At 42.1% G+C, this 60,948-nt stretch overlaps 2 protein-coding genes and 2 pseudogenes across 2 annotated transcripts; all 4 read right to left on the bottom strand.

Annotated features, from left to right (window-relative positions):
* Positions 1 to 9,179: 9,179 nt before the first annotated feature.
* LOC143964117 (olfactory receptor 5AR1-like) lies at positions 9,180 to 11,320 on the bottom strand (annotated as a pseudogene).
* A 631-nt stretch (positions 11,321 to 11,951) lies between these two features.
* LOC143964115 (olfactory receptor 5J3-like) lies at positions 11,952 to 17,475 on the bottom strand. Its single transcript, XM_077473818.1, has 3 exons — positions 17,400 to 17,475; positions 15,976 to 16,153; positions 11,952 to 12,911 (listed from the first exon to the last, which is right to left on the bottom strand). Exon 3 carries the CDS (start codon positions 12,888 to 12,890, stop codon positions 11,952 to 11,954), a length of 939 nt encoding a protein of 312 aa, XP_077329944.1. The 5' UTR covers positions 12,891 to 12,911; positions 15,976 to 16,153; positions 17,400 to 17,475.
* Positions 17,476 to 23,006: 5,531 nt separating this feature from the next.
* Positions 23,007 to 23,936, bottom strand: LOC143962421 (olfactory receptor 5AR1-like; annotated as a pseudogene).
* Positions 23,937 to 58,352: 34,416 nt separating this feature from the next.
* LOC143964114 (olfactory receptor 5AP2-like) lies at positions 58,353 to 60,700 on the bottom strand. Its single transcript, XM_077473817.1, has one exon. The coding sequence runs from the start codon at positions 59,309 to 59,311 to the stop codon at positions 58,361 to 58,363; it is 951 nt and encodes a 316-aa protein (XP_077329943.1). The 5' UTR covers positions 59,312 to 60,700; the 3' UTR covers positions 58,353 to 58,360.
* Between the last annotated feature and the right edge of the window lie 248 nt (positions 60,701 to 60,948).

Below are 60,948 nucleotides of genomic sequence, written 5' to 3'. Positions count from 1 at the left end.
AATTAGTCAGATTGTAAAGTTACATAACAGCTATATGCCAAAACACACAGTTGATCTCATGGTAGGAGGACAAATGGAGTGCGTGTGCATAGAAGTCCCAACATGTTTCGGAATACAGGTATGAGTAATGAATTCCTTCTTCAGGGGCTTATTAGAAACAAGCTGTTTTTTGGCTGATAATAAAATAACAAAGATATCAAAAAGATGAGAAAATTAACAAATGTACAAATGTGAGAACACAGTAGGTATAGCATGGCATATATATATGGCAAGTAATAAAGCAAGTGATACTTTCAATAGAACTATCTTTAGCGAATTAACGTGCACATCAGAATTCACATGAAGGAGGGGCTTTAATCCCTAGAGTGCCCCATCGCATAAGAGAATGCTCTCGATATTGGCTGGGGGGGGGGGGTGGGTATGCGTCCCCACAGTACCGATGAGGTACAGTTGCTGGTGCCAAAATGATTGAGTTGTGTGGAGTGAGTGATATAAGAGGCATCCCTGCCGGCATAGAAAACACCAGGGCCCACGAGGATCGACCACAGATGTGGGGACGAGTCTAGCACGAAAAACATATATGTGTCTGTATGAGAACATAACATATTTAATTAAGGGGGTATGCAATATTATGTAAGTGTAGGTGTGTCGCCATATCGTGCAAGAGCACACACGGGGGGCTGAGCGCAAAGGTTGCATGAAGGTAAAAAATCCTTGCGACTTTAGAAATGCTTTAAAGGGAAATAACCTAAAATTTGGGGTGTGTGGACTTTTCAAAGGCGTGGACTTTGGGGTAATATTTTTGATCTTTGATACACTACCTAGAGCAGCCTTTCTCAACCTTTTCAACACAGAGGAACCCTTGAAATAGTTATCCAGTCTCGGGGAACCCCTGCTCAAAATTAGAAATCTTCAACTCATGATACAATAGTATGATGGTCAGTGGGAAGAATGGTCCTTACACTTGTGGTCATTGGGAAGAATTACCTCCTTACAGATAGCTAAAAAGATCAATGGTGTCCGTGGGAACTTATCTGAGAGGCAGAAATTGCCCAATGCTGAAGGAACCCCTAGCAACCTTTGAAGGAACCCTGGTTGAGAATCACTGACCTAGAGGCTCATTGACCCAGAACAAGCATGCACAACACAGCTTCTTAGGCTCCAGTGGCTGTATATTGTTTGTTTCATGTAATTAACTCTGTGGAGGTTCCGCATCTCGATGTGTTCCGGTGATCACTGTCTCCAGAATGGAAATGATAAGAAGACTAAGGCTGGGTTCACACTAGTGCAATGCCAGACATTGCATGTGATTGCTGTGCACATCACATGCGATGCAAATTCAGCCATACAAACTGTATGGGTGAAACCGCATTGCATGCTCACCAAAATGGTGTAGGACCCTTTTTTTGGTCCCCACTGGAATCCATGGACGGCCCGCTTATTATGGGTGCATAGACGTCGCCCCCGCTATCCGTGCTGCCACCCCCCATCTGTGCCACCACCCTCCCTCTCCATGCCCCTTTCAGGACGCTGGGTGCATGAATTCCTATGGCAGGAGTGGGTGGGGTTATAGTCAGAGGCTCTAATAGGCTTCAAAATAGGGTGGGCTCGGGGCGCAGAGCATTGCGTCCAGAGCCCACCCAGGTGTGTTTCAACAGTGAATGAATATTCGCTGTTACAACACTGATCCTCCTCCTAGCCAATCGGGAAGCGGGTCTGATACCCGTCACCTGATTGGCTGATAGGAAAGGCAATCCTATTGGATGCCTAGGAGAAGAAGGGAGGAGCCACAAAGAAGACACAGGAGATGACCCACTGTCCATAGGAGCCCACTGCCGCTGGAGCCTGCAAACCACCGCTGCCTGCCTGAGCCAGCAACTCTCCAAAGCCCGCCACTGCCTGCTGAAGCTCGCCACTGACGCTGGAGCCCGCAACCCACCGCTGCTCACCGAAGCCTCCCGCTGCCTGCCGGAGCCCATAACCTGCCCGCCGTGGCCTGCTGGGGTAAGGGCGGGTGCTGAGATACAACCGAACAACAGGGTTTTTTTTTGCCACCCCTCCAACCCACCGTCTGCCACTGCTGGAATCGTATTGCATGGGTGTGAACACAGCACTATTTTACAGTTCGCATTGCGATCTGCAAACCAATTTGGGGGTGTCATTAATTTTACATTGACACCCGAAGCAGCCTGCAGATGTCAGTGTGAACTGCCTGCAAATCAGGCTGCACAGGAATCGCAGGGTTCCCAGCATCGCACCAGTATGAACCAAGCCTAAAACTTCTTGAAAACTAAACAAGGAAAACTTCCAATGTGGACAAACTATTTTGCTGACAAATGTCTGGTTGTGTCTCCGGGACTGGGAGTGAAGTGAAATCTTCCTGAAGAGAGGGCAAAAAACCCTGAAAAACAAAAAATAAAATAAACCTGACCTTTATCCTCTCCATACAGCTAAAAAAAACTTTTGCCATTACATACACTTTTTCTAATTAAAAAAATATTTTATTATTATTATTATTATATAATATTCTATACTATGTTATTGCTATATAAGCCTTGTTTCAGTCTGCAGCGGTTCTCATTTTCTAAAATTGCCAAAAAATTTAAATGTCACCTCCTTACAATGTGGCAGCCTGCAGACATTCTGTAATCAGTTGGTGTACAGGACACCCACAGACAGACCAAAAAAAAAAAAAAAAACTCTGTACAGTTCACAGTTCTTTCAATAAAGTCCAATCTTCCACATAAAGTGCTCTGGATGACTAAACTTTATTGAAATAACTGTGAACTGAGTTTTGTTTTTTATTTTTTATTGTAAGATATAACAGGCAGTTTTTTTTTTTGTTTTTTTTGCACAATTTATACAATAAAGTCAAATCTTCCATATAATGGAAGCGGACGATTAAACTTTATTGCGGAAGATTAAACTTTATTGAAAGAACTGAATTTTTTTTTTGCAAGATATAACAGGCAGTTGTTTTGTTTTTTTGCACAATTTATACACTGTCAAAAGTATAGTGTAAGCGCTCCACTTATATATATATAATCCTTATAGTGATACAAAATAGTATGTCCTCATGTGTATCAAAATATGTATAAAAATACCCCAAAGAAAGGGGGATAGTGCTGCGTGGCAACAAAACTTAGAAGTATATATAAAGTGACTTTTGATTATATATGTAAACAAAAAAAAAAAAAAGTAAAAAAAATTATTATATAGTGACTGTGTGAATATTTATCTCAGTGGTGAAACAAACGGTAACTATAGATAGATAATCACAGTGATAAAGTCCATAAATAAATATATAGTCCAAATAAACGTGCAAAAAGTCAATCCGGATGTGTTATGATAGCAACCAGAATTCTGTGATGTTGTGACCGAGGAAGGTAATATTTCACCCTGTGACGATCCCACCACCTTATAGGGCACGGGCTTACCAGATCTATATGACCCTAGCAGACATACGCCTCAGGGGTCAATCAAAGCTTGTGATCCCAGCCAACATGATCTTAGGAATTGGATGTATCAATCGTGGCATATACGATCCCAACAAACGACTAGATGTAGTCACTGTTCTTCATGTACAAATCCGACAACAACTCAGGCATGGAAGATGAAGAAACAAGGCCAACATGGCATAATAACGTTTTTTTAAAAAAACTCTTTAATAAAAAAATTTTGCTAAAACTCACATTTCCAAGATGGGCAATAAAGCATGTCAGAGAGAAAAGGTGGCAGTAGCGAAGTCCTCCCCCTACATCTAGTCGTTTGTTGGGATCGTATATGCCACGATTGATACATCCAATTCCTAAGATCATGTTGGCTGGGATCACAAGCTTTGATTGACCCCTGAGGCGTATGTCTGCTAGGGTCATATAGATCTGGTAAGCCCGTGCCCTATAAGGTGGTGGGATCGTCACAGGGTGAAATATTACCTTCCTCGGTCACAACATCACAGAATTCTGGTTGCTATCATAACACATCCGGATTGACTTTTTGCACGTTTATTTGGACTATATATTTATTTATGGACTTTATCACTGTGATTATCTATCTATAGTTACCGTTTGTTTCACCACTGAGATAAATATTCACACAGTCACTATATAATAATTTTTTTTACTTTTTTTTTTTTTTGTTTACATATATAATCAAAAGTCACTTTATATATACTTCTAAGTTTTGTTGCCACGCAGCACTATCCCCCTTTCTTTGGGGTATTTTTATACATATTTTGATACACATGAGGACATACTATTTTGCATCACTATAAGGATTATATATATATAAGTGGAGCGCTTACACTATACTTTTGACATGTCTTTCAGCTAAAAAGTCCCTAATTTTAGCGTGTCAGCAGCTGGTCGCTTATATTCTTTCATTTTTTTATTATTTCTTTTCACTTTTTTATCTCCATTTGCGCAATATTGTTGGTGTATATTTCTTCACAATTTATACACTGGAAGCACTTTTAGGCCGCGTACACACGCGGGGACTGTTCGCTCAACTTTGTTCGTCAAACAGTTTGAGCGGACAGTCCGCTCAAAATTAGCATGGACGGACTTGGCCACACACGACGAACTAACAGTCCGCTGAAACCGTGCGCGATGACGTGAACGGCACGTACGACGGGACTAGAAAACGACGTCCTATACACTGCAATGCAACCTTCGGCGTGTAAATCCTTTCTGAGTATGCGCAGAACTTAGTTTGACGAACAAGCCTACACACGAGGGGACTGTCCGCTCAAACAAAGTTTCAGAGGACAGTTTTTCGGAAATTCCGAAAAACTTTGTTCAGCAGACTGTTCGCTGAAACTGTCCGCTGAAGCCCACACACGAGCGGACTGTCCGCCGAAACACTGTTCAGCGGACAAAGTTGAGCGAACAGTCCCCGCGTGTGTACGCGGCCTTACAGCATTTATGAATTTCAATAATTGTATTTAATTTCAGATCAATTTTTTATTATTATTTTTTTGCAGTTGGAGATGCATATTGTTTTTTTTTAATTGGTGTTAATGCACAGGTAGAACTATGTTTTAATTTTTTTTTTTTATTTGGTAAAATTTCTACCTAATTATTTTGGATAGAAAAGATGGTATTGCAGCTGCTTAGATAGTTAGACACTAATACTGCATAGTTAGCCTCACAGTAGAAGTGCGGAGTGGGTATTGTTTTAAATTGTATGGAAAGAAAAACATGAAAATTGTTGGATACACGATGCACAGAGCAAACTGAATGACATCCAGTTAAGGTTTACATTTTATTTTAAATGTATGGAGGAAAGTGAACACAATTATTATTATTATTATTATTATTATACAGGATTTATATAGTGCCAACAATTTTCACAAAGTTTTACAACATGAGGGCAGACTACAATACAATTCAATACAGGATGAATCAGGGGGCAAAATGATCAGAACCATTTATTTTTTTTTTTTTGTTTTTTCCTTTTTTTTTTTATTTTTATCTTTTTGAGAATATAAAAAAAAAAAAAAAAAAGAACCATTTCTATTATACGGAGCAATCACTGTAATACATACGATCTGCCGGTTGTCTGAAACCTTAAATAATGCAATTCTTTGTTTCTTCATCCTTTGTTGTAGTATTGCATGGTTATTGTCGTGTCATATAACAACCGTAGCAAATTGGGTGATATTTACACGATTCATTGGCTTTGCCGTGCTGCAGTCTGAAGTATCTCTTACCATTGTACTAATCTCTTATATATGAATATAATAAAGAATGCAGGGATTTCAATTGTCCTCTTACCCCTTTGAGACATAATTGTTTGGCACTCAAGCTCCACGCACTGTTTTAGTACCCCTTTGAGATGTAATTGTTTGACGCTCAGGCCCCAAACACCGTTTTATTTCTGGATATGTGGAGTCGGTGTTTTATCCAACCCAATTAACCAGGAGAACAATCACAACCTGCCCCAGGGAGCTTCAAAAAGAGAAATCTTTAAAGAGGGATTCCACCTAAAAAAAAAAATATTAAAAGCCAGCAGCTATAAATACTACAGCTGCTGACTTTTAATAAATGGACACTCACCTGTCCCGGGTTCCAGCGATGCCGGCAGCCGAGGCCGATCGATCGCTCGGCTCTCGGCTGCTGCCGTCACCATTCTAGGTGAGGGAATCAGGAAGTGAAGCGAATTGGCTTCACTTCCCGGTTCCCTACTGCGCATGCGCGAGTCGCGCAGCGCAATAGGAATTGTCCGCGCTGTCACTGGGACCCGTGTGTGTCCCAGCAGACAGCGCGGCAGGACAGGAAATGACATAGACTCCCACGGGAGTCTATGCCCGGAAGTGGGTGTAAATACCTGTCTTTGACAGGTATCTCCACCCCCCTCCCCCCTGTAAGGTGCCAATTGTGACACCGGAGGGGGGGAGGGTTCCGATCAGCGGAAGTTCCACTTTAGGGTGGAACCCCGCTTTAAAGACCAGTAGATGATTTATGTTAGCTTGTGGAATAATCAAGAAAATTTAGCCTCAAAAATAATATGAAAATAAAGGTATAGGTACCATCATCCTGAATTTCAGATAGTTAAAAAAGGGGGTAAATAGATATAACAAGGGCTACTCCAAACCTTAGTTTCCTTCCCCCTTTTTCCCCTTTCCCCCCTCCTTCTTTCCCCATTCCCCATCTTCCCTTCTTCCTCCCCCTCTCCCTCCCATTTGGCTTTTTTCCTTCCTCTCTCTTCCCTCCCCCTCCCTCTTCCCCCCCTTCTTCCCCCTCCCCCCCTTCTCTCTTCCTTCCCCCTTTCCTCTTTCCCCTTCTCCCCTCCCATCCCCCCGTTCCCCTTTTTTCCCTTTTCTCCCCTTCCCCCCCTCTTTTTTCTTCTTCCTTTCCCCCCCTCCCTTTCTTTTTTTCTTTCCCCTTTTTTTTCGTTTCGGGTGCAAGCTTATAATGGACCCCCCATGATATGCTCATCTATTTCATTTATTTTTAGAATCTTTCTTACCTGCACACACATACCCCCAGTGCCCGCACCCAGGGGAACACCCTTATTTCCTACGGGTGTCTCAGTTTTTCCGTCTGTTACTCTTCTTGGGTTTTATCAGTGAGTCGCATAAAACCCTCAGCAATCAAATTTTTTCTCCAGCACCCCAATCCTCGTCATGAAGCACTCATAAAGTAGAAGCACAGGAAAAGCCCCATAGCGTAAACTGCTCCAATATTTATTAAAAGAAGATAAAAATACACTAATAAGATTTTCCAATAAATAATACATCAGTATTACAGTGGTCCTCGGCTATGCATCAGTAAATGTGAAAGCAAGATGGTGCCTGGTTCCCACCTAGTGTGCTGATGTCATGCTAGGCAGTGTTCACCTGTATTGGGCACTGTTCACTCTTAGTTTGGAGAAACTCCACCATCTCAGTTTCTCATATTCTCCCAGCCCAAGGCCCACCTCCAGAAATAAATGGATGTCCAAATGTTTTACTGTTTAGCAGGAATGTGATGGACAGTTCTTTCCAAAACACCAATATGCCTCCTTGTACCTGACATCAGCAGCACTGTACAGTTCAAATTCTCCTTTAACACGGGGATGTCAACCAGCTTTTCCAGCTCCCTCAATGTAGATTCCCTTAGAGGGGTTCTTCAATGAGCCTATACCAGGCCTGGTCAGAAGGGTATCCTTCACTTGGCCGTTAATTTCACATAATGGTGTACTGCAGGCCACTCTTTCCCATTGACCTTTGCACTCAAGCTTTTCTGGCCCCGATTATAAAGGGCTAATTTACTCCCACCCAGGGCCGTGGATAAGGGGGTATCACCAGTCCTCCTGTACAGTGCCTAGGCCAGAAGGGGGACCCAGACCGCTGGGTAAATCAGATTTGGGAAGGGAGGGTGACTGATGTGGTGGTGGGGGGGGGCAATTATTGGAACCGATCCCCTGTATGACTCTGTATGCAGCAGCTGAAAGTTGGCTTCTTCTCCTCTCCCTCCTGCTGGCTTTCAGCTGCTGCAACGAGAGCCATACAGGGGATCAGTTGCAATAATTGCCCTCTGCAGCACCTATCCCCCTCCCTGTGCACCATAGATTTCCCCCTGTTGCCCAGGCTCCCCCCTGGACAAGAGTTAATAAGAAATCTCTATAGTGAGACACACACAGATACAAAAATGTACAAGGGGTTTCATTCATTCCCTATGCTTTCCATAAAAAAGCTTTTAACTTTAGATATTTTTTTCCACTATGAGCCTATCATAAGAAGTAAGCAGCCGGTGAAGTCAAGACTACATAATCCTGTATGCTTGTTGAGGGTCATTGACTTTAACATTTTTACTATACTATACAGCAGTGGTCTCCAACTGCAGCCTGGGGGCCAGATATGACCCTTTGCTTGCTTTTGTCCTCCCCTTGGGGCCATAATTCTGCCTACTGACACCAATGAAGGGGCACCGTTCCTCCCACAGGTACCAATGGGGGGCCACAGTTTCTCCCAATGACACCAACAATGGGGCCCCAATGATGGCCACTATTCCTTCCAATGTGACCAAAAATGGACCCCAATGACACCAATGATGGGGAACACTTTCTCCCAATTGACACCAACAATGTGGCCCAACGACACCAATAATGGGGCACAATTTCTTCCAATTACACAAATAACAGGGTCCAGTGACGGGGCACAATTCTTCCCTGTGACGCCAACAATGGGGCACAATTCCTCCCACTAACGCCAATGATGAGTCACTATTACTCCCACTAAAACAAACAACAGAACATTATGTTTTCCCCACTTATGACTTTTCAACTCCTATTGGCCACAGTCTGGCTCCCCTAAAGTCTGAATGACAGTAAACTGCTCCTTTGTTTAAAAAGTTTGGGGAGCCCTTGCTATACAGTATTTTAGTGTATATGTAGCCATATCTTGAATTAGCAGAGATGAAACTGGATTACCATGACTGGTAGGAAAGCTCAACGGTGACTACTTCTATATCTCTTTCCACACAGATTATCATCAAGCATCTTTTGATCTAGGCATGTTTAAGCTGGATAGGTATTATGATATCATATATGTTAATGGGGGCTCTTTTGCAGCAGTCTTATTATGGCCTTTTTCACCTCTTGGTTCTTCAGGCTGTAGATAAGAGGATGCAACATTGGAGTCACCACCATGTAGAATACAGAGGCCAAACTGGATAGGTATTATGATATCATATATGTTAATGGTAACTTTTCTGAAGCAGTCTTATGATGGCCTTTTTCACCTCTTGGTTCCTCAGGCTGTAGATAATCGGATTTAACATTGGAGTCACCGCCGTATAGAATACATAGGCCACCTTTTCCTGTATTTTGAGGGTACTGGAGGATGGATGAAAGTAGGAGCAAAAAGCTGCAACATAGAAGATGGTAGCACACATAAGATGTGAGGAGCAGGTGCTAAATGCTTTCCTCCTGCCAGTCGCAGAATTTATCCGTAAAACAGAAGACATGATGAAGGTGTAGGAGACCAGAATAATCACCTTTGAACTTAAGCAATAAGAACACCCAAAGAAAAGGGTGACAATGGTACAGGTTTGGGTTTTGGAACAGGATAGCCTGACTAGAGGAGGAAAGGCACAGTAGAAGTGGTCTATGAGGTTAGAGCCGCAGAATTCAAGACTGAATAGACTGCTGGTCTGTGCAACTGACTGCACAAAGCCAATAGAAAATGAGAGAATAACAAGACCAAGACATTTCTTCTTAATCATCACTTAGACACAATGGAGAGGGTGTCATATGGCAACATATCGGTCATATGCTATGTCTACGGGGACAAAGATCTCTGTACCTACCAGTGCACAAAAGAAGTATAACTGAAGAGTGCAACCCATGAATGTGATTCATTTTGTGTCAGATAAGAGGTCACACAACATTTGAGGAGTAATTACTGAAGAGTAGAAGAGGTCCGCCTTAGACAGATAGCTCAACAAATAGTACATTGGAGTGTGAAGGCTGGGTGAGATATGTACCATTGCCATCATCCCAACATTTCCAAGCACAGACACTATGTAAACCACTAAAAAGAGCACGAAGGGGTACAAGGAAACGAATTTATCATCAGTAAGACCAGAAAACTCAAACATGGTCACTTGCATCTTATTCTTGACTTTCATGATGTATTTGGCCTGAAACAGTTGAAATAAACATCTCATTTGTTCAGGAAAATAGTATAACTAAAGATTATACCAATTGGTGTCCTATAGTACATGTTAATACATTGAGAATGTGTTTAATATCTCTCTGGATAGAATGACATTATAATGACTATCTACTAAGGTTCAAAATAAACACATTTCATTATCATCATCATCATTAGATACAAAGTTCTTGGCCAACATTATCAGTGACAATAAATGTGTGCCTGATATCTTTCTAACTAGAAATGCAATGTCCCTTTAGGATTTGTTTATGCTGGCTGTGTCCTCATTAGGGAGATTTATTCACCCCCCCCCCCCCGAACCATACCAGGTCACATGCCCTTAACATGGGGAGGGTGCTTTAGGGTCCTCCCCAAAGCACCTTGTCCCCATGTTGATGGAGTCCTCTTCCACTCCTCTATGATGACATCACAGAGCTGGTGGATGTTAGAGACCTTAATCTCCTTGACCTTCCATTTAGGGATGCTCCACAGATGCTCAATAGGGTTTAGGTCTGGAGACATGCTTGACCAGTTAAGCACCTTTACCCTCAGCTTCTTTAACAAGGCAGTGGTCGTCTTGGAGCTGTGTTTGGAGCCGTTATCATGTTGGAATACTGCCCTGCGGCCCAGTCTCTGAAGGGCTCAGGCATCATGCTGTGCTTCAGTACGTCACAGTACATGTTGGCATTCATGGTTCCCCCAATGAACTGTAGCTCCCCAGTGCTGACAGCACTCATGCAGCCCCAGATCATGACACTCCCACCACCATGCTTGACTCTAGGCAAGACACACTTGTCTTTGTACTCCTCACCTGGTTGCCACCACACACGCTTGACACCATCTGAACCAAATAAGTTTATCTTGGTCTCATCAGACCACAGGACATGGTTTCAGTAATCCATGTCCTTAGTCTGCTTGTACTGTTCACGGAACAGTGAATATTATGGGGTGTTCACTGGAAAATTTGAGCATCATGGAACGCCCCATAATGCACTGTGAGATCACAGTGCATTATGGGATTGTATGATGATTGATTAAAGCATACACCTGACCTGCATGCTTTGGCCGGTCACAGCATGCTCTGCTGGGAGAGCCATAATTGGCCAAAGGCAGGGTGCCTTTGGGCAATCATGGCTCAGGGGGACTAAGTCCACGCCCCACACTATATAAGGCTTCTTACATTGCGGCCGTGTATAGTGTGTGGACAGAGATAGATTGAGCTAGATTAGGCAGGCAGGCTAGTCAGTGGCAATGTATTTGATACAGTATATAAATATATATATATATATATATATATATATATATATATATATATATACAGTATACATATATATATATATATATATATATATATATATATATATATAAAATCTGCATTTAGCGTAGACTAGATACTCAGTGTAGATCAACCATTCTCCTCCAGAGGTTACTAGGGGTTCCTTGAGCATTGGCTGATGAACCCCCTATTTGATGATGCCAACAGAGTTTAAGGTTCAGCGCCACTTAGCAAATCCAGCAGCATGACACCAAATATCTTTTCTGTTCCTATTGAGCCCTGATGATTTGGTTTTATTAAGAGTTCCTCGAGACATGAAAATTATTTTTGGGGTTCCTCTATGATTAAAAGGTTGAGAAAGCCTGGTGTAGATTTTATAGTCAAGTCAGTGCAGGCAGTATATTTGATATATATATAAATACAGTCTAATATATATATATATATATATATATATATATATATTTATTTATATATATATATATATATATATATATATATATATATATATATCTACTATGTATTAAAGTGCTAATCACATCATATATGTTCATTATGCCCCTTCTGCACTTGCATGATGGCCCTTTTGACTTCTTGGTTTCTCAAACTGTAGATAAGAGGATTTAGCATTGGAGTCACCACCGCGTAGAGGACAGAGAATACCTTTTCTTGCTTCTTATGTGAGCTACTAGATGGAGTTAAGTAATTAAGGTAAATTGTTCCATAAAAGATGGTAGCACATGTAAGATGGGAGGAACAGGTACTAAATGCTTTTCTCCTGCCAGCCACAGAGTTTATCCGTAAGATGGAAGAAATAATGAGGGTGTAGGATACCAGGATGGTCATCGTTGAACTTATAGTAAACAAGCACACAAAGAAAAGGGTGACGATGGTGCAGGTGCGGGTTTCAGAACAGGACAACCTGACCAATGGAGGAATGTCACAGTAGAAGTGGTCTATGAAGTTGGATTTACAGTATTCAAGACTGAAAAGACTCACGGTTTGTGCGACGGAGTGAAGAAATCCCATGGACAAAGTGAGAAGGACAAGACTTAGACATTTCTTCTTCGTCATTATTAGGATATAATGGAGAGGGCGGCAGATAGCAACATATCGGTCATATGCCATTATGGACAGGACAAGGAGCTCTGTACCTATCATTGCAGAGAAGAAGTAGAACTGAAGGGCGCAACCAAGGAATGTGATTAATTTCCTGTCAGACAGGAGGTCAGATAACATTTTGGGGGCAATGACTGAAGAGTAGAAGAGGTCCACCATAGAAAGGTAACTCAAGAAGTAGTACATCGGTGTGTGAAGGCTGGGTGAGATATAAACTATTGTCATCATCCCAGAATTTCCACATATGCTCACTATGTAAACAAATAAAAATAACATGAAGAGGAATGGAGTGAGTTCTTTATCATCAGATAGACCAGAAAACTCAAACATGGACACTTGGGTCTTGTTTTTGAGATTCATGAGTTCTTTTGCTCTGAAGTACTGGAAATAAACATCTCATTTCATTATTCTTTAATAGTAATATTACACAAGTTAGAAATGGTTACTCTAGCAAAAAGATATCCCACAAGAGAATTCTGTTATCAAAACCAAAAACCAAACTTGTATAGCAATAACGTGTAGGCCTGAAATAGCCTTCTAAACTCTAATTTCAAGGCCAAACTCATGGCCAAACCCATTTTCGATACTTACAATTGCTGTCAGAATTTTCCACAAAGCACCACCCTCAAACATTCATATGATGAGCTGCCTCATGTACCCTTAAAAAATGTTCAGGAAGCATGGAGTCCCTGCACTTTAAGAGGCTATTTATATTTGTTCGCATTCTTCTTGGGTTAACCTTTACTAGAAGCCCAGGTGACTAAGATAAAGCAGTATTATGTAGTGCTACCCCCGTAGGAGCCGCTGTTATTTAACTGGTTATTTCCTAGAATTAGAGAGGGAGAGGTTAATGCTCACAATGCTGCAGTGCCAGAGAGAAGAGGGCAAGTGCAGAGATCAGGTGCCTATGCTGTGTTCAGGGGAGCTTGAGAACTGACCTGCATAGAGATATTTAGCAGAACTGGGACCAAAGATGGAGAGATCTGTTGCTACGCCAGTGAGAGAGGGAGTCTTGTGTGGATCTGGAGAGGACTGAGACTTCTCCGACAACTGATTGGCAAGCACACTGGATCTGATCTGTTGCATAATGGGAGTGCTGAGAAGAATTTAACCCCTTGCTGCTCACAGTTATTGCCAACTAAACTGCTTTTTACTTAACAGTTCATCATCTGTCCCTTGTGTACAGTCTTAAAGGGACAGATACATGTGCACCACCTACAGAAGGGCCCCAACAAAACCCGGCCAACACTGGCAACTAGGTACCATTTTAGTGTGAGATTTCTTCAATGCCATTCATGCTTTTATGGTTGATGTTATTCTTACTGATACTTTGAACTAGTGTAATAGGATATAGCCTTATTGTGGTGCAAATTATTGGCTGTTGGTGAGGCTAATCTGCCGGTTAGTTAATCTAACATATCCCATTGTCCTCTTTATTTTCTTACCTTCAATAATAGATTAATCCTTTTAATTTTGAAGTCGCTTGTGGTGTGTTTCTGTGTTCTGTCAAAGAGTGGTACACTATTACACTTAAGCTGACATACACTTGGGTCTATTTATACATGTTTTCACACAAGAGTATGTTTGGATGCTGCTGATCAATCACTTTTAGGGATGTGTATTCATGCAATGAAACTGTTGGTACATTCATTCTGTCTATTCTGGGCAAACCAAATGTTCTCTATATCCTCTACGGGTAAAATGTTATTTGATTATGAAAAATAGAGTGGTTCAGGAAATTATCATATTATGGCCACTAGATAGAGTTGAGGATCATAGGAAATAAATACTTATTTATTATGATCGTTTGGTATGTTGTTTATTTTACAAAAATAAAAAACAGTGTTTATTAAACACCACCAAAAGGAAACCACTATTTATCTAAAAAATGATATGATACATCTGGGTAGAAATAGTAAGAAAATGGCCCATAGATGAAGGGGGATTACAGGCTGGTACTGAGGTGGGTAACAAAAGCACAAAAATAAATGCATTACAGACCTGCATCTTCAGGATCCTAAATGTGCTGTTGACTCAGAAGGAAGGACAAAGCCGCCTATAAAGGATGGTCCAATTTGCTCAAATAGGTAAAAAAAAAACTTTCCTTCCCCCTAAGATGTGTTTTCTAAAATGTTCTCATTATTTTTTTAATTAAAAAATGATTTAGGTTTAATTACAAAAAAGAAAACGAAGATTTTTTCTTTCTGCTTCCAGAAAGGGGACGATTTGAAGTAAATTTAATCCCAGTCATTAAAATCTCACATAATCTTTTTTCATTTCAAAAGTAAAAGTTTGTTATATTTTGAAGCTTTTCATTAAGCACTTTGTGCCCGCGCTATAGCTGAAAGATGGCTACAGCGTGGGCCTAAAATGCCAGGAGGGCATACATGGACGACGCGCTCTCTGATCACCGAGTCCTTGGGATTTGGTTGATCACAGATCTGAGTAAAGAAGACAGCTGATCACATGATTTAAACAGAAGCCAGTAATCTGCATTTTTTTCCCTCACACTAACAGCACAATGAGAAAAAAATAAGCCGATTACCGGCTTGTGTAAGTGGGACATCAGTCCCACACATTGACACCCACTGCTGCTAAGCAGTGCCCACCAGTGCCACCTACCAGGACCCATAAGTACTGCTAAGCAATGCCCTCCAGTGCCACCTACCAGTGCCCACCAGTGCCACCTATCAGTGCCCATCTGTGCTGCCAATCAGTGCCCATCTGTGCCTCGTCATCAGTGCACCTATCAGTGTTGCCTATCAGTGCCACCTACCAGTGCCTATAAGTGCCCATCAGTGCCGCCTATCAGTGCCTTTCAGTGCCACCTATCAGTGCCCACCAGTGCCATTTATAAGTGCCACCTATCAGTGGCCATAATTACTGCTAAGCAGTGCCCACCAGTGCCACTTACTAGTGCCACCTATCAGTGCCCATCAGTGCTGCCAGTCAGTCCCCATCTTCTTATCAGTGCCACCTGCCAGTGCCTATCGGTGCCCATCAGTGCCGCTCATCAATTCCGCCCATCAGTACCCATCAGTGCCACCTATCAGTGCTGCCTATCAGTGCCCTTCAGTGCTACCTATCAATGCCCATCAGTGACACCTATCAGTGCAGCCTCATCAGTGCCTCCAGATCAGTGCCCACCAGTGATGCCTCATCAGTGCCCATCAGTGCCACCAATCAGTGCCCATCAGGGCGGCCTTATCAGTGCAGCCTATCAGTGCAGCCTATCAGTGCCCATCAGTGCATCCTCATCAGTGCACATCAATGAAAGAAAAAAAAAGCTCTATTTGTGTGAAAAAAATGAGAAAAATTTCATATGGATACAGTGTAGCATGGCGCAATTGACATTCAAAGTGTGACAGCGCGGAAAGCTGAAAATTGGTCTGGGCAGGAAGGGGGTGAAAGTGCCCGGTAAGCAAGTGATTAAAATAATACCAACCTGGTAATTCTGCCACAAAAATGCTTGTCACATGGGGTTCTGATTTCGGTCTCAAGTAGTTATACCAACACACATTTCATGGGCATGGCCAACTGGTGTCACCATTTGAAAGTCGTTTCAGAGCACACTACAAGAGGAGTACATGTGGACAGGAAATGTCTGAAAGAGGTTGGCATCACTGAGATGAAAAAAAAAGTATGAAAGAAAGATTAAAATTGTATTTGTTTAATTAAAAAAAAAAAAACATAGCATAATATTGATTATACACTGCACAGTGCACAGTGCAAGGTGAAAGTTATCAATGTCTACTTTAAGTAGGATTGTACAACACTAGAATTGAACTAAATACACTTTATATATTTTTTATATTATTGGAGAACGTGCACTAAATATTGTATTTATATTGCACATTTGTATATGATTGGAGAGCTTGCACTAAATATTGTATTTATATATTTTTTTTATATATAAAAAGGTTAAAAAAAAAGGAAAAACAAGCAAGTACAATGAATAACAAAATAAAAAATAAACTAGAAAAAGGTGGAGGTCAACTTGGTCTATTTTCCAGCTATCATTCTTCTATGTGCTTATTTTGTTTTGGTCTTTAGAAGATTTAGGGAGAAAGGAGAAGAAGCCCACAGTGATGTATTTTTCATTGGAGTCTCAGCATTACAAATTTTATTCTGAGATGTTATTTTAGGATTTACAAATATTTCAGGAGCTAGAAAGGAACGTGATTTCTAGCATCTAAATCAGTGAAAATTAAAAAAAACAAAAAAACAAAAAAATAAATAAAACTTATTTTAGAGATTTGTTGGCCTAAATTAACACACACACACATTTCATACATTAGTTGCGTATCCTGTTTTTAAATAAAATGCTAAAAGAATACAAATTAAATTAAATAAAAACCAAATGAAAAACAAGGGTAGAGGACAACTTTGTCTTTTTTTTAAGCCCTCGGTTTTGTATGTATATATATTTGTTTTGTTTTCTAGAACACTGATCTCCAAACTACAGCCCTCCAGCTGTTGCTGAACTACACATCCCATGAGGGCCACAGTTTGGAGACCCTTGCTCTAGAAGATAGTTTATGAAGTGGTTTCATTTTGATCATTTTTGGAATAAAGAGTAGTGAAAAGAAGACCGCAGTGATATATTATTGGAGTATCAGTATTGCAAGTTTTATTCTGAGACATTATTTTAGGATTTAAATATGTTTTAGGATCTAGAAAGGAGCCTCATTTCTAGTATCTAATCGAAAATAATAATAATAATAATAATAAATAAATAAAACTTTGTTTGTTTGTTTGTTTGTTTGTTTACATATTTATTGGCTTGCACACCCATTTCATGTAGTCCTGACACTCAGTCCTTTTTTTAATTTAAATGTTGAAATAATACTTGTTAAAAAAAGACATTACTCGTTTTCCTTTCAAAATGAATTGACTTTGCATCAGGGATCAGCACGGTATCTCAATTCTGATAGATAAACATGGTAGGAGTCTTATATATTATACACAGATCCCTGGGAGTATAAATATCTTTTCCCCTAACGCACAGCTTCCCAGACAGAACCACGTGAAACCTAGGAGTATGTCTGGTTCTTAACTGCTGCTTCCTATAGCTAATTTATTTATCTATGTACAATCTAAAAAAAAATAACTATATGTGTTTTATTGACTGTATTTGTGTGTTTTCTTAGGGTTTGTAATAAAATTGTGTCCCAGATTGAATTGGTGTTATTTGGTGGTACTGGTCTGTTTTAGTTGGGTTTGTTGATTTGTTGGTGTTAAAATAAAATTTTACGGTATTAATTTCAATAATTCATATTGATGAGAAAAGTTCCAAGAAAGCTTGTTCGGTTCTTGTGTAAAGTCTCAAAAATTGATTTAATACTAAAAATAGCAAAATATTACCAGAACAATATCAAAATGTAGAATTAAAAAATATCAATAATGTATTATATTCTTAAGATGACAATTTAATCAGATGTATGTGTGTGTAGATGTGGCAGCTTCCTTTAATGTCTCATGGTGTGTCTGCCGCAGATCTGCCTTTCTGTCCTAGTTTTAACTCCTAAAATCTGACCCCCACTTTTTCTTTAAAAGGGCTGGTTGAAAGATCCTCTAAGCTTTATTGTTCTACAGAAAACCGCAGACTTTAACCTCCTCACGTAATGGTGGGAGTTGCTCAGTCTCTATGCATTGACATTCCTGAGGAGTGGGCAAGAACAATGTGTGAAAACATTGAACATGTACATTATAACATTTAAATCAAATACTATATAAATTAGTATATATATATATATATATATATATATATATATATATATATATATATATATATTATGTTCATTGAAAACCCAATGCATTCATTCATATCCTAATCAAGAAATATTGTAGTATATAGAACTTATGATCTTAACTAAAACATACTTTTACATTTTAAGAAATGTGAAACCTTTCATCTTATCATTTGCCATGGGAGGATGGTAAGAACCCAGCTCAAGATTCCTTATTACAAAAACGCTTAGTTCTCCATAGCGATACTTATGAAATTATAACAATGTATACTTTCACAAGTATACAAGTATAAAAGTCTATATAATTTCACTTTTTCCATAACTAAAAGATCTATATATATATATATATATATATATATATATATATATATATATATATATATATACAATTCAATTATTCTGTAAACATCTAATTCATTCATGCATTTGTTAATATTTGTTAATTAATGTACATTAGTTATTAGATGATAGAAACTTCCTAACAGTTGGGTTTGGAAGAAAATTGTGTCCAAGATTGAATTAGTGTTATATGGGGGGCACTGGTCTGTTTTTGTAGACCGTGAAGTAGAGTCTAATCCAGGTTTTTATTTTATTCTTCTTAAATGTAAGAAATGAGGGTGTACCGAAAACTTCTTGAGCATGCACAATTAATGATTTTTGTAGACAATGGGGTTTTGTAGTTCCAAAACATCTGGGGTGCCGAGGTTCAGCATCACTGACCTACAGTATATACAGTAACTACCCGATGGCTCTGTCTTCCAGCGTACATTTGAGAGCTGAAGCCAGCTGTGCCCGCCCCCTCTCTGGCTGACAATCTTAGCTCTCTACTCTGGGAAGACTGAGAACTGAGCAATCAGTGGTCATGTTATCACTCAGTTTTTGGTCTTAGAGCTGTCAGGGGACACCACACCAATGCTGTAGCATGGAGGTGAGTATGGATGTGTTTTTTTTTTGGTCACCCCAAGCGTTTTCTTTAACATTACTGTACAGTCAATATTCATTGTGCCAATGATAACTAACACTTCCACTTTCCCCCATTCTAGGTTCACTAGATGTGTTCACCGATGGTTCCTATACCGGGCCTACCTTGAAGGGCGTGCTCTTCTTGGATTATATTCTGTGTAGCCAGGTGCTTTGCTTAGAATGGAGAGTGAGTGTAACACTAGCTACAGCTGCTCACTGTAGTTGCCGCCCAGAGGTGTTAAACTGTTTAAGAGCTGTGTCAGCAAGATAAGGGAGCTTCTGAGCAGGAAGAGTTCAATAGATTGAGTCAGGCAGCACTGCTCTGTGGGAACTGTGGCGAAGAGGAGAGAGACGGGAAAAGCTGTATTTTCATAGGCTGTACAGGACACAGTTTCCTCTTGTCATGTGGGATCCTGGAGAGTGCACATTACTGTCCAGTGTGCACCATCACTGCTGCATAATGGAGGCCTGAGTAGGATCCAGAGCATGGAGCATACCTCCCAACTTTTTGATATGGGAACAAAGGACACCTATTAACAAAACTATGTAGGCATAAGACACACCCCCTTAAAGGAGAATTAAACAAAAAATATATAAAATGCTTTTTTAACCACTATTGTTCCTTTATATTGGCTTCTGAAATGTATAAATGTAACAATTTAGAAATTGGATGGAAGGTTTATCACTTTTTGAAAGATAAATAGTGCATTTTTATATACAACTATATAGATCAGACCAAAATAAGAAACAAATGAGGTGGAAAGAGGGACAGTGGGACTTTGTTCTGGATCAGAGACAGTCCTTAGAAATCAAGGACAGTTGGGAGCTATGCACTGAGTTTGAGGGTGACAACAGCCAGAGTCACCTGGGTGCAAAGCAGAGAATGGACTAATCATTGTGTGTGACCAGATGGTGAGCTGTAATATCGCAGACTGGTGAGTGAATGTTCTTGGGATTTACTATGCTGCTAGAGTGAATGAGCCCTTTAAGAACTGACCATACAGCCATCTAGTAGCACTATTTCTGCCTGGAGGCTTGAATGGGACTATTCTATGTGTACCAACGGTACAACTAGGCCCCAACGCTAGCTGGCTGAAGAGTTAGGACTAAAGACCATCACCATAAAGCTGTTTGTCAACGAAACTGGTCCTCCGGTAGAGTGTTTTTTTTTCTTCTGGCTCCCTTCCTAGCAGTCAGTTTCCAGTAGCAACTGGAACTAAACCCATGCTACGGAGATCCATGGCCTGGTCACATAGGTAGAAGGCATCAAGTGCACTTTTGAGAACCATGGTAGGTGCATGATGGGACCCCATTCTTTTACTGGGAGTAAAGTAACAGAGGTACGCTGGACTGGTGGGGATGGCGTGGGCTCGGCAACATCCTTCCTAATGCAACACACTGTACATCACGTTACAGTGGGTAGTGACACGAGACAGCACTTTCAGAGAGAAAACAACTTTAAAGGCACCAACAAACACTGTTACATTTACATATATAAAAAGTTAAAATTCTGTTTGCGCTAAAACATCATGAACCTGGGAGTTCAAAACTACAGAAACAAGTAGTGACATATCCTATTCAGATTCAACATAGCATCACATTGATACCCCGTTTCCACTACAGGAAGTCTTCTTCAGGGTGTTCTTTGTGGAAGAATACAATGAATAGACACTAAAATCAAAGGTCAGTTAGTAAGTTTTTATACAAAAAAATGCATAAATATTTAGAGACATATAAATCTGAAATCAAACACATGCATAGCTCTTACAATGCTTATGTAGAGAGATCAAATGCGGATGCCAATAACAGCTCAATACACATCCCAGAGTCAGGAGGCAGTTCAAGGGAAGGTTTTCCTTCTAAAGTTGTACCCTGGATTATGAGCATAATTAATTCCAGAAGAATGATTGTAATCCAAAGCACTCGTATATCAAAGTGAGTTTCCCCATATGGAAACTCACATAATCCGTTCCAGTGGTACTGCTAGTGTATGCTGTACTGCATGTAACTAGAGGTGGGGGAGGGGGCGCCGGAGACATTTAGAAACACTCAGAGAGCACTTGGAGCCGCTCGTATACACTCGGAGAGGCTCTGAGACACTCGGGAATATAGTGTTTCTGAGTGTTTTCGAGCGGCTCCGAATGGCTCCAAGTGTCACCGAAGCCCCCACACCTCTGGCCAAATGCAGTACTGCATGCCCTAGAGGCTTAAATCCTGCTCGTTTTGTGAGACAACGCTTGCAAACTAAGGCCGCGTACACACGGGCGGACTGTCTGACGGACTTGGTCCGCTGAAACGTGTTTCAGCGGACAGTCCGCTCGTGTGTGGGCTTCAGCTGACTTTTTCAGCGGACAGTCTGGCGGACTAAGTCTTTCGGGAATTTCCGTAATATTGTCCGTCCAACTTTGGTTTCAGCGGACAGTCCGCTCGTGTGTAGGCAAGTTGGACGGACTAAGTATGGCGCATGCTCAGAAAGGATTTACACGGCCGAAGGTTGCATTGCAGTGTATTGGACGTCGTATTTCTAGTCCCGTCGTACGTGCTGTACACGTCATCGCGCAAGCTTTCAGCGGACTGTCTGTTCATCGTGTGTGGTCAAGTCCGTTCATTCAAAAGTAGGACGGACTGTCTGTCGGATTGTCTGACGGACTTAGTTGGCCAGACAGTCCACCCGTGTGTACGCGGCCTCAGTCAGGATTTGAAACAAATAATAGCTCGCATTGCGAAAATGCTCGTAAACCTCGTTACTTGCAATCCAAGGTATTACTCTATATAAGAAATTATTAATTAGGGTAAATATTCATCCCACAGCTGACCAAAAAAGAGGTCCACACCCTGGGAAACAAATAATACACAGCCCAGGGGTGGCAAGAAATAGCTTACTTTCAAAGAGACTCTTTCCACTCATTACCGCACACAGTCACATGGCTCTTCTCTAAGTCAGGGATCCGCCATAATGTTAGACTTTCACAAGACTGTGGTCCCCGTCTGGTCCCAGGCATTGATGAGCATGTGCACGATGAAAGGTACCGCCACGTGTAGGGTGCAGTTGAAGGCATGGTTGGAGTCTTTAAAGCACTGTGAGTACATACATACCAAATCGGTAATCAAAGTTTTTGGTACATTTTTAATATTTAACAGGATAAATAGAAGGAGTGTATCTTGCTAATAGGGAGCCTGGTAGAGAAAAAAATCTGACAAAGTTTCGAACCCCCCTCACCACATTTTTTGGCTTTTGATACCATTTAAGCACAAACATTGACAGACCACCCACAGTAAATATATATATATATATATATATATATATATATATATATATATATATAAAATTAACCACTTCAGCCCTGGAAAGTTTCACCCCCTTCCCGACCAGAGCATTTTTTGCAATACGGTACTGCATTGCTTTAACTGACAATTGCGCGGACGTGCTACGATGTACCTAAATAAAATTGATGTGCTTTTTTTCCCCACAAATAGAGCTTTCTTTTGGTGGTATTTGGTCACCTCTGCAGGTTTTATTTTGTGCTATAAACAAGAAATGAGCGACAATTTTGAAAAAAAACAAACAATATTTTTTCATTTCTGCTATAAAACACATCCAATAATTTAAAAAAAAATTGAATTTCTTCATCGATTTAGGCCAATGTGTATTCTGCTACATATTTTTGGTAAAAAAAAAAAAATCCCAATAAACGTATATTTATTGGTGTGCGCAAAAGTTATCGCTTCTACAAAGTATGGGCTATAAGTTCTTTTATCTGTATCAGCAAGACTTTCTCAGTGCTTGAACAAGGACCTGTTTCACCTCTTGGTTCCTCAGGCTATAGATAAGAGGGTTCAGCATCGGAGTCACTGCTGTATAAAAAACAGCGGCCACCTTGTCTTGTATTCCAAAGGCTATAGAATGAGGATGAAGATAGGTGAAGAAAACAGCTGTGAAGAAAGTTGAGACACAAATAATATGTGAGGAGCATGTACTGAAGGCCTTCTGTCTTCCTTTAGTGGATGTCATCTTTAAAACAGAGGAAATGATGTAGATATATGAGAGAAGGATTGTTGTCAAAGTATATATTCCCCAGACTGCAACAAGGATGCCAGTTAACATATCACAATGGAAAGTGTTGGAGCAGGACAGTTTCAGCAATGGTGGGATGTCACAATAGAAATGGTCAATAAGGTTCGATCCACAGAATGGAAGACTAAACACACAACTGGTCTGCACAACTGACTGGAAGAAACTAATGGAGGAGGAATAAAGGACCAGACCAAAACATTTCTTCTTGGTCATTAACAAGTTGTAGTGGAGAGGGTGGCAGATAGCCACATAGCGGTCATAGGACATGGTGGAGAGAAGGATAGCTTCATTACCAGCTAGAGCACAAAATAAGTACAGTTGGGTGGCACAGTCAAGAAACTAAATGGACTTTTTAGCGGAGAGAAAGTGAGACATTGTATTTGGAGTAATAACTGAGGAGTAAAGAAGGTCCACCAAAGACAGACTACCCAAGAAGTAATACATCGGAGTTTGAAGGTTGGAGGATGTACAGACTAAAGCTACCATACCAACATTTCCCACTATGGACACCATGTAAACCAAAAAAAAGAACACAAAGAGGAATGGGACAAGTTTTTCATCATTGGTTAGTCCAGAAAACTCAAACATGGTCACCAATGTCTTGTTTTTAATATCCATTAACTTTTTTTTTTGTAATGGAGCAGTGAACCTCCCTTTTGGTTGTATTTATTTTTTCTTTTTATGTAATTCAATTTCCACATTGGAAGCATACATACAGTATCTCACATGGTTTGCAGAACATCCAAAACAACTTCTTCACATTTCAAAGCAGAATAAATCAGAAAAACATTGGTGGAAACATTCTAGCTATGACTAAGCACCGTGTTTGGTGTGAAACATGCCAGCGGCTGTACAGTTAGTCTGTTTACCAGCCTAGATGCTATGATTTTAATTACATTTTTGAAATAAAGTTGAATAATTCAGAGTGCGACTATCCAGCTACATCTTTTCTACTACTGTCTCTTACCAGTTTTGCATTTTATGATATAACAGATGCAGTAGCAAATGGTGTAGAAAGTTGCAAAGAAGACTAAAGATAAGGAGTGATGGAGGGGGAATCGGTGTGGGGGGAGAGATATCTAGGAAGGGGAGAATTCAGATAGCCTGGACTTGAATTTGAGGTAATAATTAATAAGCCTTGAGTTGGATTGAGAGGCTTGTTATGCATCCACCAAGAGTTTATGATATGTTAGTGAAAGAGTCTAATTGTGCCAAAAAAACTATTTTTGGAGAATTGTTCCTCTTTAGTATGTAAGGCAGGATGTAAGTTCTTCCAAAGCCTTGAGCTCATTTAGTACCCCAAGGGGGTTCATGGAGGATGGGTTGGTCTGCTTCCAAATGTAATGAATTACAAATGATGATGAATATGCAATGTTTTTCTATATCAATGCTTGAATACGGGAGTCAAGTGGAGGAGAAACGCAGCTTGGCTGTTGCCCAGATTTAGCACTGTTAGTAAGAATATTAAGCAATTTGACTTTGAACCCACAAACCAATGAATATTCCCAAAATATATGGAGGATTGTCCATTCAGTTATGTTACTTCTCCAGTATCTGAAAAAAAAAAAAAAAAGAAACACCCCTTACTTTTTCTTTAGGCTTTCAACTGATATCAACAGAGCTTTTACAACCTCACAAAAATAGTTGAATATTTCCTGGTAAATAGCAGAAATGAACCGAACATATCTGCACTCAGTTCGCAGGAAGTTCACCGAACTGTGCTGAAATCCTGAAAGTTTTTTTTTTTTTTTTTTTAACGAAATATTTTATTGAGATTTTCAACAAATACAAAATATGAAACAAGGCATCTGATACATATACATGTAACAACAATATGTTATATATAACAATGAAGGAATCAATAGACATACTTGAATCATAGAAACTCTATCTCACCCCAACACCCCGTGAGGGATCTTGCTGTGTTGGGAAGATCAAACTTTAGCTGAAGAAGAGTTACAAACTGAACATCAGCTATGTTAGATGTTAGAACCCAAAAAGGGAACAAAAGAGAGAAAAAAAAAAAAAAATTGCTGGAAATAAAAACGGAAGGAGCACATTAAAGAAAATAAGCCAGTCCAGAAAGTGTTTTACTGGGATGTCTGTGCTAAAACCTAGAGCAAGACATGTCTTCAAAATTGGACTGTACAAATAGGGAAAAGAACAGGGAAGGCAGGCACTGGGGGGGGGGGGGGGTAGGGGGGTAACCGTCAATCAATCAGCTCCGCTCCCCCGATCTCGGTGGGTGGATGATGTTATTGTATTCGGGGGTAGTAATAAAGTGATGCCAACATGCCCAAATCGAATTGAACGTTGCGGAGCGGTCATGGGCTTGATGTATGAGCTCTTCCATTTCCGCTGTTTTACTTCCATTTCCGCTGGTCTGTGCAACCAAACACTGACCGTGGGGGCCTCACTTTTGCGCCAGTACATCGGAATGCATAATTTTGCTGCGTTTACCATGTGCATGGCAAGAGATCGAAAGAACGATTTTTTAGGAATTGAGGGTATGTTCAGTAGGAATTGTGAAGGAGTGAATGCCAACTCGTAAGTGGTTACGTGTTTAATGAGTCTATGTACTTCCCTCCAGAACGGCTGCAATTTGGGGCAAGACCACCAAATATGTATATAAGAGCCCACTCCATCTGAGCATCTCCAACATCGGGAGGATAGGTGAGGGAATATACGCTGTAATTTAGAAGGCGTTTGATACCAACGCGAGGTTATCTTGTAAGCATTTTCTTGTATATTGGTATTTAGAGAACCCTTGTGGGTTAATGTGTATATGGTGTCCCAGTCACTCTTGTGCAACGTCACTGAAAGATCCTGCTCCCATCTGGAGTGAATCCAATCTTTCGACATGGTCGAGGGTTGGAAGAGAAGAGCATACGTGGCCGATACGAGATGGCGGGTCGGTTCTGTTCGGGAGCATAGTTCCTCGAACGTGGTAAGACGGCGTGACCAAAGTGTATGTCTTCGATTGGATAAGAGAAAATGTCTCAGTTGAACGTATGTCCAGAAGGGAAAGGAGCGCGTTCGGGAGGATGCAACTAAGGCCTCATAAGTGCGTAGATGAGGTCCTTCATAAAACTGTCGAGCTTGCATGGTATCATAAGGCCAAGAATCTATAAGAAAGTCTTTATGCATGCCCGGAGTGAAGTCTGGATTCATTCTCAACGGCGTTAAGGGTCCTAGTGTGGAAGATATATTATGTTTGATACAACATTCTCGAAATGCAGAAAGCGTAGGTTGTATTAGAGGGTGGGCTTGCAAATTCTGCGGGCAATGAGTTGGTGACAACCAAGGCAGTTGAGCTAACGGGAGATCTAACAGGGCGTTCTCCACATGGATCCAATCTTTAGTTGTGGAGTGCACGTTCCAATCGAGGATTCTTGTAAGATGACAAGCAAGATGATACTTATGGATGTCAGGTAACCCTAGACCCCCTTCTATTTTGGGCCAAGTCAGTTTCTCATACTTTATTCTGGGTCTGGATTTGCCCCAGATAAAAGTAGCACAGAGCCTGCGAAATGATGCGAAAAAAGCTTTCGGGAGAGCGATAGGAAGTGCTTGTAGAAGGTACAGAATCCTCGGTAAGATATTCATTTTAATGATCGCGATTCTCCCGAACCATGAAAAGAGTCCCCCTGACCATTTTGTGAGGTCATTGGTAATGGATCGTAAGAGAGGTAAGTAATTGGAGGAGTACCAATCGTGTGGTGACGTCGTTAACTGAATACCTAAATACGTGAGTTTATGGGTGTTCCAAATGAAGGGATAATCCTTTACACATTGGGCACAAAGCTCTGGCGGTAAGGATATATTTAAGGCTGTGGATTTCGCAAAATTAATTAGGAGATTGGATAATATATGATAGTGTTGTAGAATCTGAAGTAAGGAAGGGAGGGTCGTTATCGGGTCAGTGAGAAATAGGAGGATGTCATCGGCAAATGCCGCTATTTTGTACTGGCGTGTGTTGATCGTGATACCTTTTATGTTGGAAGTAGATCTGATACAATTAAGAAGGGGTTCCAATGTCAAAATGAAGATGATTGGGGATAAGGGGCATCCTTGGCGAGTACCATTTGTGATGGGGAAGGCGTCTGATAGGTGGCCATTTACCCGTACTCTTGCAGTGGGATTGGAGTACAAGGTTTGAATAAGGTTAATCATCTGGGGTGGAATGCCCAGTATCTGCAGTGTGAGTATCATATAATCCCAGGCCACTCTATCAAACGCCTTCTCGGCATCAAGGGATAGGAAGAATCCTTGTTGTTTCTGGGAAAGTAACCAGTGATGAATATTCAAGGCTTTAGTGGTATTATCTCGCGCCTCCCTGCCTGGGATAAAGCCAACTTGATCCAAATTAATCGTCTGTGGGAGTAAGGGAAGTAATCTATTTGCCAGGATTTTAGCGAACCATTTAAGATCTACATTTAGCAATGATATTGGTCGATAGTTGGCTACGTTCGAAGCATCTTTAGCAGGTTTGGGAATTACTGTAATGTGGGCTGATAACAAGTCACGGGGGGGGATTCTGCGGGGTCGAACAGGAATTAAAAGCCAGTAAAAAGTGCTTAAGTAGAGGTTCCTGGAAAAATTTGTAGTAACCCGTCGTCAACCCATCTGGTCCGGGACTCTTACCCGGTTTCATTTGCGACAAAGCCCTGATCGCTTCTTCAGCTCTCAGTGGCTCTTGTAACCGTTGGCTGTCTTCCATAGAAATTGTCGCCGGGGCATGTTGTTGTAGGAAGGTCCTAATTAAGTCTTGTCTGTCTATCCCAGAGGAGTTATGAGTCATAGAGGGCAAATTATACAATTTGGTATAAAACTTCACAAATTGAGCCGCAATGTCTGGGGTGGACGTCAATTTGTGTCCCGACGAGTCCGATATGGAATGAACCGTCATCGCCGCTTTCTTGGCCTGGAGGGCTCTTGCCAGGCCTTTCCCAGCTTTATTGCCAAATTCATAGAAAAATCTTTGTGTCAATACATACTTCCGTTTAATTTGCTTACCCAGGAGGTCCAACATGTCCTGTCTTGTTTGGATCAGGGCGGTCAAAGTTTGAATCGCTTGCGATTGTTTGTGGGCCTTCTCGAGGGATGAGATTTTGTGTATTAACTCTAGATAACGCTTTTTTTGTTCCCTCCTGCGATGTGTCATAGCTGCTAGAAAGGTACCCCTAATCACACATTTATGAGCCTCCCAGTTTAAGAGGGGGGAGGTATCATCAGGATTATTATCTTCAAAGAATTGCTGGATCTGGGTTTTAATGGTTTCAGTGATGCTTAGATCAGTGAGTAAAGATGGGTCTAATCTCCAAATCTGAGTTCTATCCTGTTTATCGGGAATAGACAGGGTCAGGGAGATCGGATGATGGTCAGATAGTATCATTGGATCAATCGACGCGCTTTGTAAAAAAGGTAGGTCCTGTTGGGAAATAAAAAAATAATCTATACGCGAGTATTTTTGGTGGGGGGGAGAGAAGAAAGTAAAATCCTTCTCTAGGGGATGTAGAGTGCGCCAAGTATCATGAAGCATAAGAGTCTGCATTTGAGTTTTGATGGCTCTAAGGGCAGTATAGGGGATCGAAGTTTTCCCATTTGATGTATCTATAAGTGGGTGAAGTGGTATATTGAAATCACCTCCGAGTATCAGGGTACCCGATACAAACGGGGTAAGGGAAAGGGCAACCGTTCGGAAGAAGGACACCTGCTTTACATTAGGAGCATAGATGTTGGCTAACGTATATGTCTTACCACCCCATGAGCCCTTCACAAAGAGAAATCTACCTTTAGCATCCTCTAATTTGTCAATCAAGTGAAAGTCGCAATGTTTGGCAAAGAGTATGGAAACCCCTTTCGACTTGGCATCTCGGTTCGTTGCATGATATGCGGAGGTAAAGTATGCGGAATGTAATTTCGGGACTTTATCCGCCCGGAAATGCGTTTCCTGTAAAAACAGGATGTCAGGTTTGGTTTTATGCATTTGGGTTAATAATTGGTTTCTTTTCTCTGGCGTGTTGAGACCTCTCACGTTTAGTGAGGTAAGTTTGAGTTTGGGCATATTGGTACGAGTGTAACGCTTGCTCTAAAATCTAGACTGTAACGGACGTATACCTCTTAGAGGAACTTCGGATCAGGGGAACGGAGCCGAGACAGAACGGGGGGATGGGGAAAATGGAGTGAAGTGGAGAGGGCGATATACCAAGAAAGGATAATCGGGAGAGAAATGTGGGGAAGAACCGACTATAGGGAAGAGAGAACTCTCTTCAAACTGTATATACAACGGGTCGGTACGGATCGATGGGTAAAATTGTAATCTGTGCAAGAAAGAAAATAAAGGCTAATCTATTACCCACCGTATGGGTGGTGGTATTAACTGCGAGGGGGACAAGACATAGTTCAGTCCATCAGAAATCAGGCCTGTGGCAATAAAGAGGCACATACTTCGTTGGTGAGCAGGGGGATCCATACAGGGGAGTATAATAGGACATGGTTCCAAATCCGCAACTACTTAACTATCTCCTTTAGGTTGAAGGAACCATGTGGAGGGGTGAGAGAGGATGGGTTTGAGCCAGACCAGATGCCTAGGGCAAGGAATCTGTGTTTTCTCAGTATGATGAGGGAAGGGTAAATCTAGAGGGTAGGGGAATTTAGGTCCTAATAGGGTATAATCTTCAATATTCCTGTAGGAGCTGAGGAAAAGGGAGGCCGGAATCCCGGGGGAATGATCCCTGGAGGGAGAAAAAAGGTGGCCCACCTAAAACTAAGATACAACCAACACTGTATACAATATGTCTAACGTAAAAGGAAGTCATTACCATCGGAAAGTGAGGACGATTTAACCCAGGAACGGCCAACTCTAAAATATTAGCTAGACATCAACATCGCAGGTAGCCATATAAAGGAAAGCAACGTTGTCATGCAGTTATCTGCAACCATAAGGGGAGCACGATATTTCATTACAGTGAAAAGTCTATAAGAAATCCAATATCTGATGCAGTCTACTCAGTTAAGTATAGAAACAGTAGGAACAAATCATGTGCATAAACCTCCCAGGCATCCCCCACTCCCATACCTGAACACATAGGATCGCACAATGAATCATCATGGAAGTTCATATAAGTCCACTCACACTCACAAAAGTATTAGGGCAAGTCTGTATGAATAGGAATCCTCATCAGTTTTCCCCGGGATGTCATCTACTCGATCCTTCTACGGTGGTGTGGGGGCTTCATCCATTTAGAAAGGCACACTTCATGCTAACACTGGTTAATTCAACCACACTCATCAACTCCAGTAACCGTAGAAGTTTTCCGATCTTGATATCTGAGAGCTAGTCAGAAAGTAAGTGGTATACCACCGCTCTGCTATGCGGACAAACGTACTATAACAAAGGACAACTAGTCTAAACAAAAAAAGGGGGGGGGAATGCGGCTGAAGCTCGGAATCGCATCTTAACGATCCCTTCGTGCTCTCCTGGGCAACGGACCGGAGGCTGAGCCTCGATGCTGGCGGCGTGGGGATCCATCTCCACGTCTTCCCGGGGAGGAGGGGGAGCGTCTGCGTCTGGCTGAGGTCGGAGTGATCTCCATCAGGGCCTCTTGTTCTCGATGAGATCTCTGCCTGGAAAAATCTGCATACCAATGAGGCAAGTCCACGAAAGGCAGATCCAGTGTGCGACAAAAGTTATCTAGCTCCTCCGGTACCCTGAGCAGGGCAGTGCGGGAATTATTAGTAGCTTGAAGTCCAAATGGAAATTTCCATTTATAAGGTATCCCCTTCGTCCGGAGGATGTCAAGGAGCGGGCGGAGGTCCCTTCGGTTTTTCAGCGTGATAGCTGACAGGTCTTGGAAGAGCTGTATAGTACGTCCATCATGAGAGATATCGGCGGACTGTCTGGCCTGCTGTAAAATTGATTCCTTCAGGGAATAATCCACCAGGCAGCAGATCACGTCTCTCGGCGGGTCAGTGTCCTTACCACGAGGTCTAAGAGCCCTGTGGATACGTTCCATCTCGATCGGAGTTTGAGGTGGTTTGTTCAGGAGACCATTAAAGATTGCAGTAACCGTTGATTTTAGGTTCCCGGGCTCTATATTTTCTGGCAGTCCTCGCACCCGCAGGTTGTGCCTCCTGCCTCGGTTGTCGAGGTCTTCGACGTGTCGCTGTAAATCCCTGAGGTAAAAGTTATGGGTGTCCGATTTGTGTTCCAATTCAGTGAGCGCATGATGGTTGCGGTCGGCTCTCTTTTCCACGGCCTGTACTCTGCCTGCGATAGCTTGAAGTTCCTGACGTAAATCCGAAATAGCTGCCGATAAGGTATCTTTAATATCGGTAGCTACTGCCCTGAGGTCGGAAAGACTCAACGACTGTTGTCCTTGTGGGCTAGAGGAAGGTGTTTGTGGTGTGGAGTCCTCGAAGGCGGGAGAGAGCGTAATGCCCGCTGAGTTTCTCCTCGATTGTGAGGAGGCATCCGCCATGTTGTGTCTTTGTGTCCGGAACATCTCCGGAATATTGTAGGCTGAGCTGTTACCGGGGCCCCTTGGGGACCGGGACCGGGATCCCGAGTTGTCTCTCGATGATGTCCCCATAACGGCAAGCTTATGCTGTACCTCGCTCTCTGGTAAGCTGATGATAAGGGCCGAAATCTGATAGAGCTAAGGGCTCAAGCAGCCATCTTCCTCGACAGGCAAAACCGAAATCCTGAAAGTTAATCCATTTCTCATTGAAGTCAACAAGAGCTACATCTTTAAGATCAGTTCTGGAGAATTTTAAGGCTACTAGGCAAAGGAATGTCAAACGAATATCACGGAGGCCTGGGAATCGCCCTGGGGGACACGAACTAATGACATTTTTTTTTTAACAATACATACCTTTTGCAGAGAAGAAACAATTTTAATAATACTTAAAGTGGAGCTCCACTTTAAAATGAAACATTAAAAAAATGCCCAATTTCTTTAACTAGTTCAGCTCTTTGGACATACCACAAGCTGATGGCTGCTACTGCAGGGAGGGGTCTCCAAACTTTCTAAACAAAGGGCCAGTTTACTGTCCTTCAGACTTTAGGAGGGGCTGGGCTGTGGTCAGTGGGAGTAGAAAATGCCCCAGCATCAGTGGGGGTTAACGATCCCTCAGGCTTGCTTGTCAGTAGGCGTAAAATAAATCACACAGTTCCTATGATAAACTTGAAGAAGAAAACTACCCTATAATTTGTGTCAGTGGAAGGAATATTGCCCCATCATTGGTGTCAGTGGGAGGAATATTTCCCCATCATTGGTGTCAGAGGGTGGAATAGTGCCCCATCATTGGTGTCAGTGGGAGGAATATTTCCCCATCATTGGTGTCAGAGGGTGGAATAGTGCCCCATCATTGGTGTCAGTGGAATAGTGCCCCATCGTTGATGTCATTGTGAGGAATAGTGTTCCATTGCTGGTGGCAGCAGGATGAATAGCACTCCATCATTAGTGGCAGTGGGAAAAATTATGCTGCACTGGTGTTGTCAGTGAAAGCAGCTGGGCCTCATCATTGGTTTCAGTGGAAGGAATATTTCCCCATCATTGGTGTCAGAGGGTGGAATAGTGCCCCATCATTGGTGTCAGTGGAATAGTGCCCCATCGTTGATGTCATTGTGAGGAATAGTGTTCCATTGCTGGTGGCAGCAGGATGAATAGCACTCCATCATTAGTGGCAGTGGGAAAAATTATGCTCCACTGGTGGTGTCAGTGGAAGCAGCTGGGCCCCATCATTGGTTTCAGTGGAAGGAACAGTGCCCCAAGGGCCAGATAATGGCAAGAAATTGGCCACAGTTTGGAGACCACTCATCTCTAACCACCTCCCACCAGGCGTATAGACAAATGACGGCGGAGGGCAGCTCTCTCATTCTGGGTTGACGTCTTATGATGGCGTCCCATTCTTGGCACGCAGCGTGGCGATTGGTGATGCACTGTGTGCCTGGGACAAGGTGCATCCCCGATCTTGATGATAAGGCTCTTTACCCATGTGATCAGCTGTGTCCAATCACAGCTGAGCACATCTAAACAAGGAAATGCCAATTATTGGCATTACTCTCCTCACACTGACAGAGTGTGAGGAGAGGAGAGCCAATCAGCTGCATTTTCTCACAGTGGACACCTCCACATATAATCAGGGTACTGATCATCATTCAGTGCCCTGATGATCAGTGCAGCCCCAACAGTGTCCATTGGAGATGCCAGTCAGTGGTCAGCAGTGATGCCAGTCAGTGCTGCCTTTTAGTGCCCATCAGTGCCGCCAATCAGTGCCACCTATCCCTGCCGCTTATCAGTGCCCATAAGTGCCACTTATCATTTCCCATTAGTGCCCAACAGTGCCGTCTATCAGTGCTCATCAGTGCTGCATATTAGTGCCACCTCATCAGTGAAACCTCATCAGTGCCCATTAGTGCCACCTCATCAGTTAGTTTTGCCTCATCGGTTTCCCATTCCACCACATCCCAAAGGTGTACTATTAGATTGAGATCCGGTGAATGTGTAGGCCATCGAAGTAGAGTGACCTCATTGTCATGTTCAAGAAACCAGTGGTGAGATAATTTGAGCTTTGTGACATTATCCTGCTGGAAGGAACCATTAGAAGATGGGTACACCGTAGTCATAAAGGGATGGACATGGTCAGCAACAATACTCAGAACCCTAGGTCGTGGCATTTCAAAGGTGCTCAATGCTAAAGTGTCTCAAGAAAATATTTCAACCACCCACCAACTGCTAGTTATCTGAATAGTTTTAGACTGCATAAACAAAATGTTTTGACACTTGTTTACACCAATTTATTTTACAGCAAGGATCCCAGAAACATTACAGTGAAAGTATATTTATTCTACGTCATTAATTGGTACTAAGGGGCCCAAAGTGTGCCAAGGAAATATCCCCCTGCTCCTGCTTCTCCCCCCTCCATCCTGCAATTGCGGATCAGATCAAATCAGGGGCCGGTGTGGTGTAACCACTGAGGATCATGGGATATGAAGTTCTTAAAGGGGTGCCATTCAACACAAGTGAATGGGACTGCAAACTACAATACCCAAGATTCTCTGTGTCAAGAGGAGAAGAGGCTTTTCCTGATCAAAAATTACCAGAGGTTGGGCAGACTAGCACAGGGAACAGAACAGTGCAGACCTGCATTAGGGTCTGTGCACAGTGCCAGAGAGAAGAGGGCCAGTGCAGAGATCAGGTGCCTATGCTGTTTTCAGGGGAACTTGAGAACTGACCTGCAGAGAGAAATTTAGCAGAACTGGGACCAGAACTGGAGAGACCTGTTTCTACGCAAGTGAGAGAGGGAGTCTTGTGTGGATCTGGAGAGGACTGAGACTTCTCCGACAACTGATTGCCAAGCACACTGGATCTGATCTGTTGCATACCAGGAGTGGTGAGCAGAACTTAACCCCTTGCTGCTCACAGTTATTGCCAACTAAATTGCCCTTTACCTAGTAGTTCATCAGCCATCCCTTGTGTACAGTCTTAAAGGGACAGATACACGTGCACCACCTACAGAAGGTCCCCAACAAAATCCGGCCAACACTGGCAGCTTGGTGCCATTTTACTGTGATATTTCTTCAATGCCATTCATGCTTTTATGGTTGATGTTATTCTTACTGATACTGTGGACTAGTGTAATAGGATATAGCCTTATTGTGGTGGAACTTAATGGCTGTAGGTGAGGCTAATCTGCCTGTTAGTTAATCTAACATATCCCATTGTCCTGTTTATTTTCTTACCTTCAATAGATTCATCCTTTTAATTTTTAAGTCGCTTGTGGTGTGTTTCTGTGTTCTGTCAAAGAGTGGTACACTATTACACTTAAGCTGACATACACTTGGGTCTATTTATAAATGTTTTCACACAAGAGTATGTTTGAAAGCTGCCGATCAATCACTTTTAAGGATGTGTATTAATCCAATAAAACTTTCGGTACATTCAAAGAGTTGAGGATCATAGGAAATACATACTTATTTCTTATGACCATTTGGTATTTTGTTTATATTGCATGCATGGATGACATGCTCTGTGATCACCAAGTCCTTGAGATGTGGCTGATCACAGATCTGAAAAATGAAAACAGCTGATCAAAGGATTTAAATAGAAGCCAGTAATCAACAGATTACCGGCTTCTTTAAGTGGGACATTAGTCCCACTTACTGACAGCCACTGCTGCTAAGCAGTGCCCACCAGTGCCACCTACCAGTGCCCATCAGTACTGCTAAGCAGTGCCCACCAGTGCCACCTACCAGTGCCCATCAGTACTGCTAAGCAGTGCCCACCAGTGCCACCTACCAGTGCCCATCAGTACTGCTAAGCAGTGCCCACCAGTGCTACCTATCAGTGCCCACCAGTGCTGCCAATCAGTGCCCATCAGTGCCTCATCATCAGTGCCACCTATCAGTGCTGCCTATCTGTGCCACCTACCAATGCCTATTGGTGCCCATCAGTGCTGCCTATCAGTGCCCTTGAATGCCACCCATCAGTGCCATTTATCAGTGCCCACCAGTGCCACCTACCAGTGCCCACCAGTGCCACCTACCAGTGCCCACCAGTGCCACCTATCAGTGCCCACCAGTGCCACCTATCCGTGCACATCAGTGCTGCTAATCAGTGCCCATTGGTGCATCATCATCAGTGCTGATCAGTGCTTTATCATCAGTGCCGCCCATCAGTGCTGCCTTCAGTGCCCATCAGTGCCATTTATCAGTGCTACCTATCAGAGCAGCCTCATCAGTGCCTCATGATCAGTGACCACCAGGGATGCCTCATAATTGCCCATCAGTCCCACCTATCAGTACCCATCAGTGCCACCTATCAGTGCCCATCAGTGCTGCCTTATCAGTGCAGCCTCATCAGCGCACATCAATGAAGGAGAAAAAGAAAGCTCTATTTGTGTGAAAAAAGTGAGAAAAATGTCATATGTATACAGAGTAGCATAACCGCGCTTTTGTCATTCAAAGTGTGACAGCGCTGAAAGCTGAAAATTGGTCTGGGCAGGAAGGGGGTGAAAGTGCCCAGTAAGCAAGTGATTTAAATAATACCAACCTGGTGATTCTGCCACAAAAATGCTTGTTTTAGCACTTGCCATTATAGGGTGAGAACTCTCTCTCTGTTTCCCAATTACACTCCTGTGTTGGGGCCTTGTCGCATAGGCTTCTGATATCGATCTCAAGTAGTCATACCAACACACATTACATGGGCATGGCCAACTGGTGTCACCATTTGAAAGTCAGTTCAGAGCACACTACAAGAGGAATACATGTGGACAGGAAGTGTCTGAAAGAGGCTGAAGGAGGTTGGCATCACTGAGATGAAAAAAAAGTATGAAAGCAAGATTAAAATTGTATTTGTAATTTAATTAAAAAAATACATAGCATAATATTGATTATATACTACACAGTGCATAGGGCAAGGTGAATGTTATCAATGTCTATTTTAAGTAGGATTGTACAACACTAGAATTGAACTAAATTCATACTTTACTTTATATATATTTTTTATAGAATTGGAGAGCTTGCACTAAATATTGTATTTACAGTGTCTATTTCTATATGATTGGAAAGCTTGCACTAAATATTGTATTTGTATTTTTTTAAATATTTTTTTTATATAAAAAGTTTAAAAAAGGGAAAAACAAGCAACTACAATGAATAACAAAATAAAAAATAAAATTAAAAAAAGGTGGAGGTCAACTTGGTCTATTTTTCAGCCATCATTCTTCTATGTGCTTATTTTGTTTTGGTCTTTAGAAGATTTTTCTAGTGGTTTCATTTTTGGAATAAAGAGTAGGGAGAAGAAGCCCACAGCTATGTGTTATTCATTGAAGTCTCAGGAGTACAAATTTTATTCTGAGATCTTATGTTAGGATTTTCAAAAATATTTCAGGAGCTAGAAAGGAGCCTGGATTTCTAGCATGTAAATCTGTAAAAATGTAAAAAAAAACAAACAAAAAACAAAACAAAACAAAAATAAAGAAAACTTATTGTAGAGATTTGCTGGCTTAAATTAACACACACATTTCATATATTAGTTAGCAGTTACATATCCTGTTTTTGAATAACATGCTAAAAGAATACAAGGGTGGAGGACAACTTTTTTTAAGCCCTCAGTCTTCTATGTGTTTGTTTTGGTTTCTAGAAGACTGATCTCCAAACTACGGCCCTCCAGCTGTCCCATGAGGGCCACAGTTTGGAGACCCTTGCTCTAGAAGATAGTTTATGAAGTGGTTTCATTTTGATCATCTTTTGAATAAAGAGTAGTGAAAAGAAGACTGCAGTGATGTATTATTGAAGTCTCAGTATTTCAAGTTTTATTTGGAGACGTTATTTTAGGATTTACATTTTTTTAGGATCTACAAAGGAGCCTGATTTCTAGTATCTAATAAAAATAATAATAATAATAATAGTGATAATAAATAAATACAATGTAGTTGTTGGCTTGCACACACATTTCATATATCAGCTATGTGTCTTTTTTATTTTTTTATTTAAATGCTAAAATAATACCTGTTGAAAAAAACAATTACTCATTTTCCTAGTCAAAATAAATTGGTTTTACATCAAGAATCAGCACGGTGTCTCAATTCCGATGGATAAACATGATAGGAGTCTTATATATTATACACAGATCCCTTGGAGTATAATTCTCTTTTACCTTAAGGCACAGCTTCCCAGACAGAACCATGTGAACCCTAGGGGTATGTCTGGTTCTTAAGCCGCTGCTTCCTAAAGATAATTTTTTTATCTATCTACATCTATATCTATATCTAAATAAATAAATCAAATATAAATAAATAATGTGATATATACATATATATATATATATATATATATATATATATATATATATATATATATATATATATATATATATATATATCTCACATGTAATTAAATTGTTTGGAAGAAATTTAGAATTTAGACATATGCATTAAGATAAAAAAAAAAACCTTTTGATTTTAGGATCACTTTGAGTCATGTTCTCCCAGAAACAATTAGTGAGCACACAGGCCGTATTTATGTCTTGTGGCCAGTTAGCTAAATAGACAAAACATGGGGAAATGCACGAGTATTTTTAAAGATGTGTTGCATTTTGTTTATTTTAATTTTTTATCACTTTAAATAGCTTCATTGCTGCCAACAACTGCACCACACACATGTACATACAGTATAGGGCCATCTTCACATGCTGCAAAACATGCACAGTCATCTATTTTTGAATATGCCAAGCCCAGTGGTGGCTGGTGGGATCATCTTTTGGGGGTGGCAAACAAACAACGCCCCCCCTCCCGGCGGTGTGCCACAGCACTGAAACAGCACCCCACCACTTGCTGGCAGTCCGTCACTTACCCGCTCGTGTGGCGGGGCTGTGGTGTCCTCTCCTGCTCTCCTGGAGTGCGGTGTCCACTCCTCCAGCTTCCAGCTTCTTCCGCCGTGCCTCCTCTTCCACCAAAGCGCTAGGTACCCAAAAGGATCGCCTGATGCTTTGGCCAATGGGGAAACAGGTCTCACAGACCTGCCTCCTGATTGGCGGGGAGGAACTTTTGTGTGATGATAACAAAAATGTATTTGCTATGGTCACACAACCGGGTGGCCTCAGAGCGCAATGCTCTGCGGCCACTCTTTTTTGCCTCTGCCTCTAATCAGGTGCTTCAAAAAACACCCACCCCACATTGGAAACCATGGATCTGTAGATCATGGGACCGGACGCATTGGATAGGGGAGGCGGTGCCTGTGCGCCCTCTATGGACGGCCCACTACTTAGTAAAATGACTGCAGCTTGACTCATATGCACTCTTTTCACTGCAAATACATCCTAGTACACTGTCTGGTGTTGATATAATCTGGGCTGAAGGAATGCACACAAATCTCTCCAATTAAAGTGTATTGTACATTTTTTCTTGGTGAAGTGGCCACTAAAAAGCCATGAAATGCATGATTTTTTTTTTTTTTGAGCGTCTCTGCTGACCACACATTAGGTTCATTTTGGGGCCTCTACCTTTGTTCACCAGACCTGACCGCAGTCTACAGCTGTGTGTAACAGGGCCCTGATTTGCCGCCAGCAATGGTTATGCCGGCCCTGGGCACCTCCCACCTTTCTCCTGCTGCAGAAACAAGATGGGGCACCATACACCTGTGGTATGGAAGGATTTTGCCATCTTGATTACTTTCATGCCCCGGCCAAAGGCCCTCCTCCAGGAATAAAGGAATGTCCCCACGGTTCAGCTTTAATGCAATAATGTAACATGAAGAGTGTATACCTCATCCTCCTTCCATCTGACATTAAAAGAGAAAATTAGGCAACAGTAGGCTAAATTTCTCTCTCAGCCAATGTGGCAAAGCCAATTTAGGCTCTGGAAAGAGCTCAATCATTTTGTTGGCATGCACCTACAGCAGTGATGGTGAACCTTGGCACCCCAGATATTTTGGAACTACATGGTGTGGAATTGTTTTTCACAGGTTGGGCTTGGCCACTTAAATCCAGTGAAGGGAACTCTTAGACCCCTTTCACACTGGGGCGTATTTCAGGTGTTTTAGTGCTAAAAATAGGGCCTGAAAAGTACCTCTCATGCCTCCCCAGTGTGAAAGCCCGAGGACGGGAAAAAAAGTCCTGCAAGCAGCATCTTTGGGGCGGTGTGGGAGCACTGTATACACAGCCCCCAATCTGTCCCTGCCCCAAAGAGCTTCAGCAGTTCTGCAACCTGGGCGCTTTTGACCCTTTCCTCGGCCGCTAGCGGGGGTTAAAAGCAACCAACTAGTGGCCAAAAGGGCCACTATAATGCCCCGTACACACAGTCGGACTTTCCGGATTGTGTTGTCGGAAATTCCGATCATGTGTGGGCTCCATCTAACTTTTTCCATCAGAATTTCTGACACACAAAGTTTGAGAGCTGGATCTAAAATTTTCTGACAACAAAATCCAATCGTTTAAATTCCGATCATGTGTAGACAAATCTGACGCACAAAGTGCCATGCATGCTCAGAATAAATTACAAGATGAAAGCTATTGGCTACTAGCCCGTTTATAGTCCCGGCGTACGTGATATATACGTCACCTCGTTCCAAACTATCTGATTTTCTGACAACTTTGTGCGACCGTGTGTATGCAAGACAGGTTTGGGCCAAAATCCATCGGAAAAAATCAGACTTTTTTTTCGCCAGAATGTCCGACCGTGTGTATGGGGCATAACAGCGGTAAAGTGTCACTAAAACTAGCGCCGCTTTACTGATAATGCCCCAGTGTGAAAGTAACCTTAAGGTGTCAGCATACCAAGACATTTTGGACAATTTTATGCTCCCAACTTTTTGGGAACTGTTTGGGGATGTCGCCTTCCTGTTCCAACATGACTGCGCACCAGTGCACAAAGCAAGGTCAACAAAGACGTGGATGAGTTTAGGGTGGAGGAAATTGACTGGCCTGAGCCCTGACCTCAACCCAATAGAACACCTTTGGGATGAACTAGAGCCAGACCTTTTTCATCCAACATCAGTGCCCGACCTCACAAATGCGCTTCTGGAAGAATGGTCAAACATTCCCATAGACACACTCCTAAACCTTGTGGACAGCCTTCACAGAAGAGTTGAAGCTGTTCTAGACGCAAAGGATGGGCCAACTCAATATTTAACCCTGTGGTAGGGGGGCACTAGTAAAAGTGCTAAACAAAAGTGCTATTGATTAAAAATTTACATTTGTGATTAAACAAATATAATAAAGTGCAAAATCCTAATAGATGAATCAAATAATACAGTACAGAAATTAACAATTGGTACTATTAGTGATACAATCATTATTCAAATAATCAATCAATCCAAAGTCCATAAATATTCTTAGTATTGTGATTCTTATCCATACATCATCACCAAGGCAAATCTTTGTGACTATCACCCGATGAGTATGAGTATATTGCCTACTTACCAAATGCACATGACCTCTTCAACTAAAAAAGAAGGTCACAACAGGCTGTTTGTATAAATCAGTTGGGCTTACTGGTGTGCTGATGGAGATGTCACTGGAAACCTTTTCAATACGATCCTCCTCTCCACCATGGTAGACCATTAAAAGTAGACATAAAACGGGACCATAGCATAATACAGTTTATATCAAAAACAAAACAACGCCAATTGGCTGCTTAAATTTATAGGTGCCTTTTCCCGGCACTGGGGATAACAGCATGCATCACCAGGTAGAAGGTCTGCCCAGCCTCTGCCCGGTGTCTGGCGTGCGTTCCACCACCGTGGTAATGGTAAAACAGAAGTAGATGACCGGAAGTGACGTGACCGGGATGCGCCTCCGGTCACGTCACTTCCGGTCACCTTTATTATGCACTTTATTATATTTGTTTTATCACAAATGTACATTATTATTCAATAGCCCTTTTGTTTAGCACTTTTACTAGTGTCCCCTACCACATACCACTTCCACGCTAAAGTTAGCACACTGCACTTTAACCAACCAGCGCACGATGATATACATCAGCACAATGGCACGGCTGGGAAAAATCATGGCAAAATCACAAGAATTGTGAACGCGCTTACTCTGTGACCGTGGGTCCCGCGGGCTCAATGTCTGCCGGGGGCCCGCGATCGTGTCACGGAGAGGAAGAATGGGGAGATGCAAACAAGGCCTTTCCCCATTCTGCCTAGTGATATGACAGGTATCTACTGCTCTCTGTCATCGGGAGCAGTGATCACTGTCATTTCAGTGGTAGCCCACCCCCCCCCCCACAGTTAGAATCACTCCCTAGGACACACTAAACCACTTGATCGCCCCCTAGTGTCTAACCGCTTCCCTGTTGTATCGCTGTATAAATGACAATGGTCCGAAAATATTGTCAAAATTGTCTGATGTGTACGCCATAATGTCACAGTCCCGATAAAAATCACAGATCTCCACCATTACTAATAAAAAAAAAAAAATTTATAACAAAAAAGCCACAAATATATCCCCTATTTTGTAGACGCTATAACTTTTGCGCAAACCAATCAATATACGCTTATTGTGATTTTTTTTATTTTTTTTTACCAAAAATATCTAGAAGAATACATATCAGCCTAAACTGAGGGAGAAGCTTTTTTTATATATTTTTTGAGCGATATTTATTATAGCAAAAAGTTAAAAATATTTTTTATTTTTTTTTTTTTCAAAGTTGTCCCTCTTTTTTTGTTTATAGCGCAAAAAATAAAAACCGCAGAGGTGATCAAATACCACCAAAAGAAAACTCTATTTGTGGGGGAAAAAAAGGACGTCAATTTTGTTTGAGTGCAAAGTCACACGACCGCGCAATTGTCAGTTAAATTGACGCAGGGCCGAATCACAAAAAGTGCTCTGGTCAGGAAGGGGGTAAAATATTCTGGTGCTGAAACGGTTAAGGGGAGCAGCTTTAACAATCAGAGGATATCTTCTTTGAAAAATGGACTGAAAAATTAAAATATACGAGAGGAAGACTTTTATTCATGTTATGTATATATACCATAGACTACTATAAGGATGTCAACAACCATGATAGAATGGACAGTGCTGGAGAAGGACACGTTCACCAATGGTGGGAAGTCCCAGTAGAAATGGTCAATCAGGTTCAATCCACAGAATGGAAGACGGAACACACGACTGATCTACACAACTGACTGCAAGAAACCAATAAAGAAGGAATAAAATACCAAAGCAGAATATTCCTTCTTGGTCATATTAAAGTTGTAATGGAGATGGTGCCACATAGCGGCCATTAGATGCCAGAACGCCAACATTTGTTCCATTTTATTTTGATTCGGTATTTACATGAAGCCGTTTAATTAAATTCGTTTAATTCATTTTCAGGATTCGTTTTGTTTATTTGATTTTTCAGAATTTGGTCAAATTGAACTAAATTTGAATGAATTCGGAAAATTTGATTAAAATTGCATTCAAATTGAATTTATTCTATTTGAATTTTGGAAAATGGTCATACTCTATTGTATAGTTTTTTTCTATTCTATTCTTTTATTTTCTGTTCTATTCTTCTCTTTTCTAGTGTATTCTATTATTTTCTATTCAAATTCATAATTATTCAATTCAAAATTCGCATTTTGGAAAACAGTTATACTGTTATATTCTTTCTGTTCTTTTCTATTTATTCTATTCTATTATTTTATTTTCTATTCTATATGAATTTATTCTATTCGAAATTAGAATTTTGGAAAATTGTTATATTCTTTCTATTATATTCTATTCTTTTAATTCTATTCAAATTTAAGTTTTTTCTATTCAGAATTAGAATTTTGGAAGTTGGTTATATTCTATTCTATTCTTTTATTTTCTGTTCTATTCTCTTCTTTTCTAATGTATTCTATTATTTTCTATTCAAATTCAAAATTATTCAATTCAAAATTCAAATTTATTCTATGCAAAAATTTCGGAAAACAGTTTATATTGTTATATTCTTTCTGTTCTTTTCTATTTATTCTATTCTATTATTTTATTTCTATTCTATTTGAATTTATTCCATTTGAAATTAGAATTTTGGAAAATGGTTATATTCTATTTTATTCTATTCTTTTAATTCTATTCAAATTTAAGTTTATTCTATTCAGAATTCGAATTTTGGAAGTTGGTTATATTCTATTATATTCTTTTATTTTCTGTTCTATTCTCATCTTTTCTAGTGTATTCTATTATTTTCTATTCAAATTCAAAATTATTAAATTCAAAATTCAAATTTATTCTATGCAAAATTTCGGAAAACAGTTTATATTGTTATGTTCTTTCTGTTCTTTTGAATCTTGAATTTCAGAAGATCGTTATAGTCTTTCTATTCTATTTTTTTATTCTAATCTATTTTTTTACTCCTTTATTTTCTATTCTATTTTATTCCTTTATTTTTTGTTCTATTTTATTACTTTATTTTCTATTTTATTTTGTTCTGTTTTACTCTTTTCCTTTGTATTCAAATTCAAATGTATTCTACTTGAAACTTGAATTTCAGACGATGGTTATATTCTTTCTATTCTATTCTATTATTTAATTCTATTCTATTCTATTTTTTCCTCCTTTATTTTCTATTCAATTTTATTCCTTTATTTTCTATTCTATTTTGCTCTGTTTTACTCTTTTCTTTTGTATTCAAATTCAAATTTATTCTACTTGAAACTTGAATTTCAGACGATGGTTATATTCTTTCTATTCTATTGTATTTTTTAATTCTATTCTATTCTATTTTTTTACTCCTTTATTTTCTATTCTATTTTATTCCTTTATTTTCTATTCTATTTTGCTTGGTTTTACTCTTTTCTTTTGTATTCAAATTCAAATTTATTCTACTTGAAACTTGAATTTCAAACGATGGTTATATTCTATTCTATTCTATTTTGTTCTATTTTTTATTCTATTCTATTCAATTTTATTCCTTTATTTTCTATTCTATTTTTTTCTATTCTTTTATTTTCTATTCTATCCCTTTACTTTCTCTTAATTTTTTTTATGTATTTTAGGGTAGGGTTACACAAAAAAGGGACAAATAGGGGAATATGAAAAGACCAGAATCATATGACAGGAGGCTACAGTTCTGTCCAGAAGAACTAGTAGAAACTGCAAAATTAAAAACAAAAGCTGACCCAACTAATGTAGAAATGGCGGACGCCTTCTTGTCCTCCGTAAATTTACCGACCTTACAGGACGAACACCTTACTGTACTTAATGCCCCCATTACTCTCAAGGAGATCAAACGCACTATATCGATCATGTCCACGGGCAAGGCGCCGGGTCCAGATGGCTATTCGGTTGAATTCTACAAATCTACAGTGGAATACTTACCGGATACCCTTCAGCTTGTCTATGCGGGCATGTGGCAGGGGGGACCTTATTTGCCCACGGGTTCGCATGCTCACATAAAACTCATTTCCAAAAAAGGCAAGGATCCCACTATGCCTGGCTCGTATCGGCCAATCTCACTCATAAATGTAGACGTGAAAATCTTATCTAAAATAATTGCCGCTAGACTAGCCAAATTTCTCCCTTCACTGCTCCACCCGGCCCAGTCAGGGTTTGTGTCTGGACGTTCTGCTACCCTTAACATTCGCAAAGTTCTTTTGGCCCTTCATTATGCCAAAAATCACCCCTCACAGGACGTAGCCATAATTTCTCTAGACGCGGAAAAAGCTTTCGATAACGTGAGTCTACCTTGGCTGTTCAGGGTGCTGGAGCAATTTGGCTTTCGGGGCCCTTTCCTGCAATTTATACGCCTGATGTATTCGTCCCCCACAGCACGGTTGGTCACCCCAGATTCCATGTCAGACTCCATACCTCTATCCAAGGGAACCAGACAGGGGTGTCCACTGTCGCCACTACTGTTTAACCTGGCGATTGAACCTCTCTCTCGATGGCTCAACTCGGAGGCTGGGATCAGTGGTCTACCGATGGGTCAGCACACAATGCGATCCGCTCTTTTTGCAGACGATGTCCTACTGTTCACCACTGATCCCACTTCTGATTTTGGCAAGTTGCAAAAAACCCTTACCACTTTTCGGGATTGCTCGGGGTTCCGAGTTAATTTTGACAAGAGTGAAATTTTGCCCCTGAACCCCAGGATGTCCCATAAATGGACACATTACTCCCCGTTCACTGTAGCCAAACATCATATCACATATCTAGGTATACACATTGGACGGGAACCAACATCATTATACGGGTTGAATTACCCTCCACTTATTTCCAAAATAGTGCAGGAATTGGATTTATGGACAGCTTTGCCTATATCACTCTTCGGGAGATGCCATTTGTTTAAAATGATATCATTTGCTAGACTGCTATACCCCATGCAAACTATACCCCTTCTGCTGAAACACACTGATGTCCAGAAAATATACAAGGCACTATCGGCCTTTCTGTGGTCTCGTAAAAGAGCACGTATAGCTCTCCACAAACTGTGCCTCCCGAAGACTGATGGCGGGGCAGGGGTGCCTAACCTTCGCTTTTATAACCTTGCATGCCTCTTACGTCAGGGTCTAGATTGGTTATCAGGCAACTCTAGGTACTGCAATGTTAAACTGGAAGGGGCTATGACTGCACCATATTCATTGGCAGCAATTCTTCACTCCAAACTACAGGCTTTACCGTCTCATCTGAAATCTAACCTGTTGATTAGGGACACTGTTGTTGCCTGGAGGGAGATCCGCAAACTACTGGGATTGCCAACCTCCGTGTCGAGTCATCTTCCTATCCAGGGGAATCCCATGTTTTTACCGTCCACGATACATGCTATCTTTGAGCAGTGGAGAATAAAGGGTCTCACGTCTACCAAAGCTGTCTTTGAAACTGGTTCTCGCAAGTTTAAATCAATTGCAGTCCTATCTCGGGAATTTTCGCTTCCACCGACCCATCTTTTTTACTATTGTCAGCTGATTGACTACTTGGGCTCCCTTTGCGGTCCGCAGACGGACCCCTTTCAGAAGTCTTTCATCGATACGGCGGTGGCCTCTGGAGACTACTCGATCACCAATCTTTACTCTCACCTCATTCAACATCAGACCGACAAATATCATCTCACCCCATTCCGGCAGTGGGCGACCCTTCTGCGAGATGAAGATATTCCAGATAAATTATTGGAGGGATACAGACGGATACGGAAACTTACCCTTTCTGAAACATGGCGTGAGACGCAATTTAAGTTGCTTCACAGAGCATACTACCCTGTATACTTAGATAAGGATAATGGCAATTTGAAAATTTGTCCTTGGTGTTCTGCGCCTCACCCAACGTTGTTGCATCGTCTTTGGGACTGTCCTACCATTGATACCTACTGGACTGATGTTACTGACTATGTTAGTTCTGTCTCTCACCAACAGATTCCGAGAGAGATTACACTATGTCTTTTTGGTTATGTTCCTCAAACTGCTCCGCCGGGGGATCAGAGTTGGACCCCAGTTTCACAATGGGCCCAACTGAGCCTCCTTGTTGCCCGCAGGACCATTATGCAAACATGGATTTCCAAGACACCACCTTCACTATCCATGGTTCAAAAGGCCATTGAATCGCTCTTCTACATGGAGAGACTGGATACCATTACCAGGAATCCTAAACCCACCCACCACTTTTTTACGAGGTGGCGCAAATACATGGAAGTCACGCTGACACACTCAGATCTTCAGAGGGCCATGCAACCGTTTCGCTACACGGAATGGTATCTCCGACACGATCTAACAGGATCTCTGGGTAGACTTAAATTGCTTTCAAGCGGAGACCCGGCTATCTTCAAGCCTCCTTGATTACTTCAACTTTCAACTGTGCTGATATATATTTGTTTTATTTTGTTTATTTCCTATCATTTGTCTCACTTTCTATAACTGTATGTCTCCCAAAGGTTACGCTGTTAACATGCCGACCTGGTGTACGGGTATTGTTAGCTGCTTTTTTGTGCAGATTTTATGTTTCTGTCAAACAATCCGGCTATTTAATGTGATTTTTGTTTGTTTGTAAAACCGAATAAACATTTTTCAAAAAAAAAAAAAAAAAAAACGCTGGCCAGAAAATTATGCAACAAGTACAAAAATTAGGAGGGAACATGAGCTTTGGTAAATGGGGAGTTATAGGTCTGACCCAGCAGGGGCCGTGTAAGACCCCAACAGAGAGACCCCTGCTTCCACGTAAAGAGCAAGGGTTTCTCTCTGCAGCTTGCTGGCAGGGGACGGGCATTCTAATTGGGCCCTGGCTGCATTCTAAGAAGATCAAGCTGTGAGACTTTTTGTACAACTCTTGCAAATGTTTTTTTTTTAAAAATCTGCATTCTGGTATCCATATGCCATTGATAAAAATATTAATAATATTTACAACATTAAATTATATATATATATATATATATATATATATATATATATATATATATATATATTTTTTTTTTAATTCATGTGCCTTTATTTGTATTTTCCTCCACATTAACCACTTGCCGCCCGCCCTATTACAGATTGACGGCGGCAAAGTGGTTTCATAATCCTAACCGGACGTCATATGACGTGATTAGGATTATGAGCCGCTGCGCGTCCCCGGGGGCGCGCATCGCGGCGATCGTTGTTGCAGGGTGTCAGTCTGACACCCGGCAACTACGATCTCGGTAAAGAGTCTCCGACGGAGACTCTTTACCATGTGATCAGCCGTGTCCAATCACGGCTGATCACAGTGTAAATGGGAAGAGCCGGTGATCGGCTTTCCATCATTCGCGTCTGTCAGACGCGAGTAGAGGAGAGCCGATCGGCTGCTCCTCTGACAGGGGGGGTCTGTGCTGATCGATTATCAGCACAGCCCCCCCAAGGATGCCCACACTGGACCACCAGGGACACCACTAGACCACCAGGGAAAAGGTAATAAAAATGCATAATCCTCCCTAGACCACCAGGGTGCCAGTCAGCACAATGGGTGCCAATCAGTGCCCATAATGGATGCCAATCAGTGGCCACAATGGGCATCACTGATTGGCATGCATTATTGTTTGGCACTGATTGGCATCCATTACTATAACACCGATGCCGCCTATGATTGCCCACCTGTGCCGCCTATGAGTGCCCACCTGTGCCGCCTGAGTGCCCACCTGTGCCGCCTGAGTGCCCACCTGTGCCGCCTATGAGTGCCCACCTGTGCCGCCTATCTATGCCCACCTGTGCCGCCTATCCATGCCCACCTGTGCCGCCTATCCATGCCCATCCGTGCCGCCCATCCGTGCCGCCCATCCGTGCCAGCTATCAGTGGCAATTTGTGCCACCTATCAGTGTCCGTCTGTGTCGCCCATCCGTGTCGCCCATCCGTGTCGCCCATCCGTGTCGCCCATCAGTGCCGCCCATCAGTGCCACTTCATTGGTGCCACATTGGTGCCCATCAGTGCCACCTTATCAGTGCCCATCAGTGTAGCCCCATCAGTGCCCATCAGTGAAGGAGAAAACGTACTTATTTACAAAGTTTTGAAACTGAAACAAAAAAAAACATTTTTTTTTCAAAATTTTCGGTATTTTTTTATTTGTAGCGCAAAAAATAAAAACCGTAGAGGTGATCAAATACCACCAAAAGAAAGCTCTATTTGTGGGAAAAAAATGATAAAAATTTAATTTGGGTACAGTGTAGCATGACCGCGCAATTGTCATTCAAAGTGCGACAGCGCTGAAAGCTCAAAATTGGTCTGGGCAGGAAGGTGTTTAAGTGCCCGGTATTGAAGTGGTTAATAAAGTAACAGAACTGTAAGCAAAAAGGACAGACCACATTCATGTTTTATTTTCTGTTTCAATACATTTTTATTAAACACATTATATAAAATACAATTTTCAGTAACGCTTACTTCATAAAAGAATATTACAAACGCATTCGTTTGGAAACAAAAAGTGCTTGAGGTTAATCAATATAGGGAATACCCGGGGCATGCATATGTGTCTCTGTAGGTGGGGTGTAGCACGGTGCGGCGGTAGTAATACACTCAGTCCCGGTGTAATGAAAGAACATGTATTAAAATAATGTAATGACTTCAGAAATAACCAGGCCTACTACAGTGATTTCCGGCTTCCACGGGGATCCCACATGTATGGCTCTTACAGTACATCCGGAAAGTATTCACGACGCTTTGCTTTTTCCACATTTTATTATGTTGCAGCCTTATTCCAAAATCGAATAAATTAATTATTTTCCTCAAAACAATACCCCATAATGACAATGTGAAAGAAGTTGTTGTTTGAAATCTTTGCAAATTTATAAAAAAAAAAAACGAAAATAAAAAAAAATCTCATGTACATAAGTATTCACAGCAATTGCCATGACACTCAAAACTGAGCTCAGGTGCTTCCTGTTTCCTCTGATCACCCTTGAGATGTTTCTACAACTAGATTGGAGTCCACCTGTGGTAAATTCAGTTGATTGGGCATAATTTGGAAAGGCACACACCTGTCTATAAAGGGTCCTACAGATTATAAGTGGATGTCAGAGCACAAACCAAGCCATGAAGTCCAAGGAATTGCCTGTAGTGTAGACCTCTGAGACAGGATTGTATGGAGGCACAGATCTGGGGAAGGGTACAGAAACATTTCTCCAGCATTGAAGGTCCCAATGAGCACAGTGGCCTCCATCACAAACCAAGCCGTGAAGTCCAGGGAATTGTCTGTAGACCTTCGAGACAGGATTGTATGGAGGCACAGATCGGGGGAAAGGGTACAGAAGCATTTCTCCAGCATTGAAGGTCCCAATGAGCACAGTGGCCTCCATCACAAACCAAGCCATGAAGTCCAAGGAATTGTCTGTAGACCTCCGAGACAGGATTGTATGGAGGCACAGATCTGGGGAAGGGAACAGAAACATTTCTCCAGCATTGAAGGTCCCAATGAGCACAGTGGCCTCCATCACAAACCAAGTCATGAAGTCCAAGCAATTGTCTGTAGACCTCTGAGTGTCAGAAACCATGAAATCAGGCCAAGACAGAAGTACAGTTAAATCACACTTGTTTAATAATAAAAGTAAAAAGAACAAACATAGTCAAAACATAGCCAAAGTTCAGTAACCGGAAATTGATAGTCAGCCAAGCCAGAAGTCAGGGATAAATGTAGTGGAACGGCAAACAGGATCTGGAGCCAGAAGGGATGTCAGCAAAGAAAGTCTTGAACAGGATTGCAGAAGATTCTGTGATGTGACCAAGGCGAAGACAGAGATCCTCTGGGCTGGACAGCTTAAGTAGACAGGACTGATGAGCAGGATATCATCATCAGGTGCATAACTGTGGAGAGATAGGAGCTGGCAATAAACCGACAGCTGAGTGGCCAGCTCAGAGATGAGTAGGATATCATCACGAGGTGCGTAACTGTGGAGAGATAGGAGCTAGCAATAAGCCAACAGCTGAGTGGCCAGCTCAGAGTAGGAAGCCCTGACACAGAGACAAGATTGTATGGAGGCACAGATCTGGGCAAGGGTACAGAAACATTTCTCCAGCATTGAAGGTCCCAATGAGTACAGTGTCCTCCATCTATAATAGGAAGAAGTTTGGAACCACCAGGACTCTTCATAAAGCTGGCCAGCCGGCCAAACTGTGCGGTTGGGGGAGAAGGGCCTTAGTCAGGGAGGTGACCAAGAACCCGATGGTCACCAGTGTTTCTTTGTGAAGCGAGAACCTTCCAGAAGAACAACCATCTCTGCGGCACTCCACCAATCAGGCCTGTATGGTAGAGTGGCCAGACAGAAGCCACTTCATAGTAAAAGGCACATAACAGTCCGCCTGGAGTTTGCCAAAAGGCACCTGAAGGACTCTCAGACCAGGAGAAACAAAATTCTCTGGTCTGATGTAATAAAGTTTGAACTCTTTGGCCTGAATGGCAAGCGTCATGGAGGAAACCAGACATCGCTTATCACCTGGCCAATACCATCCCTACATTGAGGCATGGTGGTGGCAGCATCATGCAGCAGGGATGTTTTTCAGTGACATGAACTGGGAGACTAGTCAGGATAGAGGAAAACCTGCTCCAGAGCCCTCTGGACCTCAGACTGGAGCAATAGTTCATCTTCCAACAGGACAACGACCCTAAGCACACAGCCAAAGATAACAAAGGTGTGGCTACAGAACAACTCTGGGAATGTCCTTGAGTAGCCCAGCCAGAGACCAGACTTTAACCTGATTGAACATCCCTGGAGAAATCTGAAAATGGCTGTGCACCAACACTCCCCATCCAATCTGATGGAGCTTGAGAGGTCCTACAAAGAAGGATGGGAGAAACTGTCCACAAATAGGTGTGCTAAGCTTGTAGCATCATACTCAGAAAGACATGAGGCTATAATTGGTACCAAAGTATTGAGCAAAGGCTGTGAATACTTATGTACATGTAATTTTTATTATTAATACATTTGCAAATATTTCATACAAACTTCTTTCACATTGTCATTATGTGTTATTGTTTGTAGAATTTTGAGGAAAATAATGCATTTAATCCATTTTGGAAAAAAGCTGTAACATAACAAAATGTTAAAAAAGTGAAGTGCTGTCAATACTTTCCGGATACAATGTACATACTTACTTTGCTCCAAGCTGAATGCAAATATTGTAGCACCTCCCTAGTAAAGGATGCTAGGCAAATTTAGTGGTTGGATTTCTCTATAGTCGGAGGAGCTGGAATTGATTGCCTGGGTATTTTCCGGGTTGCACAGGTTGTGGGTTTTTTCCCCCTGCCTCTGTGAAAAATCCTTCAGAGCTTAGGGTTCTAGTTTTCAGCCTGAATATTTATTGCACCCTGCCTCAGCAGGCCGTCAGAAAGGTGGGAAATAGGCTGGAGCCCTGAACAGGCTATCTTTCCCCCCGAGAGGAATTGGATCTGTGAGCTTTAGGGGGCTGCTCGCCCCTGGAGCACTTCTGAACCTGCTACCGGACTACCCTTCTATGAATTGGGCCCATGGACCAGTATCAGGATTTATGAGCAGAGCCTCCTATCTGTGCTGCATTTTTTTATATGGTCCTCAGCCATGAATGTTTGGATTGCTTTACTCTACCTATTCCTCTGCTATCAATTTCCTTGTGGCTCTCAGCGGAGAGGATTCAGTGTGTTCCAGTCTGCTTTGCTTGTGGAACAAATCAACCATGAAGAATGCTCCATGCATGAAGGTGAAAAAACCTTCTCTGCGCAGCATCCCCCCCCAGCCCCCCAATACTTACCTGGGCCCTATTGAGATCCAGTGATGTGCGGGGACTCCCCCTCCTCATTTTTGGCTCCCACTGGCTGTGAAGGGGGCGAGAACGGCTGGCTTAGGCCTTCAGCGGCTGACTAAGAGGCTGAGCCAGGTGTTGATCCAGGGTTCTGGGTGATTCCAACCATATGGTTGCGATCTTGCCTCAGCCTGGACTGGCTCTGTGAAGTCAGGCGACAGCGGGCTTCAGTCCGCTGTCAGCTGCAAATGGGTCACTGGAGTGCAGAATGAACTGCACTCCTTTGATCCACAGAAGTAAAGCCAAACGAGCTTTGGCTGTACTTCTCCTTTATCTCTTTCTCTTCCGTACCTGTGTACAAACTGGGGACCACTGCAGTGCTGGTCTGCTCCCATTGCTATGGGAGATGGACCTGCTCATGAAGAAATGGCCAACAACAACTCCTGCTGCAGGAGGCCACCCCACCTGTCACATGTACATGTTTATGACAGGCTTCTTACCCTTGGTAACCACTTGTATCTTCATACTGTATTAACTCTTGTACCACTGATGTCTTTATACCCCAATGTGTTTAGCTGACCTGAACTGTAGGCTATATGTTCCGGATACTTGCATTACACCTCTTGAGTAACTGCAGACCAGGCAAAGGCAAAGCTTTAAAAGATTTACTGAAAAATGTGTTCATTCTAAATAACAGTCTTTCCCTAACATCCCTAGTCCCTAACTGGCTGCCACAGCATACCTGCACAGAAAAGACCCCATCTTTGGTAGAATCCATGGGAGTATTTAGGATTGGCATCTTCAAGGCAGACTGCAAGTCCCAGCAGTTCCTCCAGGCTGTAGCAGGATCCTGAGGGCAGATGTGCTTTAATCATCACTCCAGGATCAGCATATTCAGCAGGCCAACAGGAGGGGGTAGGATAGCAGTAGCTATCGGACCCCTGTCCCATTTTATACAGCAGAGTATCAGTGGGTCGGAATCCAATAAAACCCACAAAGAAAGAACCGGTAACACAATTAACACTTTCCCTCCCGATTAGCGCAGCATAAAACTCTACCCGCCAACACACCTTGTCCCGGCTGTATAACACAACCTAATAATACTCATATATTTAGAAAATATAAGAAAAGAAGTAAAACAGAGCAAACCAGTAAACTGGCAAGAGTTTCAAAATAACCTTACAGTTCTGTTAGACATAAAAGTCAGGGTCTAGTAATGATACAGGTTCTCTTGTAACAGGGTGAGAACCCTGAATCCTGCGGATAACTGGGAAGCATCCATCCAGCTCAGTTATCTCTATCTGGTCCATGGAGATGTCTTGCCCTATTGTAAAACCTGTACAGGCAGTGGAACGCCACCTCCACTTACACATTTTGCTGACAGAAGATCTGCCGGAGTATTGGGATTTAGGGATTTCCACATAACTTGGGTCTCTCCTCTTTGAGTTGCAGGCACAGTTCCTTAGGTAACAACAAGGTCTGGGGAATGCCCAGGGAAAAAACCAAAGCCTACTTACCACCAGCTCGCAGACAACCAAATTAACCTGTCTAACAGTATGCGTTAAAAACAGGGGTTTAGTCCGCACGCATTTGCAAACGCATGCGTGAGCCACAGAGCCACGTCAAGGCACCCTGGTATCTGTGGTCCTAACACTAACATGGTGTCCCCGCAGTGGAGGCACATGCATTCTGATGGTTAGATGAGAGCAGGTGGACTGAAGGGGAGCCACCCCTCCTTAAAGGTATAGGAACACACCAAACACCCAGCAAGAGCACAATGGCAGCAAAGGTGTTGGTGCGCTGCTGGACCAATGCAAACACTACCGTGTTATCAAGAACTTGCCCACCGCCCTCATCTATAGCTGGCTATCGCAGTAAGTGGCTTTGGAAGGCTAAACAACAGGTAACAACAAGGTCTGGGGAATGCCCAGGGAAAAAACCAAAGCCTACTTACCACCAGCTCGCAGACAACCAAATTAACCTGCCTAACAGTATGCGTTAAAAACAGGGGTTTAGTCCGCACGCATTTGCAAACGCATGCGTGAGCCACAGAGCCACGTCAAGGCACCCTGGTATCTGTGGTCCTAACACTAACATGGTGTCCCCGCAGTGGAGGCACATGCATTCTGATGGTTAGATGAGGGCAGGTGGACTGAAGGGGAGCCACCCCTCCTTAAAGGTACAGGAACACACCAAACACCCAGCAAGAGCACAATGGCAGCAAAGGTGTTGGTGCGCTGCTGGAGCCTTAGGTACATTAGGGAACACTTAGGTACATTAGGGAACACTTGCCTGTATATCTGCAGAACATAGTGTTCCATATACCACTGGAGCATTGCCACTCGGGTGATTCGGGCCTTATAGTGCAACTGCCCCTTTGGCAGGTAGGCATCATGTGGGCGAAAGTTATTTATACCCTGTTATTTCCACTATAGCTGGATTGGGGTAAGGCGGACGAGGACAAGGCATGGTAGTTCCTCATCCAAGTCAAAGGTAAGGCTTCCCCAAGAGATGCCACTGGGCTGGTCACAGAAATGCAGGGTTTCTAACACCATTGGGGCTTCCTTCGCCAGAGTATATTCAAGTAATGGAGGATTTGTGATGTCCGGCAGTGGGGAATCCAAAAGGGTGGAGTTGGTGCTGTCTGGGCAGTCTTTTGTCTGGGATTCCAGGATCGGTGGTAGTTGCTCATAGAGAAGCTTGAGGGAAACCCAATCTTCTTCCTGAGAGGGCGTAGGCTCCATTTTGGTGATGCCGGATGACAACTAGACCCCAGGAGCAGCAGGGGAGGCCATCCCAGAGGTGGTTTTGGCATGGATTAAAATGGTACTAAACTTTTTTTACTTATACCTACAGGAAAGCCTATAATAAGGTTTACCTGTAGGTACAATGAATATCTCCTAAAGTTGCACTGTTTAGGAAAAATTCATACTGCATGAAGCTGGTGGTGTCCCTGGCGCATGTGCTCTGAATTTCTGGCTTACCCTGCTGGGCCTTCAGAGCTTTTGCCATAAATGAGGGCTTCAGCGCATGTGGGGGAGTAATGCCATCTTAGCTCCGCCACTTATGTAGCCGGATGCTGCGAACCCGGAAGGAAGACCGGGTGAAGATGGAAACCCTTTCAGAGGTGACAGTGCACTGCTGGAGGGTTTTGTTTTGAGATAAGTCAAACATAATGCATTTGTCTTACAGGGTAAAGTTTTTTTTTCTTTTGCACCAGCAGCAGAGGTTTACTACCGTTTTAATGCAAGAGGTTCGGCTGAAGTAGCATCTCAGCATCGGAGTATCCTTGGGCAACTCATCCAGTCCAAACTCACCGGTGGGTTCTTTCTTCAAAAATGCACTGGAAAAGTGGCATATTACGCATGTAACAGTGAGCCCAAGGGATAAGTGCACCTCTTGCAGGATGGGCAGTAGACTCTCTGAACTCTTCCCGGGTGCCAGAACAGCAGAGGGCCAACCGGTACACTGGTTGGTGCCGTTTCCTGGTATCGCAGACTGAAGGGATCTATTTTGACATAAGCTGCTGGCTGCCCACAGTGGCTGGTAGCAATGCACGTGGAGAATCTGAGTGTTTATTGCAGAGTCTGGTTGCTATATATGCCCCTTATCATGACATCCAGCGATCTGGTGCTGGGACCTTATACAGGAGCTAATAAAGAAGAAAATATGTGTAGATCACGTGGACTACAGTTGGGCAAGCCTGGGCAAGTTCTAACTAGCTAACATGGTCCCTTTAGAAGTGGTCTTCAGGTGCATGCAGTAGGCGTAGCCCTACATTGGGCGCCAAATATGTAGGGTTAGGGTGTGTGGGGTGGTGATCACGTCCTCCATGTTCCCTTCCTCTTTTGGCACCAAGTAAGGGTCACATGAGATGCTATTGACACAACAGCAGCTAAAAGTAATCCCTGGTCTGAAATCTACCACAAAATAAAGTTATAGCTGAATTTTAGGGAAAACAAAAAATTCTTCCTTGCAGTTGTGCTGCCCCCACACTGTAAAGGTTAAATGATCATTTATATCTAGGAGGCTGGGAAAAGCACTTTTATTTATAGTCTAGGCAGCCCCATCTCCCCTGTGCTTTGGTGGTTGCATGCACCCCGACTTCATCAAGTACAGTGCAGGGCTATGCCGAGGGACACTCCACCACTGGAGTTTAATGGAAAAGAGGAAAGAGGAGAGCATCAACTGCTGGGGGAATAACAATGGCAACAACTTCCAAAACACTAATATTATGACTACTTTGCCCTCCCAACCATATAAAGTGAGGGTGCTGGAACATAACAAAGACCCCATTATTGGTCCTTCAAATCCAACTGATATAAAGGCCCTTGCAGTGTGCTATGATTACAAAAAAGTGTCACTGCTATATTCACCATAAATTTACTTTGTACCACAAATCCTGAACCTGCAGGATCCACCTGAAACCTTAGCTGTCCATGGTTTATTCTTATGCTGGTTGTCAGTGAAGATGGTCCCCTTACATTGGTTGTCAATGGAGATGGTCCCCTTACACTGGTTGTCAGTGGAGACAGTCCCCTTATACTGGTTGTCAGTGAAGACAGTCCCCTTTTACTGGGTGTCAGTGGAGTTGATCCCCTTACACTGGTTGACAGTGGAGATGGTACCCATGGACTGGTTGTCAGTGGAGATGAACATTGCTGGTCACTGGTTCCAGGAGAAAATTCAACCCCCCCCCCCCCCCCCCATTCAAAGGATTAGCAACCTCTAAGCCCTTGTACACATGGTCGGACATTCCGACAACCAAATCACACCATTTTGTCAGACGGATTTTGTCCGGAACTGTTGCATACACACGGTCGGACAAAGTTGTCGGAAAAACCCATCGTTCAGAACGTGATGACGTTATTTCGTTATGACGGGACTACGTTCACGCTAGTAGCCAATAGCTTTGGTGTAGGAATTTGATCTGAGCATGCGTGGCACTTTGTCCTATAGGAATTCTCTACACATGATCGGACAAGGCCTGATCGGTGCATGTTGTCGGAAAATTTTATAGACAAGTTGGAAAACTTGGTCCGTCGGACATTCTGACGGAAACAGTCCGATGAAGACCACACACAGTCGGATTATACGACAATACGGTCCGATCAGACACATTCCGTCGGAATCTCCGACCGCGTGTACAAGCGCTAAAGGAACAATAATGTTCCACAGCATGATGGCTGAGAAATGCTGGTTTAATAAGTTGGGGAAGGGGTTTATGGTGGTTACCTTAATCGTCAGTTAGGCACAGAGTTAATGAGGCTTAATTTGACCAATTGACAGTTGTTAGAATGGTTTTAAATGGCAAAAACAATATGTTCTGATACTTGTTTATAAAGATATAGTTTACAGCAATAAATGCAGGAATTTTAGTAAAGCATAATCCTATCTTATACTATTTTATACTATACTGTAAATCTAAGCATGATTTTTTGCTTTGCCTGGGCAAGGATTTTCTTCACCTCTTGGTTCCTTAGGCTGTAGATAAGAGGATTGAGCATTGGAGTAACTACTGTAAAGAAGACTGAGGTCACTTTGTCTTGTATCCTAAAGACCCCTGAATGAGGATGAAGATAGGTGAAGAAAACAGCTGTGAAGAAAATGGAGACAGTAATAATATGCGAGGAGCATGTGCTGAAGGCCTTCTGTCTGCCCTTAGTGGATGTCATCTTAAAAATTGAAATAAATATAAAAGTGTATGACAGGAAGAGTATCACAAAGGTATATACTCCAGAGGCTATTACAAGGATGCCAGTTACCAGATAACAATGGAGGGTGTTGGAGCAGGACAATTTCAGCAGCGGTGGGATATCACAGTAGAAATGGTCAATAAGGTTTGATCCACAGAATGGAAGACTAAATACACAATTGGTATGCACAATTGACTGCAAGAAACAAAATAAGGAAGAATAAAGCACCAAACAAAAACATTTCTTCTTGGTTATTATTAGTGTGTAATGGAGAGGGTGGCAGATAGCCACATAACGGTCATACGACATGGTAGAGAGGAGAAGAGTCTCAGTGCTTGCTAATGAACAAAATAAATAAAGCTGGAGGGCACAACCAACAAATGAAATAGACTTCTTAGGGGAAAAGAAGTGAATCAACATATGTGGAGTAATAACTGAGGAGTAAAAAATGTCTACCAAAGAGAGGCTACTCAGGAAGAAGTACATTGGGGTGTGAAGGCTGGAGAAGGCATAGACAAGGGCTATTATTGCCAAGTTCCCCGCAATGGTCATCATGTACACCAGTAAAAAGAACATGAAGAGAAATGGGATAAGTTTTTTATCATCAGATAATCCAGAAAACTCAAACATGGTCACTTGTGTCCTGTTTTGATACCCAAATGACATTTCTCTGTGTAATGATGGAATTAACCATCTCTTGATTTTCAATCAAGCAGAAACCAATGGTATGGTAAGTGAGGATATTACCAGGATCATGTAGCCTAGTTCTCAAGCGCAATACAGTGGAAATAAGATATTGTAAGCAAAATCTTTTAGACTATCAGGAACAACCCGCTTCCCCTGCTCACATCATTCAGTATTGTTGAAAAACAAACAAACCCATCTCTGGGCAAATTTTGAACTCTCACCCACCATGTTCTTTTTCATTCACTTAAAAAAAAAATCCTCTAATACCCTTTTTAACTTATCTGAGTCTGTCGACCCTTTATGGAGCCTCTACCAGAAGTGAAGACTGATGATCCACTATTTTGATGTCTTAATGCCACAGCTGGAGTCTTCAGGACCCTGGGCGGATCCCACCAATGGACCCTATGGAAAGGGTCCATGTTACCAGAAGAGGGACACTTACACTCTGCAGTCCAGTGAAGAGAGGACTCAGAACTTTCAAATTATTGGCTATTGCTATGACCTGCAAAAAGAAGGATTCCCCTTGGGGTAGGACTTTAACGGCACTTAGATAAATGTCACAAATCAGTTAAATAGAAAAAAATGGTCATATATTTTATTGAAAATACATAGATAAAAACATAGATCATGGAGTGCACATAGCAGCCATTACTGATAGTGCAAGTAGGTGGTAAATTAAATTCATCCTTCACCCAACGCATTTCGGAGTCTACTTCAGACACTCCTTCCTCGGTGGTAGATAGGATATAGAGCCTCTATGAGATAAGTACAAACAGTCAATGTCTATACATGTCATTAACAAATAGTATTATAATGGATGTGATCATGAGTGTTATAAGTGAAATGCCTATTTCTGGTACTCTTATAGATATAAGTGCTTATCTTTCATTATCAGTTATCAACCTTAATCATACACATTTAATCATAATTAAGCTGTCTGCCAGCTTCTCCCTTCATGTGAAACTGCAAGAGTTAAAAGAAAGAGAGCAACGTCAAAGAGAAGAATTGCGCCTGTTCTCAGCCACCCTCGTCAGTACACCCAAGGAGAAGGGGGGCTGGGAACAAGACTCTGTTTTAGCTATCGTAGCTTATTTGACCTTTTTAAGACATGACCCAGCTAAAAAGCTTAACCTTCGTCACAATAATGAATATGTATAATTTGTGGTTTGTACACGCTGTCTTTTATCTAATTCTTGATTTGATAGTGAGATATCCGGCTCACTGTATATTAGCCGGGGTCCAGGAAATAAAAAAGAAGTATCTGAATACTGAACTCTGTCTGTGTCAGTGTTTGACTTCAAGTGTGCACACTTTTATATTAAGGATTAATGTGGCCAGGGGGTCAGAAACAATACCGAGCTGTTCTAGTTCGGGTCCAAAACAGTATTACAATGCATAAGTCTATTACATACAACACTTAGGCCGCGTACACACGCGGGGACTGTTCGCTCAACTTTGTCCGTCAAACAGTTTCAGCGGACAGTCCGCTCAAAATTAGCATGGACGGACTTGCCCACACACGACGAACGAACAGTCCGCTGAAACCGTGCGCGATGACGTGAACGGCACGTACGACGGGACGAAAAATACGACGTCCTATACACTGCAATACAACT

This window comes from Lithobates pipiens, unplaced genomic scaffold, assembly GCF_037356315.1.
Source record: "Lithobates pipiens isolate NorthernLeopardFrog02 unplaced genomic scaffold, aLitPip1_a1.2 Scaffold_8, whole genome shotgun sequence".
In the NCBI taxonomy this organism is placed as follows: Eukaryota; Metazoa; Chordata; class Amphibia; order Anura; family Ranidae; genus Lithobates; species Lithobates pipiens.
Note: the sequence above shows the minus strand (reverse complement) of the source record. Positions and strands in the feature narration are given on the sequence as shown.

Bases quoted from the DNA above. Each gene is read 5' to 3' on its own strand.
- LOC143964115 (XM_077473818.1), bottom strand. From the start codon at position 12,890: ATGAATCTCAAAAACAAGACCCAAGTGTCCATGTTTGAGTTTTCTGGT.
- LOC143964114 (XM_077473817.1), bottom strand. From the start codon at position 59,311: ATGTCATTTGGGTATCAAAACAGGACACAAGTGACCATGTTTGAGTTT.